Source organism: Semicossyphus pulcher, unplaced genomic scaffold, assembly GCF_022749685.1.
Source record: "Semicossyphus pulcher isolate SPU_LCO1_2020_fin unplaced genomic scaffold, fSemPul1.0.p SCAF_55, whole genome shotgun sequence".
NCBI classification, from domain to species: Eukaryota; Metazoa; Chordata; class Actinopteri; order Labriformes; family Labridae; genus Semicossyphus; species Semicossyphus pulcher.
In genome coordinates, this window is record NW_027211732.1 from 47224 (window position 1) to 119312 (window position 72089).

General features: G+C 42.0%; 3 protein-coding genes and 1 pseudogene across 3 annotated transcripts in view; 1 reads left to right on the forward strand and 3 right to left on the reverse strand.

The window, feature by feature from the left end:
* Nucleotides 1-11241: 11241 nt before the first annotated feature.
* On the reverse strand, nt 11242-34035 carry LOC138609618 (death-associated protein kinase 2). Its single transcript, XM_069682231.1, has 12 exons — nt 33795-34035; nt 31499-31648; nt 30272-30493; nt 24891-25029; nt 24328-24457; nt 23819-23867; nt 23596-23622; nt 23024-23176; nt 22690-22735; nt 22382-22471; nt 14979-15062; nt 11242-12849 (listed from the first exon to the last, which is right to left on the reverse strand). The coding sequence occupies exons 2-12, from the start codon at nt 31558-31560 to the stop codon at nt 12769-12771; spliced, it is 1083 nt and encodes a 360-aa protein (XP_069538332.1). The 5' UTR covers nt 31561-31648; nt 33795-34035; the 3' UTR covers nt 11242-12768.
* Nucleotides 34036-34659: 624 nt separating this feature from the next.
* ssr2 (signal sequence receptor, beta) lies at nt 34660-38771 on the reverse strand. Its single transcript, XM_069682230.1, has 6 exons — nt 38723-38771; nt 37513-37673; nt 36977-37075; nt 35445-35553; nt 35285-35362; nt 34660-35124 (listed from the first exon to the last, which is right to left on the reverse strand). The coding sequence occupies exons 2-6, from the start codon at nt 37671-37673 to the stop codon at nt 35014-35016; spliced, it is 558 nt and encodes a 185-aa protein (XP_069538331.1). The 5' UTR covers nt 38723-38771; the 3' UTR covers nt 34660-35013.
* A 5190-nt stretch (nt 38772-43961) lies between these two features.
* LOC138609625 (sclerostin domain-containing protein 1-like) lies at nt 43962-50646 on the forward strand (annotated as a pseudogene).
* Nucleotides 50647-66561: 15915 nt separating this feature from the next.
* Nucleotides 66562-72089, reverse strand: part of LOC138609626 (ankyrin repeat and MYND domain-containing protein 2-like) — a 7611-nt gene continuing 2083 nt past the window's right edge. The window contains exons 3-10 of the mRNA XM_069682239.1: nt 69870-70008; nt 69666-69764; nt 69364-69524; nt 67918-68132; nt 67658-67793; nt 67414-67542; nt 67190-67313; nt 66562-66818 (exon numbers count right to left, since the gene is read on the reverse strand). Of these exons, the coding sequence (XP_069538340.1) occupies nt 66664-66818; nt 67190-67313; nt 67414-67542; nt 67658-67793; nt 67918-68132; nt 69364-69524; nt 69666-69764; nt 69870-70008 (1158 nt within the window). The 3' untranslated portion in view covers nt 66562-66663. The remainder of the gene's footprint in view (nt 66819-67189; nt 67314-67413; nt 67543-67657; nt 67794-67917; nt 68133-69363; nt 69525-69665; nt 69765-69869; nt 70009-72089) is intronic.

Genomic DNA, 72089 nt, shown 5'->3' on the forward strand with positions numbered 1-72089 from the left:
TCTCATCATCGGTGACTCGAATCTGGCTAACATCCCACCACACACGAACGAGGATGTCCAGATTGACAGCTATCCGGGCGCTAAATTCTCCCACGTGGAACCGCTGCTACAAGCACACAGGGACAACACCACGGTGAAGAAAGTAGTGCTCTCTTTCGGGATCAATAACAGGGAAAACAAACCAAAGGAAACAACAATAAAGCAGGTGCAGAAGGCTCGCAGAGCATCCAAACTTGCATTCCCGGACGCAGAAATCTACATCCCGGTGATCAACTACTCGGACACACTACCCCCGGAACAACAGAGGAACCTGGATACACTGAATAAGTACATCATGGAGAATACGAATCACATCCCAAAACTGCGGAAACAGGACTTTAAAACAGCAAGGGACAACGTCCACTGGACCACAGAAACAGCAGAAAAGATGCTGCAACACTGGATGACGCATTTAAACTAGACATCCCCACAAGCCTACAAACTGAGGAGGGGAGCAAGAACATAGTACTCCTGGCCAACAACTTTCAACCGACAGAGCCCCAAATAAAACTACTGGAAAAAGGACTTTCCTTCATCCCCACGCTAGATATCCACAAACAACAGAGGAATAACCTAAGACAGGACATAGGAATATACCACAGGAAACTAAAACTGGCAGCCTTTTTCCAAAACAAGAGAAAAAAGGACAGGATACCCTTCATGCCCACATCCAAATGGGAGCCTAGAGGGGGACAAATTGCCCAGGAAATCACCGACTTGATCACCCTAGACAGGGAAGCACTAGACGTACTGCCAGAACAACATAGAGATCACTGTAACCTAACGCAGGAGGAGGTAACAGCCCTCAGGAACCTAGCCAAAAACAGAAACATAGTCATTAAACCAGCAGACAAGGGAAGCGCTATAGTGATCATGGACAGAGAACAGTACATCTGGGAGGCTGAGAGACAGCTCAACAACCAGGAACACTACAGGAAACTACAGGAACCCACTTACCTAAAAACAGTGGAGGACATAAATAAAATCATAGATACGCTGTTGGACAAAAAATACATAAATACGAAACAGAGCAGCTACCTAAAGGGAAAAGAAGCACCCAGAGCCAGGATATTCTACCTACTACCCAAGATTCACAAAGCACCAGACACATGGCCTAAACCGTATGAGATTCCATCAGGAAGGCCGATTGTCTCTGACTGCAACAGTGAATCCTACAGGACGGCAGAATACATAGATTTCTTTCTAAATCCTCTGTCGAACCGCCATCCTAGCTACATAAAGGACACCTATGATTTTGTAGCCAAAATCAGAGGCATCACCGTCCCACAGTCTGCGTTTTTATTCAGTATAGATGTAGACAGCCTATACACTAACATAGAAACAACAGAGGGACTAAAAGCAGTTAGGAAATGGTTCAACAAATACCCGGATAAAGACAGACCGGATGCAGAAATCCTGGAACTCCTGTTCATCAACCTGACGAAAAACGACTTTGAATTCAACCAGGAATTTTACCTCCAAATCAAAGGGACAGCAATGGGCAAGAAATTCGCACCAGCCTATGCGGACATTTACATGGCTGACTGGGAAGAAACAGTCTTCGAGAAATGCACACACAAACCCACACACTACTTTAGATATTTAGATGACATCTGGGGCACATGGACACACGGCACAGACACATTTTTAGACTTCATGAACATCTTAAACACGCACCACACATCGATCAAAGTTAAACACACCACACATAACTCCTCAATTAATTTCTTAGACACCACCACATACAAAGGCCCTGATTTTAACCGCACTAACACATTAGACACAAAGGTTTATTTCAAAGATACTGACACACATTCATTACTACACAAAAACAGCTTCCACCCAAAACACACATTCAGAGGACTTGTTAAATCCCAACTCTTAAGATTCCACAGAATCTGCAGCCAGTCCACGGAATTTGAAAAGGCCACTCAGACTCTATATGGGTCGTTGAGGAAAAGAGGCTACGCCCGGAGCTTCCTGAGGAAAATCCGAAAGTCGTTTCTGGAAACAAAGGAGAAGAACCTCAAAACTCCCATCCCCCTGATAACAACTTACTCGAGCCTAAGTATCCACATTAACAACAGAATCAAAAGGAACTTTGAAGACACTCAAAGGAACAATTCTGTGATGCAGGAATTTAGGATCATATCAGCATATAGGAAAAACAAAAACTTACAGGACATCTTAGTCAAAAGTAAACTAAAACCAAAACCGGGACAACCACACAAAAACAAACCGCAGTTCTTTAAAGAGAAAAAATCTGTAAAGAACAGGGGAACCAAACAGGTATTTCCCATCCTCCAGAAAATCAATCTGGACACAAGAAACTGCGTGTACATCATCACATGCAACAAATGCGGGAGCCAGTACATAGGAGAAACAGGGAATTCCATCCGAATCCGACTGGCACAACACAGATATAACATTAAGAACCAGAAAGAAATGCACACTAAATTAGTCCCACATTTTCTGGAACACGGCCTTCAATCACTAGAAGTGAGCGGACTCGAACACAACATTAATTGGACAGCTGCACAACGGCAGCAGACAGAGAGATACTGGATTCGTCAACTCGACACCAGATATCCCACTGGACTGAACATTAAGTAAATTTGACATGCTTTCTCAGCCCGACCTGCCAAGTATCAGAGTGAGGTTTGAATCAGGGAATCCACAGATGGCCTATGCATTCCCTGTCTTTTTTAGAAGCACAAGTCAGTTAAAACTGACAGCTCTAGAAAGCAGGATCCGTTGTCCCGAACCTAACCAGCTCGTGCCTCTGGGGAAGCAGCCCTGCCATTGGCAGACTGTCCAGATCAAACCGATCAATGAGAAAGAAGGGGGCGGAGAAAGCGGGCGGAGCCCAAAATACACAGACACAAATAGAGCAGCAAAACACTGAGCAGCCACACTGCCTGATGAAGATCTAACCAGATCGAAACGTCGCGACCTACACACCGAGAAAAAGGACAAGCTTCCACCTCCAGCAAGAACCAGAAGGACGAACCCTCCCTCCACGGAAGAGAACTCTCTCCACAGAGGACCAACAAGGAGCAAAACTGACTTAGGTTGATACCTTACTCAGTTTACTCAGGAGACCTTCACAAAGGACCTCTCCACACGCTGCAGCAGCCCTCCAGCAGAAACAGCACTCCGGAGGACTCAGCCTACAGCACAAAAACACAAATCTAACACAGGTCGATACCTAACGGTGCCAACTAAAGCCTTGTTAAATTTGTTAGGTAAGTATGAGCCACAAAGGTAGACGCCAGCCCCGGGCTGACAACACACACTACCAGAGAGGCTACACCACAGCACACACACAGCACCACAGGAAAAGACAAATGACACAGTGTCAGAGCTCTTTTCAAATCACGGTGAGAATAATGTTTAATTTGATCCGTATGGTACACCACCTGCGCAATATTACTGTCAGCGTGGACCACAACAAAGAGTCCAGACCGGATCCTCCCAGCCTGCTACGCAAGATGAAGGAACTGATGGATCTCATCAAACCAGCTTGCCCGACAGGGAAAACCTTGCTCCTCCTGGAAGGCAATGCTAGAAACTGGGGCTACAATACTCGAGTAATCCTTGATGGACACTACACTGATGAGATCGACAGACTGTCCGCAGAGCTCTCCCAGGTGCTCACAGGAAACTGGAGAGAACCATGGGAAGTAGCTCAACGCTGGGCCTGGAACAACCTCGGCAAGAGACTGCACAGGAGCTCTCTGGAGCACACCAGGGCCATCATCATCAGCGTAAACAGCCCCAAAACAACACCTTCACAGCCACCGACCACCACTCAGAACCGGTACAGCGTGCTGACGGAGGAAACCGAGAGGGAGACAGAGACCGGCAACAGCTCTCAGAGTGCTAGCACAGGAGAGAATGAAAATCCTGCCCCCTGGACGATCCCTCCAAGGATCGCCCCTGCAGACACGCCGGCACTGTCACAGACAGAATTCCCTCAGATTCCAAAAACCCGACGCACGCCGAACAACAGGAGCCGTGAGAATAAAAAGAGGAGCAACGCAGAACCAGCCGCGACTCCCCCTCCGGCCTTCCAGCCGTCTGAGATTTCCCCGGCAGGCTCACCACTTGCACCTTCTTCCCTGCAGCTCTCTACCCACTCGGTCACTCCAACACCTAGACCGAGATCCCGCCTGCATGCCTCCCCCACTGCCTCTGCATCCTGTGCGCCTGCCTCCCTCATCTCCCCAGCATCTAACTTGGATGCTTCTCTCCTCCCTTCTCACTCTCCATTTTCTGCTTCCCTCCTCTCTACCCACACCTCTCACTCATCTGTGCCTAATCTTAACCTTTCACCCTGCATGCCTGACCTGAACCCTCCTGCCTTATCTATTAACCTTTCCCTCGACCCTAACTCTAACCCTAACCAAATTCCATCTTCTCTCTCTACCCCGGCTCCTGCTGCCTCGTCTCCTAATCCTTCCCCTGACTCTAACCCTAACCCACCTCCATCCTCTCCCTCGCTCCCGTCTCCTGCTGCCTTGTCCCCTAATCTTTCCCCGGACACTAACCCTAACTTGAATCAACTTTCACCCTCTCTCTCCATCCCGTTTCCTGACCTCTCCACTGCACCGGCTTCTCCAGCCTCCTCTCCCTCCTCCCCCACTCCTCCCAGGGCGCACATCTTCCCCGTAGTAACTGTACAACGGACACTAGTCTCTACCGAGACTCCCAAAACAACTTACAGACCAACACGCCACCCAAACACCAGTAGGAAAAACCTGGATTGGTCCCTGAAAACCCGGAAAAGTTGTCTCATCATCGGTGACTCGAATCTGGCTAACATCCCACCACACACGAACGAGGATGTCCAGATTGACAGCTATCCGGGCGCTAAATTCTCCCACGTGGAACCGCTGCTACAAGCACACAGGGACAACACCACGGTGAAGAAAGTAGTGCTCTCTTTCGGGATCAATAACAGGGAAAACAAACCAAAGGAAACAACAATAAAGCAGGTGCAGAAGGCTCGCAGAGCATCCAAACTTGCATTCCCGGACGCAGAAATCTACATCCCGGTGATCAACTACTCGGACACACTACCCCCGGAACAACAGAGGAACCTGGATACACTGAATAAGTACATCATGGAGAATACGAATCACATCCCAAAACTGCGGAAACAGGACTTTAAAACAGCAAGGGACAACGTCCACTGGACCACAGAAACAGCAGAAAAGATGCTGCAACACTGGATGACGCATTTAAACTAGACATCCCCACAAGCCTACAAACTGAGGAGGGGAGCAAGAACATAGTACTCCTGGCCAACAACTTTCAACCGACAGAGCCCCAAATAAAACTACTGGAAAAAGGACTTTCCTTCATCCCCACGCTAGATATCCACAAACAACAGAGGAATAACCTAAGACAGGACATAGGAATATACCACAGGAAACTAAAACTGGCAGCCTTTTTCCAAAACAAGAGAAAAAAGGACAGGATACCCTTCATGCCCACATCCAAATGGGAGCCTAGAGGGGGACAAATTGCCCAGGAAATCACCGACTTGATCACCCTAGACAGGGAAGCACTAGACGTACTGCCAGAACAACATAGAGATCACTGTAACCTAACGCAGGAGGAGGTAACAGCCCTCAGGAACCTAGCCAAAAACAGAAACATAGTCATTAAACCAGCAGACAAGGGAAGCGCTATAGTGATCATGGACAGAGAACAGTACATCTGGGAGGCTGAGAGACAGCTCAACAACCAGGAACACTACAGGAAACTACAGGAACCCACTTACCTAAAAACAGTGGAGGACATAAATAAAATCATAGATACGCTGTTGGACAAAAAATACATAAATACGAAACAGAGCAGCTACCTAAAGGGAAAAGAAGCACCCAGAGCCAGGATATTCTACCTACTACCCAAGATTCACAAAGCACCAGACACATGGCCTAAACCGTATGAGATTCCATCAGGAAGGCCGATTGTCTCTGACTGCAACAGTGAATCCTACAGGACGGCAGAATACATAGATTTCTTTCTAAATCCTCTGTCGAACCGCCATCCTAGCTACATAAAGGACACCTATGATTTTGTAGCCAAAATCAGAGGCATCACCGTCCCACAGTCTGCGTTTTTATTCAGTATAGATGTAGACAGCCTATACACTAACATAGAAACAACAGAGGGACTAAAAGCAGTTAGGAAATGGTTCAACAAATACCCGGATAAAGACAGACCGGATGCAGAAATCCTGGAACTCCTGTTCATCAACCTGACGAAAAACGACTTTGAATTCAACCAGGAATTTTACCTCCAAATCAAAGGGACAGCAATGGGCAAGAAATTCGCACCAGCCTATGCGGACATTTACATGGCTGACTGGGAAGAAACAGTCTTCGAGAAATGCACACACAAACCCACACACTACTTTAGATATTTAGATGACATCTGGGGCACATGGACACACGGCACAGACACATTTTTAGACTTCATGAACATCTTAAACACGCACCACACATCGATCAAAGTTAAACACACCACACATAACTCCTCAATTAATTTCTTAGACACCACCACATACAAAGGCCCTGATTTTAACCGCACTAACACATTAGACACAAAGGTTTATTTCAAAGATACTGACACACATTCATTACTACACAAAAACAGCTTCCACCCAAAACACACATTCAGAGGACTTGTTAAATCCCAACTCTTAAGATTCCACAGAATCTGCAGCCAGTCCACGGAATTTGAAAAGGCCACTCAGACTCTATATGGGTCGTTGAGGAAAAGAGGCTACGCCCGGAGCTTCCTGAGGAAAATCCGAAAGTCGTTTCTGGAAACAAAGGAGAAGAACCTCAAAACTCCCATCCCCCTGATAACAACTTACTCGAGCCTAAGTATCCACATTAACAACAGAATCAAAAGGAACTTTGAAGACACTCAAAGGAACAATTCTGTGATGCAGGAATTTAGGATCATATCAGCATATAGGAAAAACAAAAACTTACAGGACATCTTAGTCAAAAGTAAACTAAAACCAAAACCGGGACAACCACACAAAAACAAACCGCAGTTCTTTAAAGAGAAAAAATCTGTAAAGAACAGGGGAACCAAACAGGTATTTCCCATCCTCCAGAAAATCAATCTGGACACAAGAAACTGCGTGTACATCATCACATGCAACAAATGCGGGAGCCAGTACATAGGAGAAACAGGGAATTCCATCCGAATCCGACTGGCACAACACAGATATAACATTAAGAACCAGAAAGAAATGCACACTAAATTAGTCCCACATTTTCTGGAACACGGCCTTCAATCACTAGAAGTGAGCGGACTCGAACACAACATTAATTGGACAGCTGCACAACGGCAGCAGACAGAGAGATACTGGATTCGTCAACTCGACACCAGATATCCCACTGGACTGAACATTAAGTAAATTTGACATGCTTTCTCAGCCCGACCTGCCAAGTATCAGAGTGAGGTTTGAATCAGGGAATCCACAGATGGCCTATGCATTCCCTGTCTTTTTTAGAAGCACAAGTCAGTTAAAACTGACAGCTCTAGAAAGCAGGATCCGTTGTCCCGAACCTAACCCTAACCCAACCCTAACCCTAACCCCAACCTAACCCTAACCCTAACCCTTCTTCATGGGCATTTCTCCCTCCCTTATCCTGGCATCCTCATTAATCCACCTTTTTCATTTGGCCCGAACCCAAGACCTCACTTCTACTTTCCTCATCCCTAACCCGAACCCCAGGGGATCTTATGATTCTCCCTGATCCCCAAACCTGAATTTAACCTCTCCCACTTCCTCATCCTAATCCGAACCTCCGGCCTTGTACACCTGACCTGAAACACCTACCTAACCCTAACCTTCCCCATCCCTAATCTGAACCTCAGGGGACCTCACAACTCTCCCTGACCCTCAAATCCAACCCTAACCTTTCCCATCCCCTCACCCTAACCCTAACCGTTGGCATTTTTACATCTTGTCCAACTCCCCATCCCTAACCTTAACCTTACCTCTAATCTGTATTTTTAAGTTTATCAATTTCTGTTTTTTCCTTATAATCAAAAACATTTTTCTGTATATTAACCCTCTTTTTTTTCTTTTTTTACTGTTTGTCTCCAATCTCTCAAGGGAACCGGCCCTCACCGGGGCCTCCTCGAAACCTCACTTACCATTCATCCGATTGCCTGTCTGCCTAAAAATAATCACATTAAACCTATCCATTATTTATTTCATTATACAAGGGTACTTCCAATTTTATAGGGAATTGGTGTTCTTTTTACTTCCTGTTTTATTCATTTAAATTATTTTTTAATTATCCTAAACAATATCTTTTAAATTTATTGTAGACTTAAAAGACAAAGGGACACAGGGCATATAAATATTAAAATGAAAAAGTACAAAAAGGAACAACTTGAGCCCGTGCATTTTGATGTTGTACAACATTAAAACCTTGGTCCCAAACCTAACCCTAAACCCTAACCCTAACCCTAACCCTAACCCCCTAACCCTAACCCTAACCCTAAAACAAGAATAACTCCAACACTGAACCTAACCCTAACCCTAAACCCTAACCCTAACCCTATGCATTCCCTGTCTTTTTTAGAAGCACAAGTCAGTTAAAACTGACAGCTCTAGAAAGCAGGATCCGTTGTCCCGACCCTAACCCTAACCCCTAACCCTAACCCTATAGAATTAAACAAATATTTTTCCCACAACCTAACCCTAAACCCTAAACCTTAAAACTTTAACCGAACAATGTGAGTTGAATGCCTAACCCAATGGGTATCCTAACCTTAACCATCCGAGGCTCATGCCTATCAATCTGCTCCAAATGGCCTGAAACGCGCTCCTAAACACATCCCACGAGACACTTTGAGAACACTGGCAACAGCTGTCAGATCTGGTTATTCCATGCAGCGTATGTGCCGCAGGAATAACAAGATCCATCACCCAGTGTAACTCAGCACTGCTTTGTGCTATGAGGCTGAATCTCGGGTTAATGACCATGTGGATTTCGCCCAGGCTACCATCGATGGTATCCTGAGCCTCTAATCTAATACTGTTGTTTGTGATTTTGTGAGAAGGTGGTGGTGTAAAACCCTTACTTGTGAGCATGTGTTTTCTTGTATGTCCATGAACCTAAACCTAACACTCTAATACTGGGGGATGGAACACGCACCTCCCGCCCCATCAAAGGGACGGGCTCAGTTCCCCTACCCAAACCCTTGTGAGTACAGAGTCATGTCAGCACTAAGAAGAAACAAAAACCTAAAAGATGCATTGGTCAGAGCTACATTCTGTAGACAGCAGGGGGTCCATGGAAGGACAACCAAGGGGGCTTCAAATCAAGGCAGTTCCTGTTTAATCCACATTGGGGAGCCAGTACTCCAATTGTGGAGAGATTAACCCTCCAGAGCCAGAACTTTGTCTGCTGTACAGTATGTCAGTCTTGCTTTATGTGGGAGAGACAGGTCAGACACTGATAGCAGGGCTCAAGTAGCATCTTTACAGTACTGGGGAGGGCAGATGGACCTCTTTTGGCCCTTTTGGGCTTCCAGATTCACCCTGTTCATCATCTTTCCATCACAGGCCTGCAGACGGGTGCCACATGGACAGAGTGAAGGAGACAGGAGGGTTTCCTCTAGGACTAAGTGTAGCCTTAAAAAAAACCCCAGTGGCGCCGGTTTAGCTCATCGATTAAATCAGCGACCATATACAGAGACTGTAGTCCTCGATGTGGTGGCCCCAAGTTCAACTCCTGCCCATGGCCTTTTGCTGCATGTCATCCCTGCTCTTTCTTCCCCCATTACCTCCCCCATCCATTGATCTCTCTCTAAAATAAAGCCAAAAAATAAATCTTAATAAGAAAAACCCCCCACAACACTTTGGTTTTGGTTTGTGTAAAACAGAAAGCATGCCTGTGTGAAAAGACATTAAAGAAAGCTACAGCATTATTATTAGTTTCACTCTGCACGTTTGTCTTTTTAATCATCTTTTATTGTATTTCTTTTCCCACAAATATTAAAATAAAGGTAACACACACATATTTGCCAATACTCACCTGCTGTCAGATTCCAGTTAATCCTAATGGCAATCTTTGCTGACCTTTGACCTTAGGCCCGATGCAGAGAAAATAGCCGAAAGTTTTAAATATATATAAAACGTGGGGGGGGGGGAATAGTTGGAAATAAAACATATTACCTCTTCTGTTCCTGTTCTTATTTCTTTATCATTACACTTATTACATTTAGACCTGCCACTCGATGGTGCTGGAGCCACCTCAGCACTTCTTTCGGGTGAACACATGAATTTTATATCTGTGAAATTGTGTTGCTTCCTATCTGAGTGAGTACCACTTACTATCTATTATTTATTAATAAGCATTTAAAGTACCCCTTCTTTCTGTATATACACTTAACAGAAATATAAACGCAACACTTATGCGTCCTGCAGTCAGCATGCCAATTGCCAACCCCCTCAAAACGTGCAACATCTGTGGCATTGAGCTGTGTGATAAAACCGCACATTTTAGAGTGGCCAGCCTAAGGCACACCTATGCAATAATCATGCTGTCTAATCAGCATCTTGATATGCCACACCTGTGAGGTGGATGGATTATCTCGGCAAAGGAGAAGTGCTCACTAACACAGATTTAGACAAATTTGTGAACAATATTTGAGAGAAATAGGCCTTTTGTGTTCATAGAAAAAGTCTTTGATCTTTGAGTTCAGCTCATGAAAAATGGGAGCAAAAACTAAAGTGTTGCGTTTATATTTTTGTTCAGTGTAGGTAAATCATAGTGCGTGAGAGTGTGTGTACCTATATAAAGATTACTGATCAGATTACTTTACATGGGCATGTTAAATGGCTCTTATTGGCTCCCTCAGATTGAAGGGTCGGAGTGATTCGGGCCCACACAGGGACAAATAAGGGTATATAATATATAATGAGGTAAATGTGTTGTGTAACCTTCTCATGATATATACGTCATTATGTTGTGTGGGAGTCGACCCACATAGCACTACAATAATCCATCTACACAGATGTTTCCAGGACTGATGAATACAGTGACCTGACCTCTGGTTGCAGGTTAAAGAGGAGACAGAAAGATAATAGGTCAGAGGTCAGCTAATGGCTGTAGACGAACATGAATCATTCAAAGACAGCTTGATAGAAAAATGTGTGTATGTAAATTATTTTAATATAGTTTTTGACTCAACAACAGCTCATTACAATGATCACAGCCACTGCAGATCCATCTTGTTACATTAACTGTTCTGTGCTTCATTAAACAAATTAACTGCATGAAAATAAAGAATGAAACAGGTAACAAATGAAGAAAAAAGCTTTGGCACCATTTCTTGTTGTGTTCAGGTGGTTATGAAACCAGAGGACAAAAAAACTGTATGAGGTGAAGTGAGGCTGTTACCAAACATGATCCTTTGTTACCTTTAAATGATCAAAAGACAAGTTAAATTTAACATGACAATACAACAGACACACTGTTGGAAGAACATTTTTCAGATATATCGTACGCAGTATGAAACATAACCCTAACCCTAACCCTAAACTTACAGTAAATAGAACTCTTTTAGTGTCAAAGAAACTTTTTTAACTGCTCATGTTTGAACATCATTTGACATTCGTCCTTCAGAAGATTAAAACTTATCACACAGTTCTCTTCAGGGTCTGTAAGATCTGGGAAAGAGCTTAACTCCGCCCACAGCCATCAATGATGTCAAGCTGAACCCCAGACTGACAGACCCTAACCTCATACCTGTGACAAACACAGTCTGCTGTGGGTTATTTGTTTACTTTTTATTAAAGGTTAATATTTAATATTTAACATCAGCCTAAATGTATTTAATTTCTACGACCATCACTCAGCGAAAACGTGTTAATCAGAGTTTGTGAGAGGCGGGAATATGCTGACATCACTACAGGTCAAAGAGGAAAAGCCGTTTTTTATTTTCAACCACATTAGAAGTTTATTTATAATTCATTAAAGAAATGAGTGCTCATCAGTAATACAGAGGATCAGAGATGAAGCAGGAAGTCACTGAATGTTAAACTGAATTTGAGATTATTATTGTACCTAACAGTTTCTTCATTCGTCTTCCACCTGTTTATAAAGGTCATTGTATTCAGATCTCATTCACCTGGTGTGGTATGATTATGATAACTGAATTATAACTATGTTTTCAGAGTTAACTGGAATGATGGTCAGAGCTCTAAAATCAGACGGAGGTAGCTGTTTGACTGCAGTGAAACACTTATGTGTCCTTCTCAGCTGAATCCAAAAGGCAACTGGACTTGGTTGAAGTTCTTGAAGACGTTTCACCTCTCATCCGAAAAAAGCTTCTTCAGTTCAGAACGTAAGAAGCCTTTCGGATTTTTGATTCAGCTTAGAATTACCATGACCTGGATGACTGGGAAACTTCACAGTTTTGTGTACTACTTTTATGGTTCTTTATGTTTTTGTTATTGACTTTGTTAAGTGATGGAAGACATTTTGAAGGTCTTAACAGAAGAGTCTCATAAGGCGAGACAGCTGTTTCTTCTTTAAAATAATTATTTGGGACAGTGATCCTCCTCTCCAACCTCCACCTCTCGGCTGAACGTTTCATCCTCCTCTACTCTTCATCCTCCTCTCCTCTTTATCCTCCTCTACTATTCATCCTCCCCTCTTCATCTCTGTCCACTCGTCTCTATGAGCTGCTGCTGAGTCTTCGTCGCAGCAGAGACGCTGGTTTGCTTTCAGTGTCCTCCACGTCACTTTCACATTCTCTCTGGAGAAAAAAACTTCAGTTTCAGTTTAAATGAGACCTAAAAATGAAAAAACTGCATCATGTAAAGTTTACAAAGTGAATTTAAGTCCAACCTTTTATACCTGAGTTCTGTTGGACTTAAACCAGACTCACTGCAGTTCCTAAAAAACGTCCTTCAGTTCAGACACTGGATGGTTTCTGGAAACACCTAGTGTTGAGCTTCAGGCTGTTTGATGTGAAACTCAATTTAAATACTTTGAAATGAAACTTTATTTAAACTCCTCTCTGTCATGTGTTTGAGGTAGATATGTCACCCTCTGTGAAGGATTATAGATGATGGGATGAGGACAGAACATGTCTGCGAGCTGCTTCTCAGTAATAAATGAAATAAAACAAAACAGTTGGTGATTTCATGAATGGTATAAGGACTGTACTTGCATAGCGCGTTTCTAGTCTCAACCACTCAAAGTGCTTTTTACACTACATGTCACATTCACACACTGATGGCAAAGGCCAAAGTGCCAATCTACAATCAGATCTATGCCCATTCATACCCGATGGCTATAGCTTCAGGAGCAATGTGGGGTTCAGTGTCTTGCCCAAGGACACTTCGACTGACTGTAGCAGTCAGGGATCGAACCCCCAACATTCTGATTGAGAGACGACCGACTCTGCCACTGAGCAACACGAAGATGATTTCAATCTGAAAACATGAGCTACTTGTATAAACAGAAATAAAACCTGTGTCAACTGTAGAAACCCTGAAGTTATTCTCGAAAAGACTGCAGAGAGGATGCAGAATTTATTTACTGAGAGCAGAAATGTTTGAGGAGAGTGAAAGTGCTGATAAAGAAAGTTAATCAGTTTGTCTCTGAAGTGAAACTGAGCAGGAGGATGTTTATCTGGATCTTTTTCTTTGTTTTCTATTGACCAGATGAAACAGTGCTGCAGGGTCGACATTCGGGCGGCTGTGGCTCAGTGGTAGAGTCAGTCGTCTTTCAATCTGAAGGTGGGAGGTTCGATCCCCAGCTCCCTCAGGCTACATGTCAACGTGTCCTTGGGCAACACACTGAACCCCAAATTGCTCCCGGTGGCATAGCCAACGGGTATGAATGTGATATCTGATTGACAGTTGGGCACTTTACGTAGCAGCCTCTGCCATCAGTGTGTGAATGTGTGTGTGAACGGGTGAATGTGACATGTAGTGTAACAGCAGCTTTGAGTGGTCGCAAAGACTAGAAGAGCACTATGAGTACAGTCCATTTACCATTTAACATTCCGTGTCTCCTCCTCTTAAAGAGCGGTTCGGATTATTAGATTATTCTCTGTTGGGTCTTTATCCAGCTGGAGGAGATGACAGAGGAGTTTAAAAGACTTGTTGATCTGGTGGATATACAGTATCATATTAGTAAAAGTTTCAGTTGATGTTCAGATTAAATGTGTTTTAGATTCTTTAGTTTTCATGCTGATGATTTACTGCAGTGTTTGTTGTCACTATATCTTCAGATCAGCTGCTGTCTGAAACTGGTTCAGGTAATTTATCAGTGAGAAGAACACATACATTTTTAAATTAAAGCAGAAGGCAGCAGTAAAAAACACGTTGCGACTTTATATCTGAATGTATAAAATTGAAATCTGTTTTTATGTTTCTGTTTTAGGGCTGCACTGAGCAGTAATAATAAAGTATGTCACCTCATCTGTCAGAGAACAGAATCCTCACTACACGTACACACAGTCTAAGACTTCTGTAGTAAAAATAATATTATTGAGATTTATTCAAACAGCTGAGAACTTAAACTGTCATAGTTTGTTATTACTTATTATGACTGCATTATACTGAAAAATGTCCCTGCAGGGTACGAATGCATATATTAACATTAAACATAAATAAAATAATATTGTATACTATCTTATATGCGATTCAGGGTTGATGATCTCTTAAAAATGGCAGTTTTACTTATTTTGTAGACTTCTCGATGAGAAAAACAGATTTAGTTGATTTATTATGACAGCTGACGTTCAGGACTCTGATCAAAAGAAAAATTAGTTCAAATGATGTTAAAAACATTCCTGATATTTTCACTCCACTCTGGTTGGCTTAGAGGTCAGGTTTATTTGACCTGTGGTCTCACGGCCTGATGTGGTCTCACCTGTAATGGATCTGGATCGGAACTCTTACAGAGAAGCTTCAGGCGGACGAGCCGGTTACACACCCACACCATGTTGTAGGACATCTGAGGGGCAGAAGGTTTTACAGTGTTTAATAAAGAAGCTGAAGGTGGGAACCTTCATGTTCTAACAAATTAAAGCTCATTTTTTTCTCTTAAGACATATTGTCATGTTTGGACACTAAAAGTTGAGGAGAATCACAGAACAGTAACTGAACGTGTCTGTTCTGATTATGGTTGTTATTCTGTAAATTAAACTGTAAATAAAAGTGAAAAAAACCCATTGTAAACTGCTGTTCTGCTCATCTTCATTTTTATATGGAGTAAAGTTCTTAAACATTATTTAGGTAACAAAATATGAAGTTATTGTTTTTTCAGAGCAGCTTGTTGTTGTCACATGTACATACAAAGTCAGTACATACACAGTACTTCGCAAAAGTTTTAGGCAGGTGTTAAAAATGCTGTAAACTCAATGCTTTCAGAAATGGAAGTGTTCATAGTTTATTTCCATCAATGAACAAAATGCAGTGAATGAACAGAAGAGAAATCTGAATCAGATCAATATCTGGTGTGACCACCCTTTGCCTTCTAAACAGCATCAGTTCTTCTCGGTACACTTGCACACAGTTTCTGAAGGAACTCGGCTGGTAGGTTGTTCCAAACATGTTGGAGAACTAACCACAGATCTTCTGTGGATGTAGGCTTCCTCAGATCCTTCTGTCTCTTCATGTAATCCTAGACAGACTCCATGATGTTGAGATCAGGGCTCTGTGGGGGCCATACCATCACTTCCAGGACTTCTTGTTCTTCTTCACGCTGAAGATAGTTCTTAATGACATTGGCTGTATGTTTGGGGTCGTTGTCCTGCTGCAGAATACATATGGGGCCAATCATACGCCTCCCTGATGGTATTGCATGATGGTATCTGCCTGTATTTCTCAGCATTGAGGACACCATTAATCCTGACCAAATCTCCGACTCCATTTGCAGAAATGCAGCCCCAAACCTGCAAGGAACCTCCAGCATGCTTCACTGTTGCCTGCAGACACTCATTATCGTAGCGCTCTCCAGCCCTTCGGCGAACAAACTGCCTTCTGCTACAGCCAAATATTTCACATTTTGACTCATCAGTCCAGAGCACCTGCTGCTATTTCTCTGCAGCCCAGTTGCTATGTTTTCGTGCATCGTTGAGTGGCTTGGCCTTGTTTCCATGTCGGAGGCTTTTTGGCTGCAACTCTTCCATGAAGACCACTTGTGGCCAGACTTCTCCGGACAATAGATGGGTGTACCTGGGTCCCACTGGTTTCTGCCAGTTCTGAGCTGATGGCACTGCTGAACATCTTCCCATTTGGAAGGGAAATAAGCTTGATGTGTTTTTCATCTGCTGCACTAAGTTTCCTTGGTGACATTTGGTGACGACTGGAAAGACAGTTGATGGCTCGGAAAGACGGCACCCGGGGCAGGGAGGGCTAGCGCCCCAATCTGTATCTTCCGCGAGGGAGAAATCCAAAAATTGCTACGGAAAAAGCCTTCTGAGATATACCCCCAGGGGAGCCCGAGAGGGGGGGAGAATGAGAACCCCAACCAGATGGTCCTAACGGTATCGACCCATGTGAACAGAAATTCGACCATGAATGCAAGATGCATCTGTGGAAAAGTGTGCAAGAACCCGCATGGCCTAAAAATACATCTGGCCAGGATGAAGTGCAGGGGGCAGGAGAACATATTGCAACGCACAAGATCTGATCCTGGTGAGACGCAGGAGGAGCCCGGCCAGGAATTACCCCACAGAGACCAGTCCCTCCAAGCAGTAGAGCCTCCGAACCCCTGCAGAACAGTCCAACAGAAGCGGATCAAGTGGCCTTCAGCTAATAGCCAGGCAGTGTGGTCACAGTTTGACGCAGACATGAGCCAGATCTTGGAGACCACAGCCAAGGGGGAGGTGGACCAGCAGCTTGAGACCATGACGGCAATTATAGTCAGCTACGCAGCCGAGAGGTTTGGCTACGTTGAGAGCAGGAACATCAAGACCAACTACACGATGAACTGTAGACCCACTCAGATTCACAAACTGCGTCAAGAACTCCGAAGCCCCAGAAAACAGCACAAGGTGGCTAGCGAAGAAGAAAAACAACCGCTTGTTGAGCTTTGCAACATCCTGAGGAAGAAGCTCATGACGCTACGCCGGGCAGAGTGGTAACCCTAACCCGAAGGCGGGGGAAGGAAAGAGTGAGGAAGCGCACTGCTTTCATCTCCAACCCTTTTACCTTCACCAAGAAGCTGCTGGGGGACAAGCGCAGCGGCAACCTCGTGCTCAACCGAGGACGCAAACTCCTTCCTGCATAACACCCTGAGCGACCCAGAGAGAGACCAGGAGCTTGGACCCTTGGAGAGCCCTCATAAGCCCTCAGCCTCCAATAGTGGACTTTGCAACGAGAGAGCCCAGCTGGACTGAGGTTCAGGATTTTGTGAAGGGAGCCAGAACAGCTTCAGCCCCAGGAACCAGCGGTGTTCCATACACCGTGTACAAGCGCTGCCCGCAATTCCTTCGACACCTTTGGAAGATCTTGAGGGTGATCTGGCGTAGCAGAAAAGTTGCAGGCCAATGGAGGTGTGCAGAGGGTGTGTGGATCCCCAAGGAAAAGGACTCCAAGAACATCAGTCAGTTTAGAACCATCTCGCTGCTAAGCGTCGAAGGCAATATTTTCTTCAGCATCTTCCTTCCAGTTCCTTCTGAAAAACAGCTACATCGGCACCTCTGTTCAGAAGGGTGGGATCCCTGAAGTGCCCGGCGGTTTGGAACACACTGGCGTGGTGACACAACTCATCAGGGAGGCCCGTGAAGGGAAAGGAGATCTCACTGTACTCTGGCTGAGCTCGCCAATGCGTATGGCTCCATACCTCACAAGCTTGTTGAGCTCGCCCCTCAACGACATCATGTTCCCAGCAAAGTCACAGCCCTTATTCTGGATTACTACAATAATTTCAGGATAAGAGCCACTGCTGGGTCAGGTACATCAGATTGGCAACGACTTGAGAAATAATAATAACAGGCTGCACCATCTCAGTCTTACTTTTTGCCCTTGCAATGAACATGATAGTCAAGCCAGCAGAGATGGAGTGCAGGGGACCTTTGACAAAATCAGGAGTACGCCAAAACCCAACAAGAGCCTTTATGGTGGACCTGACTGTCACCACCACATCTGTCCCGGGCAGTAGATGGATTCTCCAAGGCCTAGAGAAGCTCATCACCTGGGCAAGGATGAGTTTTAAGCCAGCAAAATCAAGGTCTCTAGTGCTCAAGAGGGGAAAAGTAGTGGACAAGTTCCGCTTCTCACTGTCTGGAGCTGCCATCCCGTCCATCACAGAGCAGCCAGTTAAGAGCCTTGGTAAGCACTTTGACAGCAGCCTCAAAGATTCTGCGTCCATCCAGAGAACCAGGAAAGAGCTTGATGACTAGCTGAGTCGGGTTGACAAATCAGGTCTGCCAGGGAGGTTCAAGGCCTGGATTTACCAGCATTCCATCTTGCCACGGATCCTGTGGCCTCTGCTGGAGTACACAGTACCCATAACAACAGTCGAGGCCATGGAAAGAAACATCTACCTGCGTAGATGGTTGGTCTACCGCGCAGTCTGAGCAGCTCCGCCCTATACAGCACCAGGAACATCCTGCAGCTCCCATTCAGCGGCCTCGCTAAAGAGTTCATGGTGTCCAGAACACGGGAAGTCTTGCAGTACAGGGAATCCAGGGATTCAAAAGGTGGCATCGGCTGGCATCCAGGTGCAAACAGGCAGGAAATGGAGGGCAGACAAAGCTCTGGAGGTGGCCGAGTCAAGGCTGAGGCAGAAGGCACTGGTGGGGTCCATAGCCACAGGGCATGCAGGACTTGGCTACTTCCCGGCAATCAGGGCGGACAAGGCCAAGGGCAAAGAACGACAACATCTCATTCAGGAGGAAGTGCGGGCAACAAGGAATGGGGCAACAAGGAATGGGGCAACAAGGAGCATGGACTAAATGGTAGAATGTTCTGCAACGGAAGGTCACCTGGTCCAACATCTGGCAAGCAGACTTCCATTGCATCAGGTTTTTAGTCCAGGCGGTGTACGACGTCCTACTAAGTCCAGCCAACCTCCACGTCTGGAGCAAAACAGAAACACCATCCTGTCCCCAGTGTCCAGGACGGGGATCCCTGGAACACCTCCTCAGCAGCTGCTCAAAAGCCCTTGGAGACGGGCGCTATCGCTGGCGCCAGGACCAGGTGCTTAAAGCAGTTGCTGACAGCATAGCCACGGCCATCAACACCATCAAGGGCCACCACAAGCCGAGAACCATCAGGTGCCACAGAGCCGGAGAGAAGAACCAACACGCAATCACAGACGAAGTCTGGCCTCCTCACCTCCGCCACTGACTGGCAACTGGAAGTGGATCTTGGCAAACCGTTGAAGTTCCCAGCCAGGATAACATCTACACAGCTCCGACCAGACATGATCATCATGTCAGAGTCCACCAAGCAGTTGATCATTCTGGAGCTCACAGTGCCCTGGGAAGAGCGTATGGATGAGGCCAATGAGAGGAAGCGTGCCAAGTACCAGGAGCTGGTGGACGAGAGCAGGAGGCAAGGCTGGAAAACTCTCTGTGAACCTCTGGAGGTGGGCTGCCGAGGATTTGCAGGGCGGTCCCTCTGTAAAGTATTCATTGTGCTGGGCCTCACCGGGGAGGCAAAGAGGAAGGCCATCAGGTCCGCAACTGAAGCCGCTGAGAAAGCCTCAAGGTGGCTATGGATCAAGAGGGCAGATCCGTGAGCAAACGCTGCTGGGACACAGGCCGGGGTCTGATCAACCCCGGTCGGGTCGCCTGGGCGAGGGTGTCTGATGTTGAAAGACCCGAAACACCCAGTGACCCCAGGTTACATCACTGAGGATGTGTCCCAGCGCATCCGCAAGATTTTTTTTCACCTTGGCCGACCACTGCGTCTACGATCCTCAACGTCGCCCGTTTCTTTGTGCATCTTCAAAAGAGCTTGAACAGCACATCTTGAAACCCCAGTGAGCTTTGAAATCTTTGTCTGGGAGAGACCTTGCTGATGCAGTATAACTACCTGGTGTCTTGTTGCTGTGCTCAGTCTTGCCATGGTGTCTGACCTGTGACATGAAACTGTCTTCCACAGCCTCACCTTGGTAGCAGAGTTTGGCTGTTCCTCAGCCAGTTTTAAGCCTCCTACACAGCTGTTTCTGTTTCACTTAATGACTGTGTTTCAACCTACATGTGACACTGATGATCATTAGCACCTGTCTGGTATCATTGGTTGATCATACACCTGACTATAATCCTACAACATCCCTGACTGTGTGCACATGTACCTGTAAGAACTGATGCTGGTTTGAAAGCAAAGCGTAGTAACACCAAATATTGATTTGATTTAGATTTTTCTTTTGTTAGCTCACTGATCATTTTGTAAATTGATCAAAATAAAGAATTATAATTTATATTTTTAAAAATCTTGCACAGTACTGTAAATACACATATATTTACATATGAAAACTGGCTCCCAGTCGCAGCTCACATCAAATTCAAACCCTGTTGCTCGCTTACAATCAGCAACAAAAACATCTCCTGCCTACCTGAACGCCCTCATCCAGGTCTACACTCCATCCCGCCCACTACGTTCTGCCAATGAAAGGCGCCTGGTGCTCCCATCTCAACAGGGCCCTAAGTCTCTAAACAGACTCTTCTCCTCTGTCGCCCCCCGGTGGTGGAACGAGTTACCAAACTCCATTCGGTCCGCAGAGTGCGTTTCACCTTTACAAAAAAGCTAAAGCCCCAGCTCTTTATGAACTCCTCTGACCTTAATGAAATTGATGCTATTGATGATGATGATGACATTGAGGATGTTGGTAATGCTGATTAGGATATTCATGATGATGATGACTATATTGACCTTGTTGATGTTGTTGATGATGATGATAAAATAAAAAAATTAAATTAAATAAAGCCCTGTGCTCTGCCTGTCGGCACCAGTGTCCGGTCGCACTTGAAGCGGTTTGTTGGCTCTTCCTGACTTCGTTCCCTCCTGTCTCGATCGTTGCTTGTGTTGTATTAACTCTCAGATGAACTTCGCTTTGGACAAAAATATCTGCTAAACGAAATTGTAACATTGTAAAACAACTGACTGAAAATATGGACCATGTTCTGCCTGCACATTGGTCACTGTTTTAATTCACGTCTTAAAAGTTTATGAAGCGACTTGCTTTCTACAGTTTAAGTTTCACAACTCATCAGCAGCTTAAATCAGATGTTATCATGTGCTTAGAATACTGACTGATTTAGAGATCAATACTTATAAAGACAAATGTTCGGATCCGAGCTGAACGTTGACTCTGGGCAGAAGAAAAACTAGTTTGAATGTTTGTTGGAACATTTCTTATATATTCACTGGATTGGCTGACGATGATGCAGCTGAATGAGAGGTAAAGTAAACAACTGATATTGACCGACTGATCTATTGAAATGTTTTTAAACCAGCAGAATGTTTAAATCTGACTGGAGCTGCCTGGTGGCTTGGAGGTGACAATGTCCCCTCTTCTTTTTATTTATATTATTTTATTTTAAAGATCATGTTTTTAGCTTTTTCCTTTATTGATCGGACAGCTGAAGAGAGACAGGAAAAGTGGGGAGTAGAGAGTGGGAGATGACATGCACCAAATGATCGGCAGACGGACCTGCGATCTGACTAGGAAGCGTAGTTTCATGTTGTTTCCTCTCACCCCTTTCCCACCGAAATTAGTGCATGACGCGTTTTTTTCAGACCGGGGAAGACCCGCTTATAGATGCCGATTGTCTCTTTTCTCACTACCAGTGGAGTATCCTGCTTTTGGGTCTCTTTTCTGCTGCATCATCGTCTGACGTCACAAAAGCACTGGAGACAGGGTTAGTAAACAGTGAAGATGTTACGGTGGTTGGGTTTTTTTATTGTATCTCTCACTCATTCAGTCTGTTTATCAAACTTGGCGCCGACACATGTGGAACGATGTTCGAGCGCTGCTCGGACCGAGACTAGCGGAATTTGTAGCTGAGATAACGAGGAGTCGCAGAAGTTTCCCGACGGAGCATAGCATTACGCCAGAAAGGGTGCGGAGACTAGCGTGTCAACACGGGTTGTGTTCCCATCAATGTTGAATGGAGCTGAGGCGAAAATTACCCGGGTCTACTGCAGAGTCATGTGACCCGGGTCTCCACTAAGTAAAGAAGCCTGTGTTTGTAGAGTTTTTAACCAGTGGGAAAAGGACTTATTAAATACATAAAATAACGCAAAAATACACATATATAGAATAAATTCAGCTACTAAATATAAATATGTTGGTTTGATATTAATATGCAGACACACCTTCCATTTCCTTCTGGCGTTGAACTTTTTAAAGTTCTTCATGTTGATGGAGGATCGATTTCTTTTGGCCGCCTGAGTGCGAGTGATTGGCTAAAACAGACAAACACCTGAAGTCAATATAAAAAATAAAAAAAATAAAAAGAAGAATATAAAAAAAAACAGGCACCAATAAATGACAACGTTTAAGTTCAAGAAACAGGAAAGAAACAGGAAAAACTGAAGTAGACAGAAGCAGCAATAGATTTAAAGTTAAGAAAGAAGAATTCAGACACTACATGAGCAGGTCTAAAATGAGGAAGAGTTGTCACCTTAATCCATGGATGAAGAAGACTCTCCTCCGCTGTCATTCTGTCCCTGAAACACAGAAACATAAGAAAAAAAACTTTTACATTTAGTCTGGACAACAAACTGACAAAACATGAACACATCAAACATCACACATAACAACAAAAACCTGAAGCACAGATGTGAAGACAACAGCTCAGCAGAGTAACAATAAGAAACAGTGAAAAGGAACCGTTAGTCTTTATTTGTTCAGAATATACAGTAAACTTCACTTTCAGGCTGTGATAGTTCAAATTAATAGCTGAATACAACTCATGTTAAATCACTCAGGACCAACTGTTCACCTGAACTACTCACCTGGGATCTTTGACCAACAGTTTCTGGATGAACTCTTTGGCCATTGAGCTCGTGGTGCTGAAAACACGATCATCAAACTCGTACTTCATGGTGATGATGTTCCTCAGAGTCTCTTCATCAGTGTCGCCTTGAAACGGTGATAAACCGCTCAGACTGCGGACGGAAAAAGTGAGACTACAGTTTGTTCCTACCTTTAATATCAAGTCTTCTAATTTATTAATACAAATAAATAGGTAGAGAAAACCACAGCCCAGTGAAGACATCGAATGACCAGAGAGTGAGACAGCCGTAATGAACAGACCTCTGATGGAAAAGAATGAGATGATCATTTTATAGCTAGAGAACACAATACAGCTGATGGAAACACCTACAGACCAGTCAGTGTAACAACAGTGTGTTCACTCATTAATACAGACCTGAGATCAGTTAATAAAGAGTGAGCAGTGAAGCTGCTGATATATTGATGCAGATTTTTCCATCAAAGACATCTGATCCTTGAAAGTGTGTGTTAAATATGCAATGTCTACATATCAGCAAACACACACACACAAACACATAACCAAACTTCTCACAGTATATAGGTGATGACTCCAATGCTCCTGCAGGAGAAAAACAAGACAAAACAGCAAGTCATGAGGAGGAATTAGTTTAAACTTGTGTCAGACTGTTCACAGTTAAAATGTTTTACTCTGTATTTGTAAAGTCTCACACTGTTTCTGTGAGTTTACATCAGAACATGTCTGGACTCGTCTAAGAATTTACATTGCTCTGTGTGTGTGTGTGTGTGTTGCTCACCACATATCTGCAGCTGCACTCAGAGGTTCACAGTTGATCACCTCGGGGGCTTAAAGAGACACAGAGAGTTAACTGTCAAACCTTGGTTCTGTGTGACCCTTCCCTCACAGAGACTTGTTTTCTGTTTGAATCTTGGAATCAGACCAGATTAAAGCTTTAGTTTTCTTAAACAGAAGAACATAACTTTAACATAACTGTGATTACCGAGGCAGAGGTTGGCCTAATGATCAATCAATTCAATTAATCAATCTTTATTTGTATAGAGCCAAATCATAACTAAAGTTATCACAAGACACTTGAAGAGACACAGAGAGCAGGTGTCCACTGTACCCTTGATGATGTCATAAAGGTTTCATTGAAGACGTCTCATCACTTATATAATTTAAACCAGAGGACAAATCACACTGTTATCATTTATTCTCCAACTCATTAAACCATTCACACATACACTGATAAATATCTGCAAACACTAAATAAAAACTGTCAGGTGAAGAAATGTTGATCCTCACCGACGTACTGCGGCGTTCCACTCGTGCTCCTGAACTCCTCCCCCTGACAGAAACGATGAGCAAGCCCAAAGTCGATGAGTTTGATGTTGGGATGTGGAGATGATTTGTCTGACAGCATCACATTCTCTGGCTGAAAACACAGAACAATGATTCAATACTCGAATGTTACTAAAATAATGTTGTCCTATGTTCTAACATTTCTAAAATATCATGTTCTAAATTGCAGAATTCCAGCTTCAGGTAGCTGGTGACCATCTGGTGGCTGGACTTTCTGTCCATAATGTCCAGCCAGGCTCCAGTGTGACCTCCAGCAGGCACTGGGGTGGTTTGGAGCCAAGTGTGTTGAGATGGGAGTCACCTCCAAGGCTGAGGCCATGGCTCTCTGATGGAAAACGGTGGATTACTCCTTTCAGGTGGGGATTGAGTGAAGGAGTTTAAGTATCTCGGGATCTTGTTCACCATGAGGGTAAAATGGATTGAGAGATTGACAGACAGCTGGTGCATCATTAGCTTTTAATCTTCAGGTCAGTTTCTAGTCGTCAGGTCAGTTTTTTCAGGTTTACCTTGAGGTCAAAGTGCACAATGTTCTTGCTGTGCATGAACCTCAGAGCCTCCAGGATCTGCTTCATGAACTCGATGGCTTCACTCTCCAGAAGGTTTTCTTTCTCAGCGATGAAGTCAAACAGCTCGCCTCCACTCACCCTGAACATGTGACACAGATTTATTTGTGATTCATTTAAGTGCTTCAGTCCTGATGAACACACACACACACACTGAACACTGAAACACACACAAAGTAAACACACACACACACACACACACTGAACACTGAAACACACAAAGTAAACACACGCACACGCACACACACACACACACAGAAACACACACAAAGTAAACACACACACACACACTGAACACTGAAAGACACACAAAGTAAACACACACAAAGTAAACACGCGCACACACACACTGAACACTGAAAGACACACAAAGTAAATACACACACACACGCACACACACACACACACACACACACACACACACAAAGAGCAGTATAACGTCTGATTTCACAGATGCATTATGGGAGTTTATTAAATATTATGGTTTATGATAAATTAAAGGCTCCACATGTTTCAGCTTCTGATTGGATCAATGCAGGTGCACTACATGTTGTTAGTAGTACTTGAGTAGTCTTACGGACAGTACTTTTCCTCTCATTACTTCTGCATTGTCATATTTCCTAACCCTGCTGTTACTGTTTATCTTCAACCCTACAAACTCAGTACTGGTTATAATGACAGGAGTAGACGATACAATCTTAATCTATCCAAAAGCATACTGTTCCCAATGAACTCCAACGCCTGACCAAGCACAAATACCATTACCTCTTTTTCATTTTCAATGTCAAACCAGTTTAAATATCGTGGTATAAATATCACGCAAGAATTTTCTGATCTTTTTAAACTCAAAATCTCATTTTATTAGGAACCTAAGAATTAAAAAGGCTTTCTTGCAAAGACCTAAAACACTCGAGGGTTTGGGATTGCCTTGGTTTCGGCTCTATTACTGGTCCTGTAATATTCGCTCTGTGTCATTTTGGTGTCACGCTGGGGGCTGATTGGTCAAGGATGTAAAATCAAAGTTCTTCTTCTTCTTCTTCACTACAAGCAATGATTTACTCAGCCCTACCCATCCCTAATCTTAAATTCAGGAATCCAATAGTCTCTCATTCAGTTAAAATCTGGTGCCAGACAAGGAAACATTTTGGATGGCAGGAAGGTTGATTATTATCTCCGCTGATAAACAATCATACATTTCAGACTTATCATTTCATCAATGGCATCTTAAAGGACCCTAACACTTTCTCCACATTTCAACAGCTACAGGAAAAATGTAATATAACAAAGACCTTTTCAAATATTTACAAATTCGTAGCTTTGTCCTTTCCAGATCAGCCTCCTGAATTCACAATTAATACATTGCTCCTGCCCAAGCCATTAAAAAAAGATCTATATCCAAATTCATGACACATTGTCACAGACTGTAGAGCCACACTGGATCATCTAAGAGAGGCCTGGCAAGAAGATCTAGGAGTGGAAATCACAGAAGATCAGTGGAGAAAGGCCCAGGAACACGCCCACTCCTCTTCTGTATCATCAGACATGGACTATTGCGGTTCAAAATATTACACAGACTACGCCTATCACAACTGAAACTCTCAAAGATGTTTCCTGCTGTGAATCCATCCTGTGATCGGTGTGGGCAGGGACCAGCCTCATTAGCACACACGTTTTGGAACTGAGCATTGTTAATTATTGGTCTAAGATATTCCAAACTTTATCTGAGCTAAGACCAGACCCGGTTCTGGCAGTGTTAGGGTTGAGGCCAGCTGCTGTGGAGCTCTCCAACAACCAAAACAATGTGATATGTTTTGGATCTTGTTAGCATGAAGGTTAATCTTGCTGAACTGGAAACAGAAAAACCCACCAGCTCACTTAACTTTACTGAATGATGTAATCAAACACTTACAGGAGAAAATGTAACTTTCACTAAGAGGGTACATGTATTTTACTCAATGTGGCAACCTTTTATAGACTACAAAGACAAACCCATGAATGAAAATAGAAACACGATGTGAAACATAGGACATCCTCTGTTTATTTAATTTATTTATCTTATCTGTTATGTGTGATGCACTTTAAGTTTGCCAGTAAATATTCATGCAAGCCACACACCAACTCTCCGTGTCTTTATTATTTAATGTTGGCACGGCCAGTGTGCTAACATAACATGGTGTCGGACGTAAAAAGGAACGTTTCAGAGTGTAAAAGAACTAAAACTGAGTAAGTGAGGCGATGGGAAAAGGGAGGAATATGGACGGCAGAGCAACCGCGCCACAGTTAGCACCGCCAGGCAAGTTTGACTTCACCAATGCTAATAAATGCCCGCAATGGATGAAGCAGTTTGAGCGCTACAGAATAGCGACAGGACTGGATAAGCAGTCACAGGAATTTCATGTGAACGCCTTCATGTATGTGGCTGGCAATAACGCCGAAGATATTTTAACTGTGTCTACTGATGGAAGAACAGAAAAAAAATCATACGACGCTGTGATGGCGGCCTTCATGCCACACTGCATCAGGAACGTTGTCTTCGAAAGACCATGCTTTAACAGATGGAACCAAGAGCCGGGTGAGAGTGTAGAGTCCTTTTATAACTGCAGTATGCAACCTGGCTGAACACTGTGAAATCGGGGACCTGAGGGAGCAGCTAATAAGGGACCGAATTGTCGTCAGCATAAGAGATGCTGAAACTGATGGAAAGTTCACAGTAAGATGCTGACTTGACTCTAGAAAAAGCCATGATGAGAGTGAGACAGCGCTGCAGTGAAAAGCAGCAGCTGCCGCTACGAGGGACAGAGCAGACAACGACACATGATGAGGAAATGCACAAAAAGAGCACAAAGATGGCAAAAGAGAAAACAGACACAAAGTCATCTGGATGCAACAGGTGCGGAAACCAGAGGAAGCACCTTTGGAAAGACTGTCCTGCTCGTGATGCTGAGTGCAGGAGATGTCACAAGAGAGGAGCCAGCATGGTCAGCCAGAGGCCTGTCTGAAGCCACAAAATGTGCACAGATCGAAAAGGAGACTCTGGCAGTTACATGGGCATGTGAACAACTGACGCCTTACCCCCTGGGGCTGGAATTGAAGCAGATGTGAGATGACGTTGACTGTTCACCGCTGCTCCGTCTGATAACTTAAGTCCCAAACTACTAAACGTAGTTAGAAATGGAATTGCTGATGATGATTATGATTATCTAACAAAAAAAAACAACAACACAAAAAACTTGAAGCTGTTTTTTGGCACTTACTGACTTCGTTCCCTCCTGTCTCGATCGTTGCTTGTGTTGTATTAACTCTCAGATGTACGTCGCTTTGGACAAAAGCGTCTGCTAAATGAAATTGTAACATTGTAACATTGTAACATTACTGCAATGGAGTCCTGTTCGGGGTTCCCAGCAAAGCCCTGGACAGGCTCCAATACGTCCAAAACTCAGCTGCCAGGGTTCTCACCCGCACCAAGCCCTGGCAGCACATCACCCCCACCCTCTTCCACCTCCACTGGCTCCCTGTCACGTCCTGCATCACCTATAAAATTCTCCTCCTCACCTACAAGTCTCTCCATTCCCTCGCTCCCCTGTACCTAAAGGACCTCCTCCATCCCTACACCCCATCCAGGAGTCTGCGGTCCTCAGATGCAGGCCTGGTCTCCATCCCTCACTCTCGCCTCTGAACTGTTGGGAACTGAGTTTACGAGCCTTCTCACATTCCAGAGATACGAAACTCACATGCAGACACATCCTTTCTGCAACGAATATAAGGACTAAAGTGACTGATTCTCTCATGCAATTGAAACGTACTTAAAGTAATGTTATGCTGAGCTCACATATTTTAATACTGTGAAAATAGTTTCAACATGAATCTGAAAGTGCAGTTCTCCTGATCACTCCTCCTCCTCATGTCTGTCTGCTAACAAAGGAAGACCACATGTGAGATCATTTGATGTGCAGAAAGGTTGACCTGTGCACACACAGAGTATATGTGTACATGTACTATTTGTAGTCATAACGGATGTTGCCATCAACCTTGTTGTTCAATTGTTTAATCCCTTTTCAACATTTTTTATTCAACAATTAAAATAAAGTGTTTGGTATCGTTCTGTAATTGACGGAGCCCAACTTTCAAATATGGAAGAATTAACAATGTGAAGTAGGCAATATTGATTCTGATGCTTTAAAATAAATCATTTCAATCTCAAAACCTTCTCCTCATGGGTGGGGCTAGAGAAGGACAACCGAGACCAGACCCCTTTGGTCCCAAGATTATAAAGCTGCAAGCAACTTCCTCTTGTGGCTCTTCCCTTGTTCCTCAAACCTACTAGGACTCTTGAGTTCTTCCCCCCCCCCCGTCCCAGGTTCTGCTGTCAGCTCATGCAGCCTGAACCTCTCCTGAAGTCCTGAGCCATCAAGAACGGCCCTATTGTGTACTGGTCCACAGAACACCGTCAGTAGCACCATGCTGATCCTGTGCTGCACTGAATGTGTTGAAGAAGCCGAAACCAGCAACCTTTAAAGGACACTTTGCACAAAAGACACTCCCAAACGACGTCTGGCAAAACTGCCACAGACTTCACCCCAGCCAGAGAAAGGGAGGTGAAAGTGACGATGATTTAGCTACCTGCTGAGCTGGAGAGAGAGAGATGGAGAAACCCGATTCAGGCCGAAGAGGGACAAAAGCCGTCCTGAAGAGGCCCGATCCATGTGATTTTTGTGTGTATGAAATGGTAAAGTCACTGTACATCATGACCAAGAATCTCGTAGCAACCCTGAGATCATGAGCCTAAAGTTTTCCCTGTTTTGTCAAACCTGGGTGGCGTCAACTGGTAATCAAAAGTCAACCTTAAATTGTGTTTTTTAATATAAAACTAACGATTTCTGAGAGCCGAAGTTGACTGCCATCACTCTCCTTCACCTTTTACACCAATTTGTGATTATGATTCATAATTCTGAGTTATGAAATATAGATAAATATTTTGATATTAATTAGTTATTAATTATTAACTTCTACAATAAGAACAAAGAACATACCATTAGAGTGTTTTACCTCTGAGAATGTTTAACAGATGTCCGGGGGGATTCTGACTTCAGAGGGGAGGTGCGCTAACACGTGTCAGGATAACTTTATTTTAAAGTCTTATTTCTAACAGCAAAAGAAATATGAAAGATGTGATGCGTGTTCACCTGCTGATCTCTGTTTTAAGTGTTTCTGTTGAACATATTTCTGATCTGATATCAAAACGTGTGCTGGAGGAAGATCTGATTCTTTTAAGGACATGAGACACAAACACACACACACACACACACTCACACACACACACTCACAGCTCCAGGATCAGCACCACCTCTGCCCGGCTTTCGAACACGTCTCTGAGCGTCACGATGTTTGGATGTTGGGCGGCCTGCAGGATCTCCACCTCACGCTCCACACCGCTCCGCTCCAGACCCAGAAGGCTGCACGGACTCTTCCGAATCTTCAGGAACTTTCCGGCCCAAAGTGTCCCAGACAACCGCTCGCGAACCTGCCGAACCTGACCAAAGTGCCCACTGGAGCGGGTCAGAGCATTATTAATTATTATTAACACCATCGCTAAAATGTAGTTTGTTTTGACCAACAAAGACACTGCTGAGCAGAACTGATGTCATGAAACTTCAAAAAAACATGGATCAACGCTGCAGATTAATGATTTCATATTCAGCCATCTGAAATAAAGAAACATTAAACACTAACAAAAAGAGACTGATGGATTTTTGTCTCATAGATCTGATGTTGTAAAGACTTCGTACTCCTTTTACACCTTTAAGTTCATTAACCTTGAACTGTTTCTGTGAATCTGAGAATAAACACTTCACTTTTTGCTGCCCTGAAAGTCCCCTTCATTGTTTCACTTCAGCTCAGAGGAAACAGATCACATGACTTCAGACCAGAGATGGGGACTCGTGACTCAGACTTGGACTCCAGTCGCACAAAACTGTGACTTGACACTTGACTCGGACTTGAGATTTGGGACTCGAGGACATTACATGCGGAATGCCATTCCCTCCCATCATGCGTAACCTTCTGCATCTGCTACGCGAGCAGCCACACTCCACAGATGAAAGCACGGCGAGCGCATCAGCTGCAACAGCGACATGTGTCATCTCTTTGGCTTTAATAACTACATTTAAAGCCAAAAGAATCGCCAAATGCAACATCTGCGGCATCAACAATAAAGATGCCTGATCAACCACATCCAACTTCATCAGGCACCTGAAACGCACCAGGTCAGTCAAGTTAGCATACATGTTTAACTCAGCTGCATCAGCTATTTAACATTAGCCTGCTACTAACATTAGTTTTGTGGGAGGTTAACTTTTAGATTGGCCTTCACTGAATTATATATTTTTGTAAAGATGAGTGTTGGTTTGCCTGCGCTGGATTGGCTGTTATGACTATAAAATTCATCCACGTTTTGCTGCCAGCATCTACTGGCTAACGTTCAACCGAGGCCACGAAAATGATTAATGTTGGCTAAAAGCAAGTTTAGGTTACAGGGTTAAAATCTGTCTCACCTCCCCAGAACTTCTCCGATCTCGTAGAAATCTTCCACATTTTCAGGTTTAAAGACGGCCATGTTGATTCAGGTGTATCTGTTAGTCCAGACGAGTTATTTAACAGTCGACTTCATCATCCTCTTTAACTCTTCATCCTCACAGTTTGACCTAAGAGACAGAGTTAAACATCAGCACAGATTTACTCATGCTGCTTTATACTACATGCTGTATACCCATAGTTATTAAAGGTGGAAGGTGAACATTAAAGTTAAACTGTTTAACAACAGGAAAACAACAAACAGCCCACCGATCAATAAATCAATACTCAGTCAGATGCCACATTTCAAATTTACGCTGTTAGCCATCAGGTTTCTGTTGGACACAAACACGTTTTTGACCATTAAATTCTAGATTTCAATGTTGTAAAAGGAACCTGTCCAGGTGTAGTCCCGCCCTTCACCCAATGACAGCTGGGATCAGCTCCAAAGAGTCTCTCTGTCAGCAGGTAACACTTTTCATTCAGTCACATGTGAGACTGATCATCAATGAGGTCGGCTTTGATCAGCGTGACTTGATTTCTATTTTCCCTGAAACTTTGACCTTTACCTTGTTTGTTACACAGGTAACAGGTTACACAGAGAAAACACTGTTACTGTGTGTTTTATTAGAATGAATACAGTGCACATGTGTGCAGTCACAAACAGCTGTTAGAGCGACTGGTTTCCTCTCTCCTCTCCTGGTTTCCTCGCGTCTCTACATGCCTCTCTGGTGGGATGATGATGCAATGTAAGAGACTTGAGAAGCAGCCACAGCGTCTCTGTACAGCTTCTCTGCTACGGATGTTTGACTTGATGCCGGACGAGGACGGGGAGTAGCTCGTTCTTCCCCTTCATACACTCATTATGCTGCACTTTGTGCTGTTTTCAGCTGCTTGAACGAGTTAGTTGTGTTGCTTTGCTGGTGCAGACGCAGGTTTCATGACCTCTCTGCTGATTACTGTTTCTTCTTAACATCACTCTTAACCTGAAACACCTCCAAACAAGCGCTGACGAGTTGTTTCGGGGGACCAGTGTTAACGAGTGACTCGCTCTCTTCCTGTTTCAGTGTAATGACAAGCAGTCAGTTAGTTAGCCCGCTAGCCACCTGTTGCTAGGTGGGATATCTTAACCGGACATCACGTAGCGGAGGAGATAAAAGTCATGATTGTCAAATTGAAATGCTACAGATAGGGAATGCTACACACTTTTTTTCTTGTTTATGACCTGGTTGATAGTAAAAAGAGCGATTTGCAGGTAAAGTTACATCACCAAGTCTCCTTCCCCTCAATTTGTCTTCATTTCTAATGACTCTGAGCACAAATATCATTGCAATTATGAAATTGACGGAAATCCGTCGTAGCGACGGAGGAATTTAATCCCTGAGAACACATCAGGACGTTTCCACAACACAAACAGAACAGCAGAAAACATCACACAGACACCTGAGGGGAGCAGGAAAGTTCCTCCCACCCGCTGTGTGTTCCACACTGTTGGTGCGTTCCATTTGTACTTGGAAGTCGGAATTTCCAAGTTCCCAGTTGGAAATTTCAACTGAAACGCCCAGAGGTTGGATTTCCGACTCGGAAAGTCGGAGGAACCTCACCAACCCCAACCTCATCTCTCCGTGCATTAACAGTAAATGAAAGCTGTAATGTTGACTGTTTATTATCACTTCTGTCTCATTTGTGTCTCATTAAATCAGCCGTACTGTCCAGCTTCTATCTGTGGACATGTTGTGGACCTCATGTTTGTTCTGTAGTTGACTTGTTGTACTGGAACCAACCCGCGGTCAACTCGGGTGTAACGTCATTCCTTGGAACACACCATGTTACCTGCTGCGTTCACACCTTGACTTCACACAGACTACTGTGACTACTAAAGTGGGTGTGAACGAGGCTGTAGAGGTTTTGTGTATTTGAAAGAAAAATTATTAAAAAATAAAAAAGGAGTAAAATACTAACTTTATTTTCTTGTTACATTATGTAAAGTTTTCATGCTTTATTATTGTTGAGTCAGGCGGGAAGCAAAAATATTTCCGTCTTAGTTTTAGTTGGATTCAAATTTCATTTCTGACAAGAAGCCTGCAGCGTTTACCTACCTCAACCTGTGACATCACGGTTTACAGGTTTAACACTAATACTGAAATAAAAACGTTATCATTCCAACAGTTCACAGTGAGAGCAGGAAACGCTCAGAAACACTGACAATAAACAGAAGTGGTGTTTTAACATCGACATGAGCGTGGAGGAAGACGCGTGAATAAAACAGGAACTCACCCCGCTAAGACTGCTCCTCCTCCGGGTCTGATGTTCTGAACAACCGCAGTGTATCCCATGGACTTGGTCCTGGTCTGGTCCTGGTCTGGTCCCGGTCTGTGTGTGTGTGTGTGTGTGTGTGTCTCTGAGTGTGAGTGTGTTCGGCCCCGCAGCTCGCGGTGTGTTTGTGGAATGCGGAAAAGGCTCACAATTTGATGTCATGTCCGATTTACCGGGAAGACCTGGAGATGCATTCACGGCCCTCCCACCTCTACGGACATTCAACTACCTTTCTTGTGTCTTGTTTGACAAACACGCGCTAGATTGATGATCAGTGATATAAAATATAAGACTTCCGGGTTGCAGTCAGCCTTCAAAATAAAAGTGGGAAAGGTACTGAATACAGTCAGTGCTGTTGTTTTTGTTTTATTTAATACTTACACTAAACATGTGGAATCATTTAAATCTAAACAGTGTGAATAAAGAGAGCGCTCTAATGAACGGATGTTTAAACTTAACTTGTGATTTCACTTCCTCTCACTGTAAATGTGTCTATGTATCCCTGTGATGTATTTTAGAGTATAATGAAGATTAGCTCATAAGCTAATTCTGCTACATGTACAAGATGTGATAACGGAAATGTTGATTCATGCGTTTGTCCTGATAAATAAATGCAGTGAGGGTTTATTACATCTTCAGCTCAGTGAGACTTCATTAGTCTCACTAAAGCTGAAGTAAAATCAAGTTAAACTAGACTAAGCTTAAACTGCTGTTTAAGTGTAACAGTAAATGATCTTAGTACTCGAATCCCTGTGTTCATGTCATGTATGCGCAATGTATGTGTCATGTATGTAAAGTTACACAAACTGACATGATCTGAGACAGCTTTAGAAAAAAAACAGCTCGATTTTATTAACTTATTTAGAAGTTCAACAACCAGCTTCTCACTTCCCTTCTGAGTTAAGTTCATTAGAAACACGTCAAATCTTTAGTACAGAAACACATCGTATGACCATGTTACAGAAAGAACTGCTGCTGTTTCAGAGTTTATATTCATGGTTAAGAAAACACGTTGAAGCGGATTAAAGCTTTTTTCGCTGCTTGTTTCATCAAATGTCACTTTTCTTGGTCGCTGTGTTTATTTCAACTTTCACCCCAATATGGGTAATTAAGCTCCTGACAGACCCCCTGAACCCTTCAACCCCCACCCATCACCCCCCCCTCTCTGAGCAGCATGGTCTCAGTTCTTCTTGGCCTTCGGGGAGTCGTACTTCCTCTTGCTAGAGTACCAGAGGAGCAGCGGGATGCCGATGGACGGAAGAGTCATGACGCCGAATGCAGCCCAGTCCAGCTGCAAAAGAACAAAAAAAAAAAAAAAGTGAAGAACAGAAACGTCTTTTCTTTATTAAAACACAGTGTGTTCCCGAATTTCCCCCCGGGGATAAATAAAGTATTTCTGATTCTGATTCAATCGACTGCAGAGTTCGAATCCCTCGCTGTGAGAAACTTACATAGTGTGGGGAGAAGCGACGGTCGAACTCCCTCTGCGCCAGGATGCCTCCCTGTCCCGGGGCGCTGGTGTACCCAACCTGCAGGAGGGAAAGACTCTTTAGTGTCACTTCATCTTTACACGTTAACTTCATAATTAACTGGTTAGTAAACTGCTTTTACCACGACTTGGCCGCCCTCCTGGGCCAGGTAGCTGACTGAGGCAGAGGTGAAGTTGAAGTATCCGGCCTTTAGGGGGCGCAGCACCACAGTGTGAGAGACATTACTCGCTCTGAGGTCATCAGTTAAGATTTGATCGTTTAAAGATAAACACATTCATGATGAAATTGTTACTAGCTCTCTGTGTTTAATCTAAACTGATAATGTTGAGCTGCAGCTCTGATGAACTTACAGACAATGAACATTTACAAGCTGCTGTTTATCCTTCATGCTGCATTTAGGGACCTTTAATGACAATTTACAGTAATATAATACATTTGTGTCATTTCAAAATCTTCTTTATGTTCTGTGTGTGTGTGTGTGTGTGTGTGTGTGTGTCTATGAAAGTCAATCTGTCTCACCAGACTTAGAGATTTTAAAGCCTTTGAATTTCAATCACTTAATTTTCTTGCATTGAAAATATGTATCTGAATTTTTTGCCTCTGAATTCAACTCTTACCATTCAGTAACTCATTTTCACTTTTATTTTTCAATGTTCAAAAATTCAAGCTATAAAAACTTCAAATAATAAAAATGCAGGTGCTCAAATTTGGTGGGTGAAATTCAGATCCCAAAATACGAGTTAAAACATTCAGAGACCAAGGAAGACCAATCGATTGTGTCTCAGATCAAACCAACATCCAGCCAATCAGGTTACACCCCGCTGGTCATGGGTTGCATGGCTTAGTCCAGGAACTAAACGACTCGACATCTTTGCTGCTTTATCTCATTAATTAATCTGTGTCTTTTGAGACATTGTGAGAAACACATATTTCTGTTGACAACATTACATGACACAGTGAACCGTACACTCGCCACGCCGCTGGTCGCTACAAACGTGTCGTCTCTGCTTATGCTATGCTTTCTTAAAATAACGATATGCCACGGAAACACTACCTGGTCAACTGGAGTTTGTATTAACTTGTGATGTTCTGCTGTGTGCGGCTGTGGTTGCAAAGGTGATCTCAGCCTGTTTTTATGATGCCAGAGCAGTGACGTGCACATATGACAAAAACGTCTCCAGAAGTAACTGTCATGAACTCTTTTGGATTTTCTTTCTACGTTATCTTGCTGCACATTTGCAGGGAACTCCCTGACTAAGCCATGCAACACATGACCAGCAGGGCGTAACCTGATCGGCTAGGGTTAGGGTTAAGGGTTAAGGGTTAAGGGTTAACCCTAACCCTTAAATCAGATACAGAATTTCAATGCAAGAAAATTCAGTGCTTGAAATTCAAAAGCTTTAAAATTTCAAAGTCTGGTGAGACAGATTTGCTTCCATATCGAACATCCACCTGCACACTCTCTGTGCTGTAGGTTCACCTGTCTGTAACATTAACTCTTCAGAGTACATTTGCCTTAACAGTCTGTTATCACAGTGAAGTCACCGGAGGTACAGGTGTGTTGATGACATGTCAGAGTTTAACTACCATCACACTGACCCTGCAGCTCCTGAAGGGTGAAAGGATTATTAAGACTTTTATTTTGAAGGATACGGAGCAATTCTGTCCCATTTCACATTCAGCATCCCAGAAACGATCCCGAAGTCCTCAGGAGGAAAGGAGTCATCAGACAGCTCCACCTCCAGAGCAGCACTGACATGCAGACAGGTGATACAGAGAGTAAGAGAGAGAGAGACAGGTTGTACAGAGAGAGAGTGAGGGACAGACATATAAAACAGTCAGACAGAGAGAGTGAAAGAAGAGGACATTCAGTTCATGTTAGAGCAGAAACAGAGTTGTGATTATACAGTATGTGTGTGTCATGTTATTATCACGTTATGAAACATGTAATCGTCCAGTCAGCTGTAAAATTAATAAACGTCTGATTAATGTCACAAACTAACATTAAATAAACTTTATTTTTTCTTTAAAAGTCACATTTGTATTATTTCTAGGGTCATTCTGATTTCATATGAACATCATGGCTCACTGTTAATTTTACAATGACATCCTCTATAGGAACCTGAAGTCACTTTTTACAGTGACATTTAACTGTAATTATTCATAGTTTTAACTCCAACGGTTCACACCTGGAGCCCACGTTGTAGACGTTGTACTGCAGCGTCAAGTCTCGACCCTCCACAGCATAGCGGTTCAGCAGAGACTTTGAGGCCAGCAGACGGGCTCCTTCTTCCCCTGAACCCAGACCCAGAAGGGCCAGGACCAGAACCACATTCAGCATCTTCAGCATCTGGAGACAAAACACAACACAGTTAATAAAAAGATCTACTACACATGAAGAACTTGTGAGATTAAACATGGTTAGCTCAGAGTCTGCCGACACCCCAGACACCTGACTGAGGGTCCACAGAGTCCAGTCCTGTAGGGACCCTGATCAGAGGCCCAAACTAAGGACTCTGGGGGTCTACAGGTCCAGAGTCAGTGGACCTTCAGAGTCTGTAGGGACCCGGATCAGAGGCCCAAACTAAGGACTCTGGGGGTCTACAGGTCCAGAGTCAGTGGACCTTCAGAGTCTGTAGGGACCCGGATCAGAGGCCCAAACTAAGGACTCTGGGGGTCTACAGGTCCAGAGTCAGTGGACCTTCAGAGTCTATAGGGACCCGGATCAGAGGCCCAAACTAAGGACTCTGGGGGTCTACAGGTCCAGAGTCAGTGGACCTTCAGAGTCTATAGGGACCCGGATCAGAGGCCCAAACTAAGGACTCTGGGGGTCTACAGGTCCAGAGTCAGTGGACCTTCAGAGCACTACAGGCTGATGCGAGTCTGTCGATGAAGAAGCTTCAGGAGCTGTGATTTAGCTCAAAGGTAAACCCGTTGATCTTAAGAGTTTGACTTGAAACGTTTCTGTAATAAAACTGAAACTGTAAAACTTTTGTTTTCAGTGAAGAAAATGAGACTAAAGCTTTATTTAAAAATGTTCTGCTAACAGTTAGCTACCAGAGGAGCTAGCATTATAACAGATATTTAATCTAGATTTAAAGTTAACTAACCTAAATGAAGCTCGTTTTTGAACAGTGTTTATGAGCAGATTAAATGTTAATAACCTTTAAGGTGAATTTGAGTCTCAGAGCTGATCTCTGTTTCTGACGCTTACGTGGACAAAACAGACTCACATACTTAACGACACTAATGACTCTAAAACAGCGATAACGTTACAAACAGGTACATTAAATACCATTTACACGGTTAGAGATGTTGATGTTAATAATTATCACACATTTAATCTCCACATTACTGCAGTTTGTTAAGTTTAAACAGATAAAAAGGACAGACTCTTACCGTTCACTGCTTCTCTTCAGACTGCTGGTGTTGAAGGAGTTGGTTCCGCGCATGCTCAGAAGCTTAAAGCTGCTGTTTGCATGACGTGTACCTACGGAAGTGTGCAGACAGCGCACTGCCCCCTGGTGTCCCGGAGCGGAGCTTCTTCCTCTAATGACTTCTTTGTTTTAGCTGATTAGATAGAATCTGAATACGTGTTTGTTCTGGCTGTGCCAGCACCCTGTAGGTGTTAAGGCTTATATACAGTCTATGGGCAAATTGATTATCAATAACTATTTTCAGTCACTTTATTTTAACTTTAAATTACAGCCTATGGACAAATAGACTAAACACAAGATATAACACTTGTACCTGTGTATGTAAGACCCAGGCTGCTTCCCAAGTCTCTTAAATTGCATCCATGTTTCCTTCACTTGTGTCTTTCACTTGCGTCTTAGTCCCTCCCACCAGAAATGCATGGAGAGACGCGAGGAAACCAAGAGAGGAGAGAGGAAACCAGGAGAGGAGAGAGGAAACGAGGGAATGTTTTTTAAGAGACATGAAACTTCCTTTCCGATGAAGCATCTCGTGCTGCGACGTTCGTTTGTGATCATCGCGTCAGGTGATCATAGCTGGATCAGCTGTCAGTCTGCTTTAACAGCTGTTTGTGTCTGTACACATGAACATTCATTCATTCATCTGTAATAAAAGTTAGCAGGAAAATAACTGATCATGACGAGAGGTATTTCTTTAGATTCAATTTAATAGAAATGAATCTGTTTTTGCTGCTTTTTATTTTTACTAAGATGTTGACCCAGAAAACAAATCAAATCTGCAGTTATTCACTGCATTTTATATATTTTACGACAAGTTATGATCAATATTTCGTTCTAAACGATCTCAGGTCGTCAGATACCAACTCATTATACCGACATTGTTTATAGTCGGTTTCAAGGCGCCCTGTAAAGTCTGTTTTAAGGTCCGCTTCTTCCTCTCTGCGATATGAAGCCCAGTAAAAGACTTCCGTGGAGGCTGCTCTCATGTATCCTTGCTTATCGCTCCTCGGAACTCCCTCCTCACTGCTCGCACCTCCAAGCAGCGATAAGAGCTTTGAGACGGTCCACAATATGGCGGCTCCTGAACTACTTCCGGTTCGGGCGAGGAGCGAGGAGCGAGGAGCTATCAAATAAGAGACTTGGGAAGCAGCCTTGGGAAGCAGCCCAATAGACTGTGTAAAAAGATGGACAACATGACAGCTCCCTAAAAGTGAAGCCAAAACATTTTGGGTGCCCCCTGCTGACTGGCTGCAGTATAGCTCATAAAGCCCGCCTCTTCCATGTTAACAGATGGGACATGGGTCAAACTATAAAATCAAAATACACGCCGGATACATTTTTCTCCAACATGGTTTCTGTCATTATAGTTAGTTCTTATCCTGCTGATTTATGTCCAAGTGTTCATTTTTCTGACAAGTTTACTTTTAATTAGTTATTTGATGCTGTCAAAATGATGATTGACAGCTCTGTTGACAAATTAGGCTCCTGCAGCCGATCAGTTCTGGGTGAGCAGAGCGGAGGACGATCCGCGTGTAGAAATGTAACTAAAACAATCACTACAGTCATTGAAGTTTCCATACCTGTGAACTTTAACCTCAGACCAACACAAGAAGCTGTTCTGCTGTTAAACACGCCGGCGTGCGGGATCCTTGCTGTTTTTCCAGTAAGTTAAGTGTGTGTTTGGGTTAGCGGAAGTGGCTACGGCCGCTTCACTCGCCGATCTCTACTGAGCAGACTCTGGCTCCGTATGACATCACCATCACAAGATGGCAGCGCCTATCACAGGGGCTGTTTTGGCATCAATTACGTACAATGGGAGCAGATGGAGACGCGTTGTCCATCTATAGTCATTGGTAAGACTTAACACCTGTACCTGTGTATGTAAGTCCCCGTACAGGAGTAGGAGTCCTCAGCTTTCTGTGGTTAATCTAATTAAAACTGATAATGTTGAGCTGAAGCTTTGTGAGTGTTATCAGAGGACTTCTCTCTGTACTCGTCCTGTTAGATCTTAGTGCCGCTTTCGACACGATAGACCATCACATCCTGTTACAGAGACTAGAACAGTTAATGTTCATTACAGGATCTGCACTAAGTTGGTTTAAATCTTATTGATCAGATCGATCTCAGTTTGTTAATGTTCATGATGTGTCCTCTATGCAAACCAAAGTTAGTCATGGAGTTCCACGAGGTTCTGTGCTCGGACCGATTCTTTTTACCTTATATATGCTTCCTCTGGGTAATATCATGAGGAAACACTCCATTAATTTTCATTGTTATGCAGATGATACTCAATTATACTTATCAATGAAGCCAGACCAAACCAATCAGCTATCTAAACTAGAAGCATGCCTTAAGGACATAAAGATCTGGATGACTAGAAACTTTCTGCTACTTAATTCAGACAAAACTGAAGTTATTGTGCTCGGCCCAAAACACCTCAGAGATTCTTTCTCTAATGATATAGCTGCCCTAGATGGCATCAGCCTGGCATCCAGCACTACTGTTAGGAATCTGGGAGTTCTGTTTGATCAGGATATGTCCTTCATCTCCCACATAAAACAAATATCAAGGACAGCCTTCTTTCATCTTCGCAACAAACATCAGACACATCTTGTCTCAAAACGATGCAGAAAAACTAGTCCATGCATTTGTTACTTCCAGGCTGCATTATTGTAACTCGTTACTATCAGGCTGCCCTAATAAGTCACTAAAAACTCTGCAGCTGGTACAAAATGCTGCAGCACGTGTGCTGACAAGAACTAGGAAGAGAGATCACATCTCTCCTGTATTAGCCTCTCTGCACTGGCTTCCTGTAAAATCTAGAATAGAATTTAAAATCCTTCTTCTTACTTACAAAGCTCTTAATGGTCAGGCACCATCATATCTTAAAGAGCTCATAGTGCCATATTACCCCTCTAGAACATTGCGCTCCCAGGATGCAGGCCTGCTTGTGGTACCTAAAGTCTCTAAGAGTAGTGTTGGAGGTAGAGCCTTCAATTACCAGGCCCCCCTCCTCTGGAACAATCTACCAGTCAAGGTCCGGGAGGCAGACACCCTCTCTTCTTTTAAGAGTAGACTTAAAACTTTCCTCTTTGACAAAGCTTATAGTTAGGGCTGGCTCAGGCTTGGACTAGCCCATAGTTATGCTGCTATAGGTTTAGACTGCCGGGGGGATCTGACACACCAAGCTCCTCTCTCTCTCTCTCTCTCTGACTCTCTGACTCTCTCTCTCTCTCTCTCTCTCTCTCTCTCTCTCTGTCATATTAATGCAGCTCATTAACTCTGTATCTTCTGGTCCCATTAACATTACTAACCACATATCTTCCCGGGAGTTCTTGTGCTCCCTTGTCTTGAAGGTTCCTGAGGATCGTTGCTGCAGACCACTTGCTGCTGTGGACCTGCTCGACTGCAACAACTACTAACATCAGCCTTCCCCATAGTATCATTATTGTTGCTGCTAATGCTAATAGTAGACCTGTTGACTTCAACTGTTACAATTACGATTACCTCAGCCTTTATCATTACTCTGCTTCTCTCGCTAATTTATTTATTTATTTATTTATTTAGCCAATCTTCACCCTAGTCTACCACTATTATTGGCATTGTAACCATAAGTATGTGTCTGTTGTTGTTCATGTAACAAGGACATATGTTGTTGTGGTAACAAGAACATATGTTGTTGTTGCTCTCTCTGCCTGTCTCTATCCTGCATCTCCTTCTATCCCATTCTCGGCCCATCCAGTTGAGGCAGATGGCTGTTCAACATGAGTCTGGTTCTGCTCGAGGTTTCTGCCTGTTAAAGGAAGTTTTTCTGCCAATGTGCCGAATTGCTAAGTGCTACTCATGGTGGATTGATGTTGGGCCTCTCTTTAAGTAACAGAACAAAGAGTCGGTCTAGACCTGCTCTTTCTGTAAAGTGTCTCGAGATAACCCTGGTTATGATTTGGCGCTATACAAATAAAATTTGATTGATTGATTGATTGATTGATTGATCAGCTGATGGACTTACAGACAAAATAACTGATCATTTACTTGCTGTTATTAATCCTTTGTGCAGCGTTTAAGGACCTTTCATGATATTTGGAATAATTCAGAGAAAACATGCTGATCTTTTTCCCACCAGGTGGAGACAAACAGCCTCCTGTGTTACCTGTTAGACACTGGTCTGGTCAGTCACTCCACCGTCTGCTGCTGTTGAAGATGAAGAGGAGAGAGAAGATGAACTGAGGACAATCTAACATGTGGTTGAAGATTCAATGATGATGTCACAGTTTGTTTAATTTTCTGTTCATCACTGAAACACAAACTTCATGTCTGAATACTCAAACTGTGCCTGCTTCATAAAAAATATCACTCAGGATGTTTCATGAAAATTCCCTCAGTGAAACAAGTGAATTATTATTAAAACGTGTTTCAGATAAAGAGTTTATATGGAGAACTTTCACATTTTAACTGTGAAAGAGAAACTGTAGCTGACCAACCTGTACTAAGATAAGATAGAATTTTATTAATCCTGAAGGAAATTCTAGCGCCAGATAGTTTCAAAAATACTGTACAAAATGAGAGAAATACAAAAAACAACTCAAATATAGGTGGAAATATAAAGTGTATGGCTTAATGCAAAAGAGAAAAACGAACGCTCCGGCACTCACAGACCGTGACCCACATTAAAGTTATTTTTTCTACCATGCACCAGAAACAATATTTTGTAACATAGTTTGGAGATGTGCGCGCTGCCACTGCTGTATTCATTAATGCAAAAGAGACCGTGCCTAATAGAAAAAAACTATATTACAATAGTTATTAACAGAAGTCGGCAAGGTGTGATGGTGGCAGTTACACTGACAGTAGTATTGACAGTTATAACGTAGTACGAACTTCTGTTGCACAGGATTATGAATTTAAAGATAATGATGCAGTCCTTGATAAATGCAGAAATGATTTACTGACTGCACAGACAAACGTTCATATGTTTTTATGTAACATAAATCATCATAGTTTACTGACAAAGGAACACAGCCCCCCCCCCTTCAGGTGAGCACGTTTTCCTCCAGGTGTTCCCGCCCTGTTCATTGATAAAGCTCTACAGTGGAGGATATATAAAGCTGCAGCAGCAGCAGGTGAGTCACTCCTCAGGTGAAGTCCCTGACAGCAGCTCTCAGGTCAGACAGGTGTGATTCTCTCAGGTCAGAGAGGTGTGCATCATGCTCCGTCCTGCAGGTGGATTCCCGCTCGTCACGCTCCTTCTGCTGCTAAGCACATGCAGCTCAGCTGTTCACAATGACGCCACAGAGTCCATCACTTCTGACCCGGTCCAGGAGACCCAGGACGAACCGTTTCAGGAAGACTTGAACCAGGCGAGGAATGGCGGGAGGCGACCACACGACGCCACGCGCACTGGTGAGTTCAGGTGTACGTAGTGATGTAGAACACAACATGTACATCATTAAGAGGTTAATTTTGTACACCTTTTAAAGTGCTGTGAATGAGTGTTGACCATAGACTGTGTATACGTGTGTGTGTGTGTGTGTGTGTGTGTGTGAATACATATATTAAACAAACAGTTCAATAATGTTCAGACAGACAGTTTAATAATGATCAGACAGACAGTTCAATAGATTATATTTTTATTGAAGTTTTTAAGTTTTATTTTATTTAACATTTATTTAACCAGGAAAAAGCTCTTGAGATTAAAGATCTCTTTTTCAGTAGTGTCCTGGCCGAGACTGGCAGCAGCACATTAACAAAGTTTCAGACAAACAATGAGCAGCCGTACACACAAACATAACAGAGTACATGACTATAATACAATAAAATACATGAAATAACAAGTGAAACCAGTCAAACTTTGTCTAAATCAACCACAATCATAAATATCTCACGCAGAACATCTACAGCCAGATATATCTGCTATCTAAGTTATTCAAGAGCACCTTAAAAGCATCCAATGAGACCAGTTCCTTTAACTCCAGGTCTTTTTGTAATTAGTTCCAAGTAAAGGGAGCAGCAAATTTACATGCCTTTTTCCCCAGTTCAGTTCTGACCTTTGGGACAGACAGTAAGAAAAGGTCCTGGGATCGAAGACTATAAGCTCCTGCACTTTTCTGACTGATGTATTTAAAAAGGTACGAGAGAAGCATACCTAAGATAGACTTGTAAATAGGAATACGCCAGTGTTTGAGTCTACGTGTGGACAAAGGAGACCATCCATACAGACGTGCATTCAGCAAACAGTGATGAGTGACGGCTTTAAAATTTGTGATGAACCTCAGTGCTCCATGATACACAGTGTCCAGAGCATATAAGCTTTGGGAAGAGGCCTGCAAGTATAAAACATCACCAGAGTCCAGCACAGACATAAAAGTCTTTTTTAAGACCCAAAGGAAAGGCAGGATTTGATTCTGAAGTAGAAACCCATTTCAAGTTTTAATCTTTTCACCAACTGCTGAATATGTGGTGTAAAAGAGAGAGATTCATCAATTAAAATAGCAACATATTGATATTGAGACATACTCAGTCTGTGTACCCTGGAATGTACAGATTGAAGGAGGGTTTAGTGGCCTTGATTTTGTATTTGAGAACAGCATGACTTTAGTTTTATTAAAACAAGTTTGAGTATGTAATAATTTTGTTGAACAGTATTAACCACAAGTTGTAACTGGGAGAGAGCCTGGTCTGGAGTGGATGCTGAGCAATGAATTACAGTGTCATCAGCGTAGAACATTTTGATTGATGTTATAGATATAAAGAATTAATAGGAGTGGTCCCAGGACTGACCTCTGAGGGACTTCTTTGGTTGCTGTAAGAGAGCTAGAAATGCACCCTTCTGCCTGCCCACACTGAGATCTGTTTGTTAGTTGGTTGTTAAACCAACTGACCGTATGTTCAGATAATCCAGCACTAATCAGTCTTTGTTTGAGTATTGTATGGTCAACCGTGTCAAATGTTTTGGAAAGGTCAATAAAAAGGGCAGCACAATGCTGCTTGTTATCTATACATTCTATAAAATCATTTAATACAGTACTTTAAGAGCTGCTAAAGTTGTGCAGTGATTTTTCATGAAACCAGATTGGTGGTCAGATAAAACATTGTTAGAGGTAAAAAAATTCTTTAAGTTGAGCACTGACAAGTGATTCCAACACCTTAGCCAGGACAGACAATTTAGAGATTGGCCTGTAATTATTAAGAGCACTAGGGTCACCCCCTTTAAAAGGGGGAAGGACAAAGGCAGATTTCCAAATGAGAGGAATGACATTAGAGACCTAAGAACATTAGAAACTTTAAAAAGTATGGCTCCAGTTTATCAGGACATGCAGCTTTTGTTGTGTCCAAGAGCTTGAGGGCTTTGCGTACCTCAGAGCCTGACCATATATCTAGCATATGATCCATAGGTTCATACCAGCATGTTGTCTTTGGGTACACACCAGCATGTTGTCTTTAGGTACACACCAGCATGGTGTCTTTAGGTACACACCAGCATATCATCTATAGGTACACACCAGCATGTTGTCTTTAGGTACACACCAGCATGGTGTCTTTAGGTACACACCAGCATATCATCTATAGGTACACACCAGCATGTTGTCTTTAGGTACACACCAGCATATCATCTATAGGTACATACCAGCATGTTGTCTTTAGGTACACACCAGCATATCATCTATAGGTACACACCAGCATGTTGTCTTTAGGTACACACCAGCATGGTGTCTTTAGGTACACACCAGCATATCATCTATAGGTACACACCAGCATGTTGTCTTTAGGTACATACCAGCATATCATCTATAGGTACACACCAGCATGTTGTCTTTAGGTACACACCAGCATATCATCTATAGGTACACACCAGCATGGTGTCTTTAGGTACACACCAGCATATCATCTATAGGTACACACCAGCATGTTGTCTTTAGGTACACACCAGCATATCATCTATAGGTACACACCAGCATGTTGTCTTTAGGTACACACCAGCATGTTGTCTTAGGTACACACCAGCATATCATCTATAGGTACACACCAGCATGTTGTCTTTAGGTACACACCAGCATGGTGTCTATAGGTACACACCAGCATATCATCTATAGGTACACACCAGCATGTTGTCTTTAGGTACACACCAGCATGTTGTCTTTAGGTACATACCAGCATATCATCTATAGGTACACACCAGCATGTTGTCTTTAGGTACACACCAGCATGGTGTCTTTAGGTACACACCAGCATATCATCTATAGGTACACACCAGCATGTTGTCTTTAGGTACATACCAGCATATCATCTATAGGTACACACCAGCATGTTGTCTTTAGGTACACACCAGCATATCATCTATAGGTACACACCAGCATGGTGTCTTTAGGTACACACCAGCATATCATCTATAGGTACACACCAGCATGTTGTCTTTAGGTACACACCAGCATATCATCTATAGGTACACACCAGCATGTTGTCTTTAGGTACACACCAGCATGTTGTCTTAGGTACACACCAGCATATCATCTATAGGTACACACCAGCATGTTGTCTTTAGGTACACACCAGCATGGTGTCTATAGGTACACACCAGCATATCATCTATAGGTACACACCAGCATGTTGTCTTTAGGTACACACCAGCATGTTGTCTTTAGGTACATACCAGCATATCATCTATAGGTACACACCAGCATGTTGTCTTTAGGTACACACCAGCATGGTGTCTTTAGGTACACACCAGCATATCATCTATAGGTACACACCAGCATGTTGTCTTTAGGTACACACCAGCATATCATCTATAGGTACATACCAGCATGTTGTCTTTAGGTACACACCAGCATATCATCTATAGGTACACACCAGCATGTTGTCTTTAGGTACACACCAGCATGGTGTCTTTAGGTACACACCAGCATATCATCTATAGGTACACACCAGCATGTTGTCTTTAGGTACATACCAGCATATCATCTATAGGTACACACCAGCATGTTGTCTTTAGGTACACACCAGCATATCATCTATAGGTACACACCAGCATGTTGTCTTTAGGTACACACCAGCATATCATCTATAGGTACACACCAGCATATCATCTATAGGTACACACCAGCATGGTGTCTTTAGGTACACACCAGCATATCATCTATAGGTACACACCAGCATGTTGTCTTTAGGTACACACCAGCATATCATCTATAGGTACACACCAGCATATCATCTATAGGTACACACCAGCATGGTGTCTTTAGGTACACACCAGCATATGATCCATAGGTTCATACCAGCATGTTGTCTTTGGGTACACACCAGCATATCATCTATAGGTACACACCAGCATGGTGTCTTTAGGTACACACCAGCATATCATCTATAGGTACATACCAGCATGTTGTCTTTAGGTACACACCAGCATATCATCTATAGGTACACACCAGCATGTTGTCTTTAGGTACACACCAGCATGGTGTCTTTAGGTACACACCAGCATATCATCTATAGGTACACACCAGCATGTTGTCTTTAGGTACATACCAGCATATCATCTATAGGTACACACCAGCATGTTGTCTTTAGGTACACACCAGCATATCATCTATAGGTACACACCAGCATGTTGTCTTTAGGTACACACCAGCATATCATCTATAGGTACACACCAGCATATCATCTATAGGTACACACCAGCATGGTGTCTTTAGGTACACACCAGCATATCATCTATAGGTACACACCAGCATGTTGTCTTTAGGTACACACCAGCATATCATCTATAGGTACACACCAGCATATCATCTATAGGTACACACCAGCATGGTGTCTTTAGGTACACACCAGCATATCATCTATAGGTACACACCAGCATGTTGTCTTTAGGTACACACCAGCATATCATCTATAGGTACACACCAGCATGGTGTCTTTAGGTACACACCAGCATATCATCTATAGGTACACACCAGCATGTTGTCTTTAGGTACACACCAGCATATCATCTATAGGTACACACCAGCATGTTGTCTTTAGGTACACACCAGCATGTTGTCTTAGGTACACACCAGCATGTTGTCTTTAGGTACACACCAGCATGTTGTCTTTAGGTACATACCAGCATATCATCTATAGGTACACACCAGCATGTTGTCTTAGGTACACACCAGCATATCATCTATAGGTACACACCAGCATGTTGTCTTTAGGTACACACCAGCATGGTGTCTTTAGGTACACACCAGCATATCATCTATAGGTACACACCAGCATGTTGTCTTTAGGTACACACCAGCATATCATCTATAGGTACACACCAGCATGTTGTGTTTCGGTACATACCAGCATATCATCTATAGGTACACACCAAAGTAGAGGGTTAATGTTCATACAGCTCTGTGCTTTTACTGTCCTGTTTTTTTTTATCTTTGATGTTGAGTAAATGTGAAGTGATGTGTGAGCAGGTGCAGGGTGTAATAATTGTAGATAAATAGATTAAATCATCATAAATCATAGATAAATCAATTAAATCAATCAAATAATCAACTTAAATGTTCATATCTTCAAATCCTAAAGTTATCTGAGGACACTGCACAATCAGAGCAGGTCTAGAGCATTATTATTATTATTTACAGAGACCAACATGAATCCATCATGCGAATGGAATCTTTTCAGTAGTTTCAGTCCTGTTCATGAACACAAGAAAAATATGAATTTACAGAACTTTAATTGGAACTGGACTGAAGCAGGCGAAACAATTTCATTCAGTGAAAGTGGAAAAAAATATGAATATATTTTAATTTTATGGCAGTTTCTTTGATGTGGACTTTTTTGTTTGCTAACAGTCTCAGAGGAACTTTTTGTTTCTGAAGCATAAGGGTTAAGAGGTGATAACCACAAATAAACTGCCAGTCAGCAAGGTCTATCATATCAAAACATAATCTGGGGATGCATAGGAATCAAAAAATCACAACTAGAATTTGCCCAGCCAGATGGTACCAATATGTTAAATGTTGGGTCTGGGCCCATGGACTAAACAGAAAGTTTTAAGCCTAATCTTAAAAGGAAAGAGGGTGTCTGCCTCCCGGACCCCGACTGGTAGATTATTTCATAGGAGTGGGCCTGATAAGTGAAGGCTTTACATCACATAGTACTTTTAGAGACTTTAGGTACCACAAGCAGGCCTGCATCCTGGGAGCGCAATGTTTTAGAGGGGTAATATGGCACTATGAGCTCTTTAAGATATGTTGGTGCCTGACCATTAAGAGCTTTGTAAGTAAGAAGAAGGATTTTAAATTCTATTCTAGATTTTACAGGAAGCCAGTGCAGAGAGGCTAATACAGGAGAGATGTGATCTCTCTTCCTAGTTCTTGTCAGCACACGTGCTGCAGCATTTTGTACCAGCTGAAGAGTAGGTGGTCCAGCGGGTGGTCAAGGACTCAAATAAATGAAGAACTCTGCATTAATATGATTCAGTTTCTGTGTCTTAGGTCCGGACCAGAGCCAGGTGGGCTGCAGGGAGCTCCGGTCGACGAAGTACATCTCAGATGGTCAGTGCACCAGCAGCAACCCCATCAAAGAACTGGTCTGCGCGGGGGAGTGTCTTCCCGCCCACCTGCTGCCCAACTGGATTGGGGGCGGGGCTTACAACGGGAGGTACTGGAGCCGCCATGATGCCCAGGAGTGGCGTTGTGTCATCGACCGGACCAGGACCCAGCGGATCAGGCTGCAGTGCCAGGACGGCACCTCCAGGACCTACAAGATCACTGTGGTGACATCCTGCAGGTGTAAGAGGTACTCCAGAGACCAGAATGATTCGGGACACAAAGACACGTCAATCCACAAACAGAGGAAGAGTCAGCGAAAGGCGCCCCCCCGGAGTACTCAGCCCGGACCCAGTCTGACAACTAAGACTAAACCAGTCCTGTAGTCCTGTACACCTGCAGTAACCTGTTGTCTTGTAGTTCTGTAGCCCTGCAATTAATCGTAGTCCTTTAGTTCTGTAGTGTTGTTGTCCTGTAGTTCTACAGTAAACTGTTGTCCTTCGGTAAACTGTAGTCCTGTAGTTCTGTAGTCCTGCAGTAAACCGTAGTTCTGTAGGTACAGAGGAAATAAGCTACTCCTGCTTTCATCAGGGTTGGGATAAATTGTGAGTGAGCAAATAAAAAACTAGATAATATTTAATAGTAGTTCAATAATATTGAAAGGTAGGCTGATAGACGTGTAATTAGTAACTTCTGATAACTAGCGTTTAATTAGTGTAGACTCTGTGGATAAGGTACTGTCACATGTCTGGGAAAAGTTCAGCATGTTAGCTGTTGTCATAGTAAAAAGATCAAATCTTTTTCATGTGTGTCAGTGTGGCTCTGACTGGGAGTTATGCCAGGTTAGCCTAGCTTAGCATAAGGACTGGAAGCAAAGGGAAAGAGCTAGTCTGGCTCTGCTAAACTTTACTGAAGAATACCTCTAAAGGTATCTGAAGAACATGTTTATCCTGTTAGACAAACAGAAGATGTGTGGTCCAGTGATCCAGTTCCATTCTCACCTGGAAGAGGTTTTATGAGTGAAGACTTCACTGAAGAGTGGTATGGAGGGACTTTTGTGAAATAAAGACACAGTTTCTGTACAGGATGCTTGTTTGTGACAGGAAACATGATGTTATTGGTTTCATGTATCTCAGAGGGCGGGTGGTTTTACTTTTAACATCTGTAGTTGTAGCCACGTTTCTGTGCAGGAGGCTGGATTGTATATTTTGTTTTACCTTCTTCTTGTACAAATATAAACAATAAAAGTCAACATAACTCAGAGACTCAAGGATGAGAGCAATATAGAAAATAAAGTTAACATGATTCATAAATGTGACATTTTTATGACACAGTGATGCTTAGATAGTCTATAGTGTGAATATATGGGTTATACATTTTATGGGTTTTTCAGAGCAAGTCTTATGTTATTTATTCTACCAGAACAGTTCTTTTTTATTTTTATTTTTCTGAAATAAAAATTTAAAAAGAAAACTGAGTTTGTGTTTTTATGTCTTAAAGCTGCAGGCATACAGACAGGAAGTTCAAACAACACTCGTCAGTGATGAAACTCTTTCATACACTTCATAACTTCGTTTTATTTTGAAGGGAAACCATACCTCTTTTTTTGCTTTGTTTTATTTTGAAGGGAAACCATACCTCTTTTATGCTTTGTTTTATTTTGAAGGGAAACCATAACCCTTTTTTTGCTTTGTTTTATTTTGAAGGGAAACCATACCTCTTTAATGTTTTGTTTTATTTTGAAGGGAAACCTCCCCTCCAGGCTGGTTGGGCGGGTTCCAGCTGTGGTAACATGTTAAGACTCCTCATTGTCTTGTGTATCCGCTCATGTTAGTCACAGTGAAAGCTGTGAATAGAATCACCTTCAGGACAACAGGAAGAGGAAGTTACCTGCAGAGGAAGGTTGGATGATGTGTCTTTTTCCTGACTTTGGAACCAACTCTTTACCCTCGCAGGGCTGCTGGGGGGTTTGAGGTTTATTATGAGATATCATGGCTGCTGCTACGAGCCATCGGCTCCCTTTATAACCAAAGTGAGACCTGTGTCTGCATCCTCGGCACAAAGTCAGACACTTTCGGTCAGTGATGACCTCCATCAGGGGTCTCGCTCACTGATTCAGTTTTTAATTCTTCATGGACAGAATCTAAAATGACAGTAAGATGGGAGAGGGAGGTCAACAGGTGGATTGGTGAAGTGTCAGCTGTAATGTAGGCATCACCGTGTTAGATATTATTATATATATTAGATATTAGTCAGGTGGTCAGATGCTGCAGTTCAGTCAGGCATACTGACACAATGTGGATATAAAGAGCACTGAACTGTGTCAGTCTGGTCCCTCCATCACTTCACCCAGTGAATGTGACATCTGCTGTCTGTTTGCAGCACATTCAGCTCTTATTTCAGCAAACCTCCATACATACTATAATTAAGTGTCCATTGATAATTGACAATATCAACATCTGACCTTTACAGAGAGAACTGTCTGTATTTGAGCACAACAATCTCACGTCTCTTCCTGCAGAGTTCACATGGATCTGAAAGGATTACAGCTCAGAGACACTGCTGGGAACATCACAAGTTAGGAAGTGAAGTCGTAACAATCCAGACCAGAACAAGCAGCAGTAAATCAGGTTGAGATATTATTGTGCTTCTGTAAGTTACAGACACTTTATAAAGCCCTATTCCCAATGTGTTAATCTTCCTTTTCCTATACTATGAATCATATGAGCAGGCCATCTAGTTTTATTGTTCACATCAAAGAGAGGGTGAAGCCACATGAAACGCTGCAGAAATTCTTCTTCTGCAAACACGCTCAAAAAGACTGAAATAGAAAGATACAAAGGTCCATTTAGTCAAAGTCCTGAGGCCTGAAGCTGTGAAAGGTTCCTGCTGCTGGATGTCTGTCTTCATGTGTGCTCTTTAGTCAAAAGATTGAAACAGTCAAAGAGAGGTTAATCTCTGTGCTGCAGACACACCTGTGCTTCTCTTTCAGGCAGGATGTTGGAGGAGGAACGCTCAGAAAACCTCGTCAGACAAAGACATGCAGGGATCACACGCCTTCCTTCTCTACGTCTAATTATAAAGCTGTTGCTAAAAGAATGAATAACATCACTTCAGTATGGGGCTGACTCATTTTGTTTTTCATGGCAACTTAAATGATCTGACTTTCCTGATTCGGAATTAGTTGTGACGGTGTAAAAGTAAGCACCACTCTGTGGCTCTTTGTCAGATAATGAAGCAGTTTAAATGGTTGTAAAAGCCTTCAAAGTGAATTCTCTGTCCATGACATAAAGTCCCTTTTCTGCTGGGTGTTGGAATCTGCAAAGTTTGTATCTGGATTTCCAGGTGCGGTCAGAGGAGGAGAGTGTCAGAACTTCATCTGTGCTTTTTGCAGATGACGTGGTTCCGTTGGCTTCAACTAGCTCTGATCTCTAGCAGGCACTGGGGCGCTTTGCAGCCGATTGTGAGCTGTTGGAATGAGAGTCAACACCTTCAAGTCTGAGGCCATGGTTTTCTGCAGGAAAAGTTTATTTTTAAGTAGGAGTTTATAAGTGATGTCCTGAAGTGTTTTAAGAGAGTGTGCTGTAAAAGATCACTGAGGTCAGTTAGGTTTGTACAGCAGCAGAGATGTTTGGTGAATGACCTCTTTGTCACTCAGTGGTTTGGGGTGAAGGTTAAACCCTAACATTACAGAAGATCAGTCGGTTCCTAATGACACTTAAATGCCAAACAAACAAATCAGGTAGGGAGACAGGTGTTGTTCAGGAGGCTCATCAGCTTGGGTTCATCCTCCTCCCTCCACCACTTTCAAAGAGTGAAACTTTCTTTACCAAACACTCCACCTTCCTGAACACCTGTGTCACACAGAAAGGTATTGGGCTAACCCTGACCCTGGGGAAAAAGTTACATTAAAGTTAAAGAGTGAGAGTAAGGAGCGTCTATTACATCACTGCTCATTAGGAGCTCAGCAGTAATAGCTGGAAATGTTACAGTAGCTCTCTGATGGTCCATTACTGAACACATTAAGGATACAGGGTTTCCCATCCACGAGGCTCGTGTTGTTACACACAGCCTGCAGACAGGGGAACATAAAGGACGTGCTGTTTGTTCCTCATCAGGTGTCAGGTAACAATACAGAAGGCTTGAGCAGTACTCGATAGCCTTGTTCTGTGGATGATCTCATCCTTCTGGAAACATCCGCCAACATGCTCTTAGATTACAGCTCATCAGGCATCATCAGGCAACAACAGGAAACATCAGGCATCGTCTGGCAACAACAGGCAACAACAGGCATCATCAGGCATCATTGGGCAACAACAGGCATCATCAGGCAACAACAGGCAACATCAGGCATCATCTGGCAACAACAGGCATCATCAGGCAACAACAGGCATCATCTGGCAACAACAGGCATCATCAGGCAACAACAGGCAACATCAGGCATCATCTGGCATCATCAGGCAACAACAGGCAACATCAGGCATCGTCTGGCAACAACAGGCAACAACAGGCATCATCAGGCATCATCTGGCAACAACAGGCAACAACAGGCAACATCAGGCATCATCTGGCAACAACAGGCATCATCAGGCAACAACAGGCAACATCAGGCATCATCTGGCAACAACAGGCATCATCAGGCAACAATAGGCATCATCAGGCAACAACAGGCAACATCCGGCATCGTCTGGCAACAACAGGCAACAACAGGTATCATCAGGCATCATCAGGCAACAACAGGCAACAACAGGCAACATCAGGCATCATCTGGCAACAGCAAGCATCATCAGGCAACAACAGGCAACATCAGGCATCATCTGGCAACAACAGGCATCATCAGGTATCATCAGGCAACAACAGGCATCATCAGGTATCATCAGGCAACAACAGGTATCATCAGGCAACAACAGGCAAAAACATGCATCATTAGGCAACAACAGGCAACATCAGGCAACATCAGGCATCGTCTGGCAACAACAGGCAACAACAGGCAACAACAGGTATCATCAGGCAACAACAGGCAAAAACATGCATCATTAGGCAACAACAGGCAACAACAGGCATCATCAGGTATCATCTGGCAACAACAGGCATCATCAGGCAACAACAGGCAACATCAGGCATCATCTGGCAACAACAGGCATCATCAGGCAACAACAGGCAACATCAGGCATCATCTGGCAACAACAGGCATCATCAGGCAACAACAGGCAACATCAGGCATCATCTGGCAACAACAGGCATCATCAGGCAACAACAGGCAACAGCAGTCATCATCAGGCAACAACAGGCAACAACAGGCATCATCAGGTATCATCGAGCAACAACAGGCATCATCGGGCAACAACAGGCATCATCAGGCATCATCAGGTATCATCGAGCAACAACAGGCATCATCGGGCAACAACAGGCATCATCAGGCTACAACAGGCATCATCAGGTATCATCAGGCAACAACAGGCAACAACAGGTATCATCAGGCATCATCTGGCAACAACAGGCATCATCAGGCAACAACAGGCAACATCAGGCATCAAAGCCTTGTCTGTGAAACCGGCCCATAGTCTAACACAGTTTAATGTAGGCTGACAGTTTAATATAGTCTAACACAGTTTAATGTAGGCTAACAGTTCAATATAGTCTAACACAGTTTAATGTAGGTTAACAGTTTAATATAGTCTAACAGCTCAATATAGTCTAACAGTTTAATATAGTCTAACAGCTCAATATAGTCTAACAGTTTAATGTAGGCAAAGAGTTTAATATAGTCTAACACAGTTTAATGTAGGCTAACAGTTCAATATAGTCTAACACAGTTTAATGTAGGCTAACAGTTTAATATAGTCTAACACAGTTTAATGTAGTCTAACAGCTCAATATAGTCTAACACAGTTTAATGTAGTCTAACAGTTTAATGTAGTATAACAGTTTAATATAGTCTAACACAGTTTAATGTAGTCTAACAGCTCAATATAGTCTAACACAGTTTAATGTAGTCTAACAGTTCAATATAGTCTAACACAGTTTAATGCAGTCTAACAGTTCAATATAGTCTAACACAGTTTAATATAGTCTAACAGTTTTATATAGTCTAACACAGTTTAATATAGTTTAACAGTTTAATATAGTCTAACATAGTTTAATATAGGCTAACACAGTTTAATGTAGTCAAACAGTTAAATATAGTCCAACACAGTATATTATAGTCTAACACAGTTTAATGTAGGCTAACAGTTTAATATAGGCTGACAGTTTAATATAGGCTAACAGTTCAATATAGTCTAACACAGTTTAATATAGGCTGACAGTTTAATGTAGGCTAACAGTTCAATATAGTCTAACACAGTTTAATATAGGCTGACAGTTTAATATAGGCTGACAGTTCAATATAGTCTAACACAGTTTAATATAGGCTGACAGTTTAATATAGTTTAACAGTTTAATGTAGTCTAACAGTTTATTATTGTCTAACACAGTTTAATGTAGTCTAACAGTTTAATGTAGTCTAACAGTTTAATATAGGCTAACACAGTTTAATGTATGCTAACAGTTTAATATTGTCTAACACAGTTTAATGTAGTCTAACAGTTTAATGTAGGCTAATACAGTTTAATGTAGTCTAACAGTTTAGTCTAACACAGTTTAATATAGTTTAACATTTTAATATAAGCTAACACAGTTTAATGTAGTCTAACAGTTAAATATAGTCTAACAGTTTAATATAGTTTAACAGTTTGATATAGTCTAACACAGTTTAATATAGTTTAACATTTTAATATAGTCTAACACAGTTTAATATAGTCTAACAGTTTAATATACACTAACACAGTTTAATGCAGGCTAACAGTTTAATATTGTCTAACACAGTTTAATGTAGGTTAACAGTTTAATATAGTCTAACACAGTTTAATGTAGGCTAACAGTTTAATATACACTAACACAGTTTAATATAGGCTAACAGTTTAATATAGTCTAACACAGTTTAATGTAGTCTAACAGTTTAGTCTAACACAGTTTGATATAGTTTTACAGTTTAATATGGTCTAACACAGTTTAATATAGGCTAACACAGTTTAATGTAGTCAAACAGTTAAATATAGTCCAACACAGTTTAATATAGTCTAACACAGTTTAATGTAGGCTAACAGTTTAATATAGGCTGACAGTTTAATATAGGCTGACAGTTCAATATAGTCTAACACAGTTTAATATAGGCTGACAGTTTAATGTAGGCTAACAGTTCAATATAGTCTAACACAGTTTAATATAGGCTGACAGTTTAATATAGGCTGACAGTTCAATATAGTCTAACACAGTTTAATATAGGCTGATAGTTTAATATAGTCTAACACAGTTTAATATAGGCTGACAGTTCAATATAGTCTAACACAGTTTAATATAGACTAACAGTTCAATATAGTCTAACACAGTTTAATATAGGCTGATAGTTTAATATAGTCTAACACAGTTTAATATAGGCTGACAGTTCAATATAGTCTAACACAGTTTAATATAGACTAACAGTTCAATATAGTCTAACACAGTTTAATATAGGCTGACAGTTCAATATAGTCTAACACAGTTTAATATAGACTAACAGTTCAATATAGTCTAACACAGTTTAATATAGGCTGATAGTTTAATATAGTCTAACACAGTTTAATATAGGCTGACAGTTCAATATAGTCTAACACAGTTTAATATAGACTAACAGTTCAATATAGTCTAACACAGTTTAATATAGGCTGACAGTTCAATATAGTCTAACACAGTTTAATATAGGCTAACAGTTCAATATAGTCTAACACAGTTTAATATAGGCTGACAGTTTAATATAGTTTAACAGTTTAATGCAGTCTAACAGTTTATTATTGTCTAACACAGTTTAATGTAGTCTAACAGTTTAATATAGGCTAACACAGTTTAATGTATGCTAACAGTTTAATATTGTCTAACACAGTTTAATGTAGTTTAACATTTTAATATAAGCTAACACAGTTTAATGTAGTCTAACAGTTAAATATAGTCTAACAGTTTAATATAGTTTAACAGTTTGATATAGTCTAACACAGTTTAATATAGTTTAACATTTTAATATAGTCTAACACAGTTTAATATAGTCTAACAGTTTAATATACACTAACACAGTTTAATGCAGGCTAACAGTTTAATATTGTCTAACACAGTTTAATGTAGGTTAACAGTTTAATATAGTCTAACACAGTTTAATGTAGGCTAACAGTTTAATATACACTAACACAGTTTAATATAGGCTAACAGTTTAATATAGTCTAACACAGTTTAATGTAGTCTAACAGTTTAGTCTAACACAGTTTGATATAGTTTTACAGTTTAATATGGTCTAACACAGTTTAATATAGGCTAACACAGTTTAATGTAGTCAAACAGTTAAATATAGTCCAACACAGTTTAATATAGTCTAACACAGTTTAATGTAGGCTAACAGTTTAATATAGGCTGACAGTTTAATATAGGCTGACAGTTCAATATAGTCTAACACAGTTTAATATAGGCTGACAGTTTAATGTAGGCTAACAGTTCAATATAGTCTAACACAGTTTAATATAGGCTGACAGTTTAATATAGTTTAACAGTTTAATGTAGTCTAACACAGTTTAATATAGGCTGACAGTTTAATGTAGGCTAACAGTTCAATATAGTCTAACACAGTTTAATATAGGCTGACAGTTTAATGTAGGCTAACAGTTCAATATAGTCTAACACAGTTTAATATAGGCTGACAGTTTAATATAGGCTGACAGTTCAATATAGTCTAACACAGTTTAATATAGGCTGATAGTTTAATATAGTCTAACACAGTTTAATATAGGCTGACAGTTCAATATAGTCTAACACAGTTTAATATAGACTAACAGTTCAATATAGTCTAACACAGTTTAATATAGGCTGATAGTTTAATATAGTCTAACACAGTTTAATATAGGCTGACAGTTCAATATAGTCTAACACAGTTTAATATAGGCTAACAGTTCAATATAGTCTAACACAGTTTAATATAGGCTGACAGTTCAATATAGTCTAACACAGTTTAATATAGGCTAACAGTTCAATATAGTCTAACACAGTTTAATATAGGCTGACAGTTTAATATAGTTTAACAGTTTAATGCAGTCTAACAGTTTATTATTGTCTAACACAGTTTAATGTAGTCTAACAGTTTAATATAGGCTAACACAGTTTAATGTATGCTAACAGTTTAATATTGTCTAACACAGTTTAATGTAGTCTAACAGTTTAATGTAGGCTAATACAGTTTAATGTAGTCTAACAGTTTAGTCTAACACAGTTTAATATAGTTTAACATTTTAATATAAGCTAACACAGTTTAATGTAGTCTAACAGTTAAATATAGTCTAACAGTTTAATATAGTTTAACAGTTTGATATAGTCTAACACAGTTTAATATAGTTTAACATTTTAATATAGTCTAACACAGTTTAATATAGTCTAACAGTTTAATATACACTAACACAGTTTAATGCAGGCTAACAGTTTAATATTGTCTAACACAGTTTAGTGTAGGTTAACAGTTTAATATAGTCTAACACAGTTTAATGTAGGTTAACAGTTTAATGTAGGCTAACAGTTTAATATACACTAACACAGTTTAATATAGGCTAACAGTTTAATATACACTAACACAGTTTAATATAGGCTAACAGTTTAATATACACTAACACAGTTTAATATAGTCTAACACAGTTAAATGTAGGTTAACAGTTTAATATTGTCTAACACAGTTTAATATAGTCTAACACAGTTTAATATAGTCTAACAGTTTAATATACACTAACACAGTTTAATATAGGCTAACAGTTTAATATAGTCTAACACAGTTTAATGTAGGCTAACAGTTTAATATACACTAACACAGTTTAATGTAGGCTAACAGTTTAATATAGTCTAACACAGTTTAATGTAGGTTAACAGTTTAATATAGTCTAACAGTTTAATATACACTAACACAGTTTAATATAGGCTAACAGTTTAATATAGTCTAACACAGTTGAATGTAGGTTAACAGTTTAATATAGTCTAACACAGTTTAATGTAGGTTAACAGTTTAATGTAGGCTAACACAGTTTAATATAGACTAACAGTTTAATATAGTCTAACACAGTTTAATGTAGGTTAACAGTTTAATGTAGGCTAACAGTTTAATATAGTCTAACACAGTTTAATGTAGGTTAACAGTTTAATATAGTCTAACACAGTTTAATGTAGACTAACAGTTTAATATCGTCTAACACAGTTTAATGTAGGTTAACAGTTTGATATAGTCTAACACAGTTTAATGTAGACTAACAGTTTAATATAGTCTAACACAGTTTAATGTAGGTTAACAGTTTAATGTAGGCTAACAGTTTAATATAGTCTAACACAGTTTAATATAGACTAACAGTTTAATATAGGGCCGGTTTCACAGACAAGGCTTAAGCCTAGTCCCAGACTAAAATGCCTGTTTGAGCTGTCTTCACTAAAAGCGACTTGCACAGACCTATTTTAAAATAGTCATTGACTTAGACTGTTCTGGATTAAACTAAGCTGATTGCAAGAGGGAAGGTTAGAGCTACTCTAGGCCTAAATTGAAGCTTAAATTAATCCTTCAAAGAGGCAGGTTTAACTTCTGCTTAGTCCTGTTTGTGAAGAAGAATGGACTATTTGGAACATCTAAATGAAGACCAACATGCAGTACAGAGGCCAGCCAGACGAGTACTTGTGGATAAGTGTAATCGGAGTGCTGCACAACTACCCGAAGCAGCGCTGCTGTCCTGATCCTCCAATGGAAAATCAGGATCAAGCAGTTGTGCCCAGGACTTGCATACAGAGAAGCTTTCACATTGAAGCACAACCAGATGAGACGCATTTAAATATGTAGTGTGTTTATTATGGCTTTTTTTATTTTATTTTTTTATTTAAATAGTGTGCACAGAAAATTAAATGAGAAAATCGAGGCCGTCTTAAGATATTGTTTGCGGTGATTAAAATACTCCATTAGAAGCAATAAACTCATTTGGTCCTTAGTATGAAAAAAGAATAAAGATAGACGCAGACAGTGGAATATATTGACCAAAAACACTGACCAATTTACTTTCGGTCATCATGTGGTGTACAATTCACCAGTATTAATTTGCTCTCTTCCAATCTCTGCATTCTCTATTTGTTAAAAACCAGTTTAAGGTTCTTCCACAGAGTCTATAAAAGCAGATATCATTCTAAAGTGTATGTCACAAAAATAGAAATATGAGAAAAGTAAAACACTGAAAACAATAAAGATATCTCACAAGAAGTTAAACCTTTCTTGTTATATTTTAATTTGTGTTGAATTTACTGCAAATTGCAGCCCAACACTCTTCTCTTGCTCAGTGAAAGCAGTCTGGCTTTTACTTTCAGTCACTGGATTGTTTGACACAGTTTTGTTTCAGTTTTTTCAGACTTTTTTCAGACTCACTAAAGTATTTTGAACAAGTTATCTTTGCTTCTGCTGTTGTTTTATCTCCAGGTTCACACCAGTCACTGTGTTTTTCAATTCCATTCCGGGTTTTTATGAGCACCATTAGACCAACAGCATGCGCTCACACTTAACCTAATGAGGCTTAACCCTGGTGTTCTCTTTTAGGCTTACTTACCTTACTCCAGGACTCCATAGTCACCGACTAACTAAGCTAAACTTAAGCCACGTCCATGAAAGCCACTTAAATTTCCTGGTTTAACTAGTACACATTAAGGCCTACTCCTGGCTTAATTAAAGCCTTGTCTGTGAAACCGGCCCATAGTCTAACACAGTTTAATGTAGACTAACAGTTTAATATAGGCTAACAGTTCAATATAGTCTAACACAGTTTAATATAGACTAACAGTTTAATATAGTCTAACACAGTTTAATGTAGGTTAACAGTTTAATGTAGGCTAACAGTTTAATATAGTCTAACACAGTTTAATGTAGACTAACAGTTTAATATAGTCTAACACAGTTTAATATAGACTAACAGTTTAATGTACACACTGAGATATTGCTGCAGCTCACCAGGGACATGAAATTGCTGCCCAGCTGCTTACTGGAGGGCTGGCTGGGCATCGGAAGGAACAGCTGACTGGATATGAGAGAGTTTAGTCTGTGCTGTGGCAACAGAAGCCAACTGGAAACCGGAAATTGGAAAATACAGATGTCAGCTGGTCAACCAATGAGGAAACAGGAAATAACAGCAGCCTGGCTGCTGATGAGGAACCAGGAGCAGGTGTTTGTTGGAACATCAAAGGAAACCTGGGACCAGTGTCTGCTGTCGACAGTTTCTGTGTTAAATGTCTCTGATTGGAGAAAGTTGACTTGTTTCCCCTGCATGTCCGAACAGTTGATGTATAAAATGTATCTGAGTTTAAAGGGATTAAAGGGGGAAGATGAGTATTAAACATCTTTGATAGAAGTTTCGGTCACTTTTTTTAAGTCACATGCAGTCTTAGCTGTGAGATGAGCTCACCATCATGATGTATGTGAATGTCCGTTACCCAATCATGCAGTAGGCAGACAAAGCCTCTCCCTCACCTTCATCCTGCCGAAACTTTGCCACTAAGAGTTGAGGTGTCTCCTTACAGGTGTTTCCCAGGGCTCCCTGACAATGACTTCTCTCTCCTAGTCCCCCCTTTGATAGCACTGAAAATAAATCCAGTCCAAACTGTCCAGCTCATGACATCATTGTTACACAGAGCTAAAAAGCTAAATCATCTCCTATTACCCCAAAAAGATGTTTGTCGCATCCTATCATGGAGCTGGAGGTATGAATTGGGGGGGGGGGGGGGGGGTTCGGGGCTCTGAAGACGTTATTTGATCCCAAAGAGAGTTTGTTCATTTTTCCATCTCAGAAAACAGAAATTTGAGATGGAGCCTTTAGCCTTGCAGTTGAGACTGAAAGACATGAAGATAAGGGGTGGGGGTGGGGGGTTGTGTGACATGAGTGTGACAGTAGCCATGCTCGGTGTTTGTGTCCATTAACACAGTGACAGAGGCAGTTTGAAAGCTGTTAGCATGAGAACAATTCCGTCAGCTCTTTAGAAATCTGATGCCAAATGATGTTCAACACATGTAAGAAGCTTCTTCCCCTTTCATCAATCAATGTCAATAAATCTTACCTTATCTTATTTTATCTTTCATCCAGAGAACCTCGTCATCATGACTTTAAGATCCGTCTCCAGTATCACACAGTTAATTTTCAGACTGTCAGTAAGTGTCTATTAGCTACATGTTAAATCTCTACTCTGGGCCATAAACTTTCAGCGTTGCTTCTCCCCTGGAGAAAGTAGTCACTTATCAATTATGTGACTTTCTTCATAACAACAGTTTATTTGAGGACTTTCAGTCAGGATTTAGAGTCCACCATAGCACTGAGACAGCCCTGAGAGTTTGATCTACTTCCTGCTTCAGACAGAGGACTTCTCTCTGTACTCGTCCTGTTAGATCTTAGTGCCGCTTTCGACACGATAGACCATCACATCCTGTTACAGAGACTAGAACAGTTAATGTTCATTACAGGATCTGCACTAAGTTGGTTTAAATCTTATTGATCAGATCGATCTCAGTTTGTTAATGTTCATGATGTGTCCTCTATGCACACCAAAGTTAGTCATGGAGTTCCACAAGGTTCTGTGCTCGGACCGATTCTTTTTACCTTATATATGCTTCCTCTGGGTAATATCATGAGGAAACACTCCATTAATGTTCATTGTTATGCAGATGATACTCAATTATACTTATCAATGAAGCCAGACGAAACCAAGTTATTGTGCTTGGCCCAAAACACCTCAGAGATTCTTTCTCTAATGATATAGCTGCCCTAGATGGCATCAGCCTGGCATCCAGCACTACTGTTAGGAATCTGGGAGTTCTGTTTGATCAGGATATGTCCTTCATCTCCCACATAAAACAAATATCAAGGACAGCCTTCTTTCACCTTCACAACAAACATCAGACACATCCGGTCTCAACACGATGCAGACAAACTCATCCATGCATTCGTTACTTCCAGGTTGGATTATTGTAACTCGTTACTATCAGGCTGCTCTAATAAGTCACTAAAAACTCTGCAGCTGGTACAAAATGCTGCAGCACGTGTGCTGATAAGAACTAGGAAGAGAGATCACATCTCTCCTGTATTAGCCTCTCTGTACTGGCTTCATGTAAAATCTAGAATAGAATTTAAAATCCTTCTTCTTACTTACAAAGCTCTTAATGGTCAGGCACCATCATATCTGAAAGAGCTCATAGTGCCATATTACCCCTCTAGAACATTGCTAATATACCTCCCTGGGAGGTCTTGTGCTCCCTTGTCTTGTAGGTTCCTGGGGATCGTTGCTGCAGACCTCCTGCTGGCGTAGACCTGCTCGACTCAGACTGCAACAACTATTAATATCAGTCTTACTTTTATTGTCTCTATTTAAATCGTTAATGTTACTCTATAAGCTACTCAACTCGAACTGCTATGATTAATATTATCAGTCTCCACCATATTATCATCTCTATAGTTGCTGCATCTCCCTCTCCCCCTCTCTCGGCCCGTCCAGTCTCTTCAGATGTTCAACATGAGTCTGGTTCTGCTCGAGGTTTCTGCCTGTTAAAGGAAGTTTTTCTGCCAATGTGCTGAATGTTGCTGAAACATGCTGAAAGTGCTGCTAATGGTGATTCATGTTGGGCCTCTCTTTAAATAACATAACAAATAGTCGGTCTAGACCTGCTCTGTCTGTAAAGTGTCTGAGATAACTTTGGTTGTGATTTGGCGCTATACAAATACAATTTGTATGATTGATTGATTGATTGACATAAACTGTTTTCTTTCCATGATATAGTTTTAATGAGCATGAGTGTTACTGCTGATAAAGTGGTTCAGTCTTAATATAAGGAAAACGCTGCCACCTAGTGTTGAAAATGAAGAAATATTACAGCATGGAGGCCTCACACCTTATTACCTCATTAGTGATTGTATGAAAATGTTCAATAAATAAAGTTTTTGAGTTTTTGAACAACATTAAAAAAATGGATAGTCTTTTGATTAGAGCATATTTATAACTTTAAACTGATATCGTCATATTATTATTATTATTATTATTATTAATAATAATAATAATAATAACTGAATGTGGCATTGTCTCTCTTCAGCCTCTCAGTGTCAAAGATCCAAAACAACTTGACAGCCCTAAAAGATTTTCACTAATAAAGTTAGCATTGTTGCTAACTGTAACATTCAGCCGACACATAGCCACATTAGCATAAATCTGAAGTCATGTTTGTATCCACCTGATGAATGTTATTATTCTGGTTCATTGTGGTTATCTTAGCTAACAGACAGTTAGCAAGCAGCTAGCTTAATAACAGTTTAATTTATTAATGAATAAAGTTGAACAGGGGTTTTACACTTGGTGTCTGTATTTTGCATAATAATGAACAATAATAATGAATCTATCCGGTGCCTCTGATAAAAATAGACCTTTATTAACTACACACTTTATTAAAGATATGTACGACAACATATATTTACTACAAGTCATCATTTTATTAAACTGAAAATTTTACTTAATTATAAACAGACATGTATCTAAACAGATGAAACACACATTATCAGTTAAACAGTTCACATTATGAACACTGCATCCATGACGCAGCTGTGTTTTAGCAGTGTAGTTCATCGAGTCCTTTTCATACATAAAATCATTCAGTGAAGTGTTTTCTGTGACCTTTGAACTTTATGCAGCCCGTTTTCTAACCATGATGAAAAAAAGTCCAAATTCATCTCATCTGCTAACAATTCAGAGACACATTTACATGTTTCCATACATATACAATATATCTATATATAAATCTATTCATAAAAATATACATTACACATATCTATCTAAACATATCTATACATTTTCCCATAGATGTAAGAACAGTCTCCAGCTCATCATCCTTTACTGTCTCTTTATATTCACACAAAATGATCCATCAGGTGTTTCAACTAGGGACCCACATGTCCACATCAGCTCCTACATGTTAGAGGGCTTTCTGTGATCCAGTCCAGTTCAGACTCAGTAGAATTTGTTTCATTGAGAAAAGGCTGCAGTACAAACATTTGACTTTATGTGTCTTTGAGCAAACCGAGTGTTTGAATAAATGTTTGATGGATTTCTGATTTTAATTTCTGGATGTTTTCAGCTGACAATTAGTGAAGTTTCCTGCAGCAGAATCTCTGATTGTTTAAAAATACCTGATGTGACTCTGTAGACGATGATGAGAATGAACCCAGCTCAGTCTCTCCGACGTGTGAAGATTCACACAGAGAGACGACGCATTGTTCTGGACCCTCAGCCCCCCTTAGTCTCTGGTGCAGGACGGTCCGGGTGCAGAGGTGGAGGGACAGGACAGCAGCTCTGCAGGACAACCTCCAGCTGCAGCCACCTTCTCCTCCGCCCGCAGACACAATTCCTGCAGGAAGTTGGCCGTCTCCATCACCAGGTCGCTCTCATCGTCTGACACAGAGAAACACAGTTTAACAAAGGGGCCCAGCTTAGCATAAAGCCTAAAAACAGGAAGATAGCCGTCTCCATCACCAGGTTTGTTTAACAGAAGAGGGCAAACTAAACCTCTTCACTTTCCTGTTGCTGGACTGCATTCAGTCTAATGAGTGATTAGCCTAGCTTAGCATGAAGAATGGAAGCAGGTGGTAACAGTTGGCCTGTCCTTCTCTTAAGTTCAGACCAGAGCTTCCTGACATGATTCTCAGCTGTGTAATCTGAACACTGTTGTTGAGTAGTTTGCAGACTCATGATGAGCAGTTAGGTTGGAGGTTTTAGTTAGCATTAACAAACTAACAGGTGAACATCCCTGCAGTGACCATCACCTTTCAGCTCTTTGAGTCTTGGCGTGTCGTCCACCAGGTCAGTGTCCTGCTCCTGCAGAGAGCCACACATCTTCTTATGAGTGAACCAGTGAAGCTTCTGACACGCCAGACTGCAGTACAACACCTGAAGAAAGAGCAGAGCTTCACCTGAGACTATATGTAAATACATATACTCTGATATATACTTTAACAGTACATATACTCTGAGGTTAACTCTGACTTACAGCCTTGCAGAGGGAGCACCTCTTGTCAGCGCCTTTCTCCCCACATGTCGCACAATAATCAGCATCTACGAACGCCATCTGACCCGTCAGAGCCTGACTCAGCACGGAGAATGCTGTGGGGGCGTTGCCCTGGTAACCAGAAACAACAACAGGGATTAAACAGGCGATGCTCAGTCAGTAACCTCTGTACCATCAGCTACTGCTTTTACTGCTCTTTATCACACTACTCGTCTTCTTCACTTACAATCTCTACTGGTGCAATGCTCCTCACCAGCTGCTGCAGCAGAGTGGCCTCGCAGTACGGAAACTTCCGGATACAGTCTCTGATGAACTTCTCTTGGTACTGAGGGAAACCATCGCTGTCCCTCCCCCGCAGCAGGCTGAAACCAAGACGAACAAAAGATGGGGTTTATTATTTATTAAATATATTCCAGTTTATTATTTCATGTTGATGCTGATCTAAACATCCAATAAAACAGTTTCTTAATCCTCGCACAGACTCACGTCTTGACGAGAGCATCCAGCTTGTCATCTCGTTTGTGCAGGAAGGAAACACACTTCTGCAGCACACAGCTGATGTAGTGCATCTTCATGGCCAGCACCTCGTTCATGTCCTGCTGCTTCACACACTGCTCACACAGCAGGTCCATCACCTGGTGACACTTCTCCAGAGCTGCCAAATCCACCAGAACCGGGTTCTCCTTCACCAGCAGGACTATCTGACAGAGTGGAGGGATGGTTACACACTGAACTATCCAACTGAGAGGAGGTTAGACACATTGAACTGATCTGAGGGCTAAAAAGAATATGTAGTTCTATCTCCATGCAAACATCCATCCTTTTTATTCTGCTTATTTGTGCACAGATCACAGGAGCAGCAGGCTAAGCCAATTAACTCAGACATCCCTCCCCCCAGCATGGCTTTTCAGCTTCTCCTGAAGAATTCTGAGGTGTTCCCAGGCCAGATGTATTCATAATCTTTCCAGCAAGCTCTGGGTTTACCCTGGGGTCTCCTCCCAGTTGGATGTGCCTGGAAAACCTCCAAAGGGAGGCGCCCAGGGGGCATCCTAATCAAATGCCCTAGCCACCTCAACTGGCTCCTATCGATTTGGAGGAGTAGCAGCTCTACTCCCTCCCTCCTCCTCACCACAGGTGAGCGTGAAAGCATTGCTGCTGAGGCTGCACTAACCCATCTGTCAATCACCTTGGTTCAGGCCGGGCAGACTGTTCCTCCCAATCATCTCCTCCAGGTGTTTCATTGCCCACATGGGCATTAAAGTGCTCAAGCAGAACGATAGAATCCCCGGGTGGAACCCTTTCTAGGACTCTGCCGGAGATTCCAAGAAGAGCAGGTACTCTGAACTGCTGACCCTCTCCTTTCCTGGGGAGATCTCCATCACAGCTGCACTCAGCCATGTGCTCATGAGTATCAGGCTATTATGCCTGTAATAGCAGGACCTCGATGCTGCCTGCCGCTTGGCTTGCCTATCCCTGCAGAAGGTTAGCCATCTGGGTAGTTCTGACCAGCTGAACCATGAGAGGCCCCACCGGTGAAAGCACAAAGACAGCCAGTCATCTAAATACAAGTGATGATGAAACTAACAACCCTGAAACAACAGTCTGCAGCCGAGTTAGCAGCACTGTAAGGCTGTACAAACTGTAGTCTGAGCTAAATGCTAATGTTAGCATGCTAACATGCTGATGTTCCTAAGTTGGTCTGATCAGCCTTTATATAAGAGAATGTGTCCCCTGTTTCAGTTTAGTTCAGTTCAGACTTACTTCTGTTAAGTTGAACTTGAGTCTTTGTTTCTTTTTTCTTCTTTATATGAAATGCTTCTCAGTGTGCCTCCACCTGTGACTCCTCATAGCTGCAGGTTCATAGTAACTAAGAAACACTAAAGTATTCCAGAAGTTCTGATCAGGTATTAACATTCAGGAGTGAGGCCTCACCTTGACAGGGTTGAGGTTGGTAGTCATGATGATCTTGTGCAGGGGTCCAGCCAGTCGGGGAGGCAGTTTGGGTTCCCTCTCCAGCCCCTGAGGGCGGGTGTAGTATTCGAGTCTTGCCAGAGAGAAGAAGTTATTGATCACTGTGACACAGTCATGCTGACCTGGAGAGGGACAGATTCAGGTTTAGGTTCAGGGTGAGGTGCATGGAGGGTCAGGGGTGAGGAGGATCAGGTAAAGTCTCTGCCTTCAGATAAAGAACAGGGTCTGGGTGATATATAAATATTCATCAATATGTTTCTGACCTACAAAAGCGGCCATCTGAGCAGCCGTGCGTCCCACAGAGTTGACCAGGTCTGTCTCTGCTCCAGCGTCCAGCATCATGGAGGTGATGTCCGTCTTCCCTGCATCAGGTTTCATGTTCAGAAATAGAAAAATGATTTATTTAGAATAAGATGAGTGTTCATGTTAAACCAGGTTCAGATAAACAAATAAAGTCTTAATCACACCTGACAGACCGGCGAACATGAGCGCTGTGTATCCGTACTCATGCTGATTACAGTTCACATCAGCTCCGTGTTGCAGCAGTAGACGACACATGTCGGCTTTCCCTTTATACGCTGCGTGCATCAGAGGAGTCATCCCATTCTGCGCGCACACACACGCACACACACACACACACACACACACACACACACAGCATGTTTATATGATGAAGAACATGAGAATATGTTGCTCTGTGTTTGGTCTCAACCAATATTGTTGCCTAAATTTAGTACATTTCAAGAATAAACTACTTTAAAGTTTTTACACTGCTGTGAAATAAAAATTACTCAAATCATTCACTCAGATCTATTTTTAATACCAGACACCTGAACGCATCACAGAAACAAGGCACACAAGAGAGCGTCCCTTGTGTAAAATGTCTCTCTGTGATGCGTTCAGGTGTCTCTTGTGTAAAATGTCTCTGTGGTGCGTTCAGGCGTCTCTTCACTAACATTGAGCTGCCTGGATATTTTGTGAGTGCAAGTACACCAAAAGAATCTCTGCATACTTGGATGATGTGTGATGTTAATAAAACCAAGGTTCAATGTACAGCTACATTACTGTCACTGTAAATATGTGTGTTTATGCAGCATTGTGTATCGTGGTGATGCGCGGATTGTCGTGTCGCTGTAGATTGGGGCTAACGAGGTCTGGTGGGTTGCAGGTATTTTAGAGTTAATTAGACACCTGCAGTGATCGCGCCGCAGCAGAAATGAGGAGTGCATCTCCCCGGCGCGGTGCGCATTTATGCACGACACGCAGCGCTGTAACTTCATTGATTATTTAAATCTACACGCAGACAAGAACAGTCAGTATCTAATTATAATTAAATGACATGTGTTTTGTACACTTCCAAAAGGTCCCACAGTCAGTCGAGCTTATTGTGAAATAGTTTGGAGTGTAACAGCGGTCAGAGCTCCATCAGAGCTGTCTAAGCCTAACCCTAAACCTTCTCTCTATAGTTTCTTCTGTCCTGTCAATTTCTAACAGTTTAAGTTTAGTTTAGCTGCTTAAATGTCCCACGGTATTTGCTGCAGTGGCATTACTGTAACCATGGGAACAACTATAACTGCTGTAAACAGCTTCTCTAATCTTTTAAAGTAAATAGTTGAAGAAGACATTCACACATCAATACAACGAAATAAAGAAAGCTGAAAGCTGCTCAACATTATTTATAATAATTTATTGATCATTTGGCTCCGTGTTTTGACAACAAAATTGTCACAAATGGGTTAAGTTCAACTTTTATTGAAAGAAAGTCAAGATCGTGAGCATCCTTTTCACTTTTCTCTGAGTCATTTGCTGTGCAAAAAAAACCCAACTATTTCAATCGCTCCATCAGACTTTTTCAAATAGAAATATAGTAAAATGTGCAATAACTTTTTCAGAACAATAACAATAAAGTTCGATCTGTGCTAAGAACACCAGTGTTTCCGCTGCATACATTTTGCAGCAGCGGCCCTGAAACAGTGACAGGAGTCGCAGGACGTCAATACGTCACACGTGAAGTCGTGGCAACCAAATAACCAACAGCGGGACCAGTTTACTCCTCACAGTGTTTTAACGGTAAAAGAGGGTCCGACATCGGACGCTTTGTCCGCACACGATCATATGCAGTTCTGTTACACAATCTAATCTAAACAATCATACTGTGTATCTCCGTACGTCCCTACTGTAAATGCATTGATTGTCGCTGTTTATAAAGCTTATAGAAAGCAGATTGTCATTTAGTAACAATTGATCCATCGTTATGATCGCTACGTCATTAATAACGTCCCTCGTGCACACGCGGCTGTTTCGAATTGCGAGAGAAAATATTTAACTTTTGTGACTTAATGAAACAGACTGCTGATGAAGGCAGTCAACAAAGCAGACAGACAGACAGACAGACAGAGGGGGCGGGGCCAGCAGCTGTGCAGAGACAGGTGCAGGTGTGTTGGGGGACTGAAGCAAAGCAAAGTGATCAGATTAAAGTAGATTGTGAATGAAAACTTAATACAGTGAAGAAAAGAGAACAATTAGAGTGTGGAAGTCGACATGTGACGTGCTTCTCACAGAAATCATTGACATATGCGAGGACAACGTGTTTGTGTACTGTGCCACCCGAAAATGAGTCCGGGTTGTCCGACGTCAAAACATAGTTCCGCCTGCTACATTTTCCAAACACGCCCAACAGTTTGAGA

Bases quoted from the DNA above. Each gene is read 5' to 3' on its own strand.
- LOC138609618 (XM_069682231.1), bottom strand. From the start codon at position 31,560: ATGGCCGTCTTTAAACCTGAAAATGTGGAAGATTTCTACGAGATCGGA. The intron at 30,494-31,498 runs GTGAGACAGATT...GACCCGCTCCAG, and splicing joins ATCGGAGAAGTTCTGGGGAG to TGGGCACTTTGGTCAGGTTC. The intron at 12,850-14,978 runs GTGAGACCACAT...TTTTTTCTCCAG, and splicing joins CCGATCCAGATCCATTACAG to AGAGAATGTGAAAGTGACGT.
- ssr2 (XM_069682230.1), bottom strand. From the start codon at position 37,673: ATGCTGAAGATGCTGAATGTGGTTCTGGTCCTGGCCCTTCTGGGTCTG. The intron at 37,076-37,512 runs GTGTGAACCGTT...TCTGCATGTCAG, and splicing joins GTCTACAACGTGGGCTCCAG to TGCTGCTCTGGAGGTGGAGC. The intron at 35,554-36,976 runs GTATCCTTCAAA...TGATGACCTCAG, and splicing joins AAATGGGACAGAATTGCTCC to AGCGAGTAATGTCTCTCACA.